This window comes from Felis catus, chromosome C1 (assembly GCF_018350175.1).
Source record: "Felis catus isolate Fca126 chromosome C1, F.catus_Fca126_mat1.0, whole genome shotgun sequence".
Lineage (NCBI taxonomy): Eukaryota > Metazoa > Chordata > Mammalia > Carnivora > Felidae > Felis > Felis catus.
In genome coordinates, this window is record NC_058375.1 from 29,852,283 (window position 1) to 29,919,578 (window position 67,296).

The 67,296-nt window shown below is 45.2% G+C and overlaps 2 long non-coding RNA genes across 2 annotated transcripts in view; both read right to left on the reverse strand.

Moving 5' to 3' along the window:
• The window catches only part of LOC109502249, a 3,992-nt gene extending 1,635 nt beyond the window's left edge, over window positions 1–2,357 (reverse strand). Inside the window, exon 1 of the long non-coding RNA XR_002160734.3 lies at window positions 1,084–2,357. This is a non-coding gene — a long non-coding RNA (uncharacterized LOC109502249). The remainder of the gene's footprint in view (window positions 1–1,083) is intronic.
• Window positions 2,358–10,514: 8,157 nt separating this feature from the next.
• LOC109502248 lies at window positions 10,515–39,629 on the reverse strand. The gene is made up of 5 exons (XR_002744426.2): window positions 39,584–39,629; window positions 19,258–19,340; window positions 14,209–14,583; window positions 10,804–10,844; window positions 10,515–10,699 (listed from the first exon to the last, which is right to left on the reverse strand). It is a non-coding gene; the product is annotated as an uncharacterized LOC109502248 (long non-coding RNA).
• Window positions 39,630–67,296: the final 27,667 nt, after the last annotated feature.

Here is a 67,296-nt window from a genome sequence, read left to right on the forward strand (position 1 = left end):
CGAGCATGGTAACAAGAGACTTTTCAGGGGGACATAATGTATGGACACAACCAGACGGCAATCGGCAGTGCACCTGCTCATTGGAGCCCATATTGCGGTGCGTGTGCACGTGGGGACTCACATACACTCACACACATGCGCTCCTGCACGGATCTGCTCAGATACACACAACCGCACAAATAGGCGCACACAGTCGTTAACCCACACACTCTTCCACGCCTGTGATTGCATATGCAATCACACCCCACTCTTGCAGATACACACACACACGCACACATGCACACACACACAGTGTTTTACACAAAGGCGTCCTGCATTACTGCCAGGTTGTCACACATGATTGAGTTGGCTACAGTTAAGTTCTGTGGCTTTTTGCTATCCTGATATAATACAGAAACAGATGGCCCAATTTTTCTTGCATTTTCCAGATTCAAGATAAATGCCTGGGAGCCCCACGGTAACCCTGTCCTTGGGATCCGTCCATTCATTCACCGTTCAGCAAACATTGATTGAGGGCCTAGAAATCGACAGAATCACAGAGGAGGTTGGTAACTAAACCACAGAAATTCCACCGTGGGTATCAGGCTCGGGGGAGGGAGGAGGTATCATCCTACAGCACACGGGGCCTCCAGGCCCCACCCTGGGACCAAAACTGCAAGGGAGACCCCACCACTGCCCCCCGGGTGCCCCTGCCAAGGATGACGGGCTGTAATCGAATGGGGGCAAGCTGAGGGGGGCGTTAAATCTCTAGGTGGGAGCAGATAGTGTAGATTAGAGGCATTCAGGGGTAGACAAACCTGCCAGCCTCAGCCAAACGTCCTCTATTCTCTTACCTGCACCTTCAAGCCCTCTCTCCTACCCTGCACTTGCCGTCAGCATGCAACCGTGCTCAAGTCTTCCCGTTTCAAAAAAACCCTCACTTTATTTCACGGTCCCCTTCCTAACATCCAACTATTGTCTAAATTCCCTCAGTCACAGCAAACTGCCCCAAACTACTGTCGAACCCTCATCCCAATTCTTGAGCCCATCGCAGCACGACTGGTGACTGTCCCCAGCTCCACAAAGCTGCTGTCCCCGACTCACCAGCGGCCACCACCCTGCCAAGTCTGCTGGTCGCCGTTCACTCCTGTCCTGCCAGACCACTGTGCTGCACTTTACGTGGCAGGCCAGTTCCTCCAGAGTCCCTTCCCGTTCTCAAACTCGGCCATGCACCAAGCACCACGGGGGACAGTAGTAAGTGTGAGTCTCCAGTCCCGCTGTCTGGGGATTCAGGGTTTAGTTTGCCGTTGTGGTGAGACCCTGCTAGGATGCTTTATGATACAATAAACACCCTTGGTTTAGGGAAAAATTACGTCCTCCAGCAAGGAGGGGTCCCGCATGCCACCTTCCCTGCAGGTGAACCCCAACATTCAGCTTTATTTTCCTGGCACATTGAACCAATGGCAGTGGAAGAATTTATTGATGGGTTCAGGAGGGTAGGCAGAATCTAGAGTCTTAGAAGTCTGTTCTGGGTTAAATTGTGTCCCCAAAAAGATGTATCAGAGTCCCAGAATACCAATACCTCAGAATGTAACCTTATTCGCCAAAAAAGGTGATTGCAGATGTAATTAGTTAAGATGAGGTCATACCAGAGTAGGGCAGGTCCTTCATCCAATATGACTGGTGTCCCTATAGGAAGGTGGCCATGTGACAGAGGATTAAAGTGCTGCATCTGTAAGCCTAGGGGCACCTGGGGCTACCTGAGCCAGGAGAGTTGTAGAGCCTATTCTGATTCAGAAGTCTAAGAAGGATCCAACCCTCCTGCACCTTGACTCTGGACCTCCAGCCTCCAGAACTGAGACAGTACATTTCTGTTGTTTTAAGACACCCAGTTTGTAGTGCTTTATTATGGCAGCCCCAGCAGACTCATGGGGTCCTGCCCTCCATTCTTTGAAATGGAGCTAATCACAATGAGGATCCACCAGGGGCAACTTTGCCCAAGGCCCCAGCTCCCCACACCAATGATGAGAGGCAGCAGACCACAGGGAAAGATATGAGATAGACCTGAGTTCAAGTCCTGGCTCCATGGTGAACTGAACACCCAAGCTACCTCACCCTCAAGGAATTCTGTCTTCCCATCTCTTAAGTGGGGATATTGGAGGGTGGGGGGAGGATTAACCGAACACATAGTTGTAATCTCACCAGCCCTTGACCAGAAAATAAGGTCACATTGACTTCTTGTGACCAAATTATGGTGGCTCCAGGCCACTTGACTGATGAAAATTAGTCTCTCCAAAGCGTGCTGCAATTTCCCTAGGAGTTGTCCAAGGGAATCTCACACATCTTCACAAAACCAGACACCCGGCCTCCCCATTTGTTCCTTTTCTCCCCCTCATTTCTGGCCCCCACATCACCCCCACCCTCCACCATGAAGCTACTTGGAGAATTCCAGCTACAACGGGTGAGCCTGCAGCCACCACAGCCCCCAGCTCCTTCAGGGTCTGCCCCAGAAGCTCTACCCTGGGCTTCCTTCCTGGACAACCCGTGTCTGGTGACAGCCAGGTGGGCGTATGAGGGCTGTGCATTTCTGCCAACTTCTGCCAACTTCTGCTCTGATGGACAAACTCATTTCAAAGCTCCCCATCAAGTTGGCCAAGACCTTGTCGGGCTTGTGTGGTATTGGAGTGTCTTCCTCCACCCGTTCCTGCACATGCTCCCTCTCCTTCGTAGGTGCTGACCCCCAAAACATCTGGCTATCAGCATCTGCCTCTGGAGAACACAATCTGCAACGAGAAGCCTCACCCCTTCCCCGTCCATTGTAAGGTGGCCACCAACAGCTGGCTGCTTCCAAAGCCACCGACCTTTGGGGTCCAGGCAGAAGTGGGGAGAGGGGCACCCTCCGAAGCAGCTTTGCTTTGGCTAGAGCCTCACAAAGTCTCCCTGGATTTCTGTGTCCATTTCTGTCCCAGATTTCTTGTCCAGAATCTTAGCAGGTGTCTCATGGGGAAAAAAAAAAAAAAAAGCATTCTGCCCATTCCTGGCCTTCTGCTGACCAAACAGCTCAAACCCAGACCACATGAAAGGCCAGATGGGAAACAATACATATCATCCACTCCAACCTCGTCCTCAGAACACCCTCTCCTCCCCTGCTCTAAAATAAAAGCTGCCATGCAAATCATTGGTTATGAACCAGACCCAGGGTGGGGGGTGGAGGGTGGAGAGAATCGGAGGAGGAACAGGAGTAGGCTCTGTTCCGCATGTAAAACACCTAGCCCCGAGCCAGGTCCACAGCGAGCGTCCAATAAATGATAGCTATTATCATCATTATTATTATTACGAACCACGAAGCTATCACCAGTAGTTGGTCTGCTGGCAGCAGGAGGCAACGCGGGCTGGGCTGCTCCCTGCTCCAGATCACTAACCCAGGCTAAGTGGTGGTAATTACGACTTTGAGGAATACTAGTAACTGTGCCAAGTTCCAGAACAGCTACAGCAATGAGTCAAGAGGCCTCTGGCTCAGCTCCGGGCTGCAAGGCTGAGCAGAGATTTGCACAGTTGGCCGTGTGGGTACAGTCCAAGGACATTGTGGGAAGACTGTCTCTTGTGGCACCTGGGAGAGGAGAGCCCCTCGGGGACACGCAGTGGAAAGGGGGCTTGGCGGCAGCCTCAGGAGGACTGCAGGGTTCCCAGCCTGTTGCAAGGACCCTGTCCCAGCAGCCTGGGCCCTGTGGAAGCCCTTCTGTGGCTCATTAAGGATCTCTGCATGGGCCTGGCTTCACAAGGAGCCGCAGACCCCTATGCAGCCTGGCTGGGCCCATGCCAGGGCTGCACTGAGCAGCCAATGATTTCACCAGGAAAGCGCCAGTGCTAGGCAAGGCCTCACGGGAATTGTCCGGGGCTGAAAGAAGCCCCGGTGCACGTGAAGCTTGTGACACAAGGAGTCGACGTCTTCCTTTTCAGAAAGGTGATCTCTTCCCCCTGCCCCCTTGGAAATTTGCCCCTGCCTTACCCTGAATAACCAATGGGCAAGCAGACAGGCCCGGTGAAGTCTCAGCTGAGAGGCAGCTAAAATGCTTTCTTCCCCGCAATTTCCTCTGCCTCCCTTACTCCCCATAGCTCACAGTCCCAAAGGCAGCAGGACAGGACAAGGTGGGCAGGGGCCCAGCAAGGAGCTCCCCCGGCCCAGTACCTGGCCCCTATTTCCTGCATGTTCATAGCTCATCAGCTCCCTCCAGCTTGGAGGGGAAGGTGGAGCTCTCCCCCCAATTCCTCCTGGCCAGGAAACTGAACCTCTGCAGAATGCTTTTGCTCGGAGTGTGGAATGAGCTTCTATGATCAGTTACTTCCCACCAAGTCCACACCCCCCGAGATCCAGGCTCATGGGCCCACCATCCTCTCCCCGCCTCCAAGCTTCTGCACAGGCTGTTCCTTTTCCCTGGAAGGCCTGCGTCCCACTGTGAACTCCCAAGCATTGGTCAGTGCCCATCTCAAGCATCCATTCCTCTTTGTAACTCTCCCTGACCTCCTTCTCTCCCCTGCCTCCCCCTTTCCCAATACCCACTGATTTAATCCTTGATCCCTCCCCCGTGCTCCCACTTCACCTGAAGCTTCCTCCTAACTTTGCAAAGTATTTCTCTGTCTCCTCTGAAAGCTCCTCCACATTTAGGGGACCCTGACCCACATTAGGGGACCTCTGGCATCTGGCAACTGGGAGGCATTGCTATGTATTTATCGCAATGATGGGAAAGGAACATTTTCAGGTCAGAGGACAGGACAGATCAATGGGGAGAGATAAGAAACGACTCAGAAGAAACTGGGGGACAAAAAGAGAAAGAAGGGAGTAGAGAAGGAGGGAAGAAGAAGGGAGAGGCGTGAGATGGAGGGAGAGTGAGCTTAGAGATGGGGAAGTGGGGATAGGCTGGTGGCTCACGGACCCGGGCCCCATTATACCTTCTGTGGGCGGCTCCTTGCTCCGGGTGCTGCTCTTGAAGGCTGGGGATGGCGGCCCTGGGAGACACCCAGATGCAGTACGGGGCGAAAGCAGCAGCTCCATAAAAGATGTGCCTGAAGAAGGCGCTGTTGGTACCAAGTGGCCCCTAAGCCAAACCCGAGATCAACCCTGGTCACACGCCAGGTTCTAGCAAAAACCCCGGGTCTGAATTCCACTTACTCTTCAAGCTTTGTGGTCCACCTGCCAGTCTGCCCAGTGGCCCTGACCCCAACCCTTGACCAAGCACTCCCCTGGCCTACAAGGGGCATCCTGCCTTTCCTTCATCCTCACAACTATGTTAAAACCAAGTCGATTGTTCTCTTGGTTCCGGTCTCTCCCCACCTCCCCACTCGTGTCTGGCTTCAGATATTGACACTGTGAGTTTGGTTAGAGTGTCAATGGTTTCAAACTGATTGCTACATAACGGTTCCCTATACTGTCCATGTGCACTAACGCAAGGCCCATACCTTGCTTTCAGACAGCGGCGTAGGACCATGAGGTCTGGGCCTGGATCTTCAATGATAAAATGGGAGCTAACTGGAAAACTCACGTGCTGTTTTATTTACTCATAAGTCCTTGGGGCCATGTGCCTCCAGTGAATTGCCTATCTGGGCCTGGACAGCACATACAATTGCCCCTCAGCTCCCAGTTCCGGTCCTCTGATTGGATGCTGGGAGCAGTCCCCACTCTCACAGACCCCACACGCTCTGGGAATCTGCAGGCTTTTTCATAGATAGTAACTTGAGTCTTAGCGTATACCTTGCAGAACCTCCCAGGGATGGATCCTGTTCCCCTGGCCTGCGCATAGGCCAGCAGGGGCCTAGCAAATGCCTACTGAATCAATGAATGAATGAAACAAGTAAATGGAGGAGTGAATGAATGGATGTGTGTACAAAAAAAAAAATCCATGAATGATAGTATGAGTGAATAAATGAGTGAATCAGGAAGTCGGGAGACCCACTGAGCACTAGAGGCTACTCCAGACATCCAGGAGGCAAGACTGCGAGATCGGCCCCTGAGAACCTGCATCACAGCCTTTATAAACACTTCCTTTTTCCATTACAAGCGTGACCTGCCTTTTGGAAAGACAATTTAAAGCACATTGTCCCATTCTCTTTAATGTTAACTAGTCAGGACTTCATGATCATTTTCTATCTCAAACCCTCAAGAACAACCTCGGATTTGAAGTCTGGGACTGTTTGGGCTCCAGGTATCCAATGAAGGCGTAGGGTGCTGCAAGAGGTAGTGAGCTCCCCATTGATGGGGTTTATCAGCAGACAGTGGATATGGTGAAGACAATCTTCTCCTCTGATAGGGTTCCTCCCAAGTCTGAGTTTCTCTGTGCTGCATGTAAGTGGAAAATCATCACCCAGATCCTTCCCCTAGTTTTTCCCTTTGGGTGACAGTACCTGATAGAAAGAAAGCATTCAATAAACAGTCGCTACATGCCATTCATCTGGGAAATGACAGGCTGGATTCCCAAGCATAAAAATTCTATAGCACCCCCTACTGGCACTTATCATAGTTGCAGCTTAACATATATCTGTTAAAGTCTGGTTCACCTACTAGGAGATTAATATTTCTCAACACTTTTTAGGAAGCAATGTAGTATGGTGGTTAGGAGCATGAGCTGAGTTATACTGCGTCTCTTCTGCCTCTCCTGTGTGACTTTGGGCAAGTTACTTACCCTCTCTGTGCCTCAAATTCCTCATCTATAAAAAGGATGAGAGTGCCTACCTTGTGTGGTTGCTGAGGTTGTTAAGTGAAATTATTCAACCTATATGATTTGAGCAGTGCCTGTCACATAGTAAGTAACCAAAGCTATTATTTTAACAGCTTTATTTCAGTAAGTAACCAAAGCAGTTACGATTTTAATAGTTTATTTATAGGAAAAACTATAGAATCACAATTACTTAGCCTCCAAACTTCATAAATATTTTCCATCATATGTCAGCATAGTTTGAAGGCAAAGCAGTCAACAATTTGATTCCCTAAAGTTTTTAAAAAAATTTTTTTACATTTATTTATTTATTTTTGAGAGACAGAGCACAAGTTGGGGATGGGCAGAGAGAGAGGGAGACACAGAATCCGAAGCAGGCTACAGGCTCTGAGCTGTCAGCACAGAGCCCAACATGGGGCTCGAACTCATGGACCGTGAGATCATGACCTGAGCCAAAGTCGGACACTCAACCGACTGAGCCACCCAGGCGCCCCTCTCTAAAGTTTTGAACTTCCTTCAATGTTCCTTCCCCAAGCCTACTTGAAGATGTATTTTGTTTTTCAACTCAAGGACACTCTCTTCTTCAATTATAGAGTCACCTCTGTAAAGCAGTCTGCTTCTGGGATTTCCACCAAATGGACAGTGAATTTTCTGGGGCTCTGGCCCTCCCTGTCTACTTTTACTTATATTCCACATTCATTCTGAAGTTCTTTTCCTTTTTGCTTATCATTTGTGTCCTACCTCTTCAAAATCTTCATCTGAGTTTTGGGAGAATTTCTTCAGCTAGTTTTCTAATTAATCAGCTGCTCTTCAAAGTTTTCATTTGGCTAGGTACAGCCTTGATGGAGTAGAAGTGAATGAAAAGCATACCTTTTCTTTCTAAGACCTCTTTATTGTTTTCAGGTTATTTTATTTATTTTTATTTTACAGAGAGAGAGCACAAGCAGGGAAGAGGGGCAGAGGGAGAGAGAGAGAGAGAGAGAGAGAGAGAGAGAGAGAGAGAGAGAATCTTAAGCAGGCTCCACACTCAGCACAAAGCCTGATGTGGGGCTCAATCCCATGACCCTGGGATCATGACCTGAGCTGAAATCAAGAATCAGGCACTCAACCGACTGAGCCACCCAGGTGTCCCTTCGGATTGAGCTTTTAAAATCAACATAATGGCATCTCATACAATAAGGAGGGCTTTTTAAAGTTCTTCTATACTTTCTGCAATATTTTTCCCATCACATACAATGTTTGTGCTGAATGGGCAGCCCCTCTCTTTGAACTGCTAAGTCTTTTCACATAACCAACATCTTTTCACCATTTCCTCATACTTGTTGATCTTCACCTTGGGTAATCCGCTAGTAATTAGTAAGTTACTATATCTTCCCCAAAAGTGACCAAGGGCAAAGAGTAATTGGGGTTCATAAATTAAAATTAGCTTCAGCTACAATGACAAAATTAAAAAAAATATATAACACTGGTTTAAAGAAGATATAAGTTCATTTCTCTCTCAAGAAACAGAAATTCAGAAGCTGTCAGTGTATCTTTTTTTTAATGTTTATTTTGAAAGAGAGAGATAGAGAGCAAGCAAGGGAGAGTCAGAGAGAAGGAGACAGAGAATCCCAAGCAGGCTGCACACTATCAGCACAGACCCCGACGTGGGACTTGAACTCACAAATCGTGAGATAATGACCTGAGTTGAAACCAAGAGTCGAATGTGTAACCAACTGAGCCACCCAGGTGTCCCTGTCAGTGTAGCTTTGATTCAGTGTTCCACAGTGTCAAGGGTTCTGGCTCATTCAGTCTTGCTGCTGTAGCTCCCTCAGCATGGGGTCTGACTTCATAGCTCAAAGTGGATGCTTCAACTCCAGCCCTCAAGTCCATAATCCAGCCAGAAGTAGGAAGCTGGGGGGAAACTCATACACCTCCCTTTAAGAACACTTCCTGGGGATGGCCATCATCATTTCTACTTATCTTCCAGAGGCTAAACCTCAACCATATAAACATACCTAGCTGTAAGGGAGACTAAGAAATGTAATTTTTATTCTGAGTTGCCACTTGACCAACTAAAAATTCTGCTATGAAAAAAAGGGAGAATGGATATTAGGTATGTTTTGTTTAGGGTTTATTTATTTATTTTTGCAGTCTTAGAGATGGCCGTAAAAGGCCTGAATCTTACTCCTTCCTCTGCCACCAGAAATTTCTAACATAGAACTTTCCCCTTATTTCCATTTGTACCACTCTGATCCAAGAAGAACTAAGGAGCAGGGCAGAGTAAAATTGTTTCATTCCCTCCACCAACCAATGGATAGCAGAGCAAGCAGCCAGTACCTGCCTCTACCTGAGTTGTCCACTTCCATTTTTATCTTGTTTTGTTTTGCTAAAACTCTCGGAGGTCTCAGAGAAGTGGCTAAGATCTCTTTGTGGTTTTCAGAAATTATGTAGAATTTCCCTGTTACTTTGGTTGTAACAACTTCAGCAGGAACAATGAGGAGAAATCAAATTCAAGAACTTAGTTGGCATCTTGGTTCAAGAGCCTAAAACACAGACTGGACCCCATGAGTCCACTGTTTAAAATCCTGCCCTCAGTAAATACACAGGTAGATGCCAATATCCCCTGTCCTCAGGAAAACACAAATTACAACAGCATGAGAAGCCACTAGAAACCCATCAGAATGGCTCAGGTTTCAAAGATGTAGAGCCCCTGGAATTATCATACATTGCTGGTAGGAATGCAAAATGTTACTACCTTGGAAAACAGTATGGGAGAAGTTAAACATATGCTCCTCATTTGACCCAACAATTCCGCCCCTGGATATTTACCCAAAATATCTAGGTATTTATCTAGATGTTTACTCTAAAAATAATTGGCAAAGTTTTCCATGATCTGGCTCCTGTCTCCTTCTCCAGGCTTCAGATATCCATATAATGGATAGCCGTGACTGCTACTGCTCAAAACTCCAACCAACCAGCTATGTCTTTGATGCAGGAAGTACAGAGGGCGGGGCAGTCCATTATTGCTTAATACATGCAGGATTCCTGGCAAATACTGTCTTTCAGGTCCCAGGATGTAGGGAAATAATAAAAGAAGACCTAAGTGGCCAGGGGGCTGGGAACTGTTGAAAAGATGCTCTCTTAGTCATTCAGCACCTGGACATCAGTCCATCGATGCCCACAAGAGCTTGCCAGTTGCAGCAACAAACTCCTAAGTATTTTTGCTAGGACAGCCCTCTTATCTTCCTGCTGGAGAACACATTTCAAATTTTAAAGAGAAAAAAAAAAACCTCAGATACTTTTAGTCACTCATTGCACACCACCCATAATTTGTCACTCTGTCTTGAAACCCTCCCCTGCATGGCTTGGCTTTAATGGGTTCAGCATTTAGTGAGCTAGGCAGTGGATTATGTGTGAAATGCATTAACCTCTCATATGATTGTAGAAATTGCCTTAATAAAATAGAGCTAAATCCTACTTAATAGCAATAAAACAGAAGCCACTGTGTTCCAGGGATGCTAATGACCTGTGAGTCATCCCTTTTGATTTTTAGAAGGTTGAACATTCAGAGTTTGTCCCTTTTTATGAAACTTTTCAGCTTGAATAACTGCTGGAAAACACACAAGTTAAGGTAAGTTTCCTGCTCACAGACAGCCAGAGAGCCAAGTAACTTCCATCAGCTTCTTAAAGCTCATCATCCTGAGACAGCCTGAGCCTCTGAGGGCACAAATGTAGAAGACAAAGAGGAAAGAACTGATTATGGAATATTTGCCTAGTGTTTTCCTGCTCACAAAGCTCTTCTTCACCCATCACAATTGAGTCACCTCACATCACAGGCTTGGGAAGTATGTACTATTATCTCCACTTAATGGGTAAAGAAACTGAGATTCAGGGAGGTACCATAATTTGTCCAAATTCTCACAGCCAATAAGATGAAGAACCAGTTCTTGGATCCAGGTCCTCTGAATTCAAGTCCCACGCTGCCCCTAAATGCTGTTTTCATATTTATCCTTGATGACAGTCACCTCCTTATGAGATGGAAGGAAAAGGTAATAGGTGCTCAGTAACCTGAAAAACGGCCATGCTTTGACCTCCTCCCTGTCCTCACCAACATCACGCCAGTATCTGTTACCTCTTATCAGGACCATGGTTTTCTGCCAGTCCTTGTAGTAACTGTAATCATAGGAATGATTATTATGTAATAACAGTAACAAAAACAGTAATAATAGTAATTGCTGGTCTTATTATTGTCATGGGGTCAAGGCATGAGCTAGATTAACTATACAGTTGTCCTTAATTTTCCACCCCTCCCTGTATTAATGAGACTTCACTGATCCTTCCATAAAGAAGCGGAGACATTTCCATACCCTTTGAATCTAGTCTCCGATTTGCTTTGGTCAAGAGGATACAGCAAAAATGATGATGCACCAGTTGTGAGCTGGTGTCCTTCCTCTCTCTCTCTCTCTCTCTCTCTCTCTCTCTCTCTCTCTCAGAACCTACCACAGCCATGACTACATGCCTTGGCTTACCCACTGGAGGATAAGAGACTGCATGGAACAAAGCTGGTTTGTCCCAGCTCAGGACATCCCAGACCAGCCAGCCCCCAGCTGACCTAGTAGATGACCACAGACACAAGCAAACCTATCAAAGGTTAACTGAGTCAGGCCTAGATTAGCAGGACCCCCACCAACCCATAAACTAATGAGAAATTATAAATTATTGTTGTTTTAAGTCACTAGATTATGGGATGATTTGTTACACAGCAATAGCTAGCTGCTATAAAGTGGAAGCAGAATTAGACCGAGGTCTTAGAGGCTCCATAGCCTGGATTCTTTCTTATGGAAGAAATCCATAGGAGGAGGATTCTTACTCTGTATGGTAAGAAGCCATACAGAGGCTCCATTCTGTATGGACAGGTAATGTCCTTCTAAACAACCCCAGGCAGCAATGTTGGGAGGGATGTCAATGTCATCCTAATGGAGAAGGATAGGCTGTCTTGTACACTGAGACTTTGGACCATTGTCTATTTGAACAGGAAAGTGGAAAGACTCAGATGACCTGGATTCTGAACCCAGCTAGATCGGTATAACCTTAAACAAGCCACACATCTGTCTAGGCTTCAGTGATCTTACCCATAAGGTGAAGAGTCAGGATGTACTTGTTAAAGAACTAGTATCTGCCAACAGCTCCTGTGTTAAGTAATGTGATACATGCCAAGGATATGAATTTTATACAATTCTCATCCTCAAGAAGCTCACAGTCTGACAGAGACATAGACATTGTGAACAAACAAACCAAAAAAGGCAAAACATATAGGTCCCATGGTAGACAGAATGATGGCCCCCAAAGAAGTCCACATTTTAGTCCTATGTCTGGGAATTTGTGACTAGGTTATCTTATGTGGCAGAGAGCAGTTTGCAGATGTGACTTAGTTAAGGATCTTGAGATGGAGAGACAATCCTGGATTATCCAGGTTGTTACAATTACAACTAATCACAAGGATCCTCATAAGAGAGAGGCAGGAAGGTCAGCATCAAAGAGAAAGCTGTGAAAATACTACTTGTACGTAGCCGACTTGGAAGAGGAGGGAAGGGGCACCAGCCAAAGAATACAGACGGCTTCTAGAAGCCAGGAATACAAGGAAATGGATGCTCCTGAAGAGCCTCCAGAAGGAACGCAGGCCTGCCAACACTTTGATTTTAAACAAATAAAACCCATTTTGGACTTTTGACTTCCGGAACAAGAAGAGAATAAATTTGTGTTGTTTTAAGCCACAAAATCTGTGGTCCTTCCTTAGCTCAGTACCTGGCTCTTAAGACATCCTCTGGCACACAAGAGGTGCCTCCCAATGATTCCCTGGTGACACTGCCAGTGTCAGGCCCGAGGGAGCTTTCAAGAAGGTCTCTTGGGATGCTCAGTCCTCAGGCCCATGGCTTCTCAGATAGACCTGGGGGAAGAGTGTCCCGAGATGTCTCTGGCTGGCAACCAAACTCCACCTCCTCTTGGCTTGTGCTGCTCCTATCCAGCCACATGTTTGTTGCAGACTGAGGCAGAGAGACAGAGAAAGAACCAACCTCAACCTCAGGACCCCTGCAAACAGGGCTGCTAGGCACAGAAACTGGTACACGGTTTCCACAAAGGCATTTGGGCCACCAGAGCAGAGAGACAAGAGAAACCAGAGTCTCATTGTTGGCCAAGCGGGCACTCTCAAGGCTGCTTCCTTCCAGAAGGGGCTCCCTTTTGTAGTTCTTACTCAGATGCTGTATAGACTAGCCCTGCATAAGAACCACTGCCCATTAATGCCTCCTATGACATCTGCTTATCTCATTTCCTCATTGCCCTGTGAAGAGAGGATGCATTCTGAGGTGTGTCCCCTCACAGACATCAGAGGTTGTCATGGATAGGTCAAACCAAGCAAGACTCACGGCTTCAAGCATGGGGATCAATCCCACCCCTCCCCTTTAGTTAATTTCATCCCCTTTGTGTTTAACATCGACTCAGCCGATTCCTCAAACTACTTCATTTGTCTCTGCAAGAGAAGATTCTCAGAGATATGCATTTTAAACAAGTCTTCACTTTCATCAGGGTAACATATGTGATTATAGCTTTCACCTGAGCTCAGTTGTAATACCAAGTGGTCCTTGTCCCTCAAAACCAGCCTCAGGAATTACAAATGACCCCCCAGCCAAGTTCTAGGAAGCAGATTGACCCTATGCACTGTGAGACCATCTTACCCCTCCTGCCTTATGAACAGGTCACTTACCTACTGCCCTAAGAGCAAGACAAGCTCCACTGACTCAAAGCCCAGAGCTCTTGCTTTTTAAAAGCGATCTCTTAGCTCTGCCCCAAGAATGTCATTCTTACAAAAGATATACATATAGTATCACAACCATGGACAACCTCAGAGAAACTGTGGGTATTTCATGGGGATCCAAAAGTGGCACCAAAACGATTGTCTGTGTTGCTTCAGATCAATGACAGTCTTTAACCCTTGACCGCAGGAATCCCTAAAGTCACCAAGTTATGCCCTCTGTGCCCCAGGCAATCACAGCATAGCGCTTCCCCAGTCAGAGCCAGAGAGTCCCACAGTGTAGCCTGGGAGCTCCAAGGCCACTGACCCCCCACGCAGAGTTTCCGCTCACCCTGACACTGGTCCAGAGCCCTGACTGCCCTTCCTGTATTCATCTGGCTTTAGGGGGGCTGAGTGGTGGTGCTGGAAAGTCAGTCCAACCAGGAACGGATGGGCACCAAGGGAATGGAAATGTGTTTTAGAAATCATGAAGCACTACATAAACAGTCTATAAATGTGAGGTCCCATTTCGAGCACTATCCTTGTCACACACATCCCCCACCCTGTTGCCCACCCTTCCCCACCCCCTCCCACCCTCCTTACCTAGATCTTGCTCTGGGGTTGGGTGAAGCTTGGTTTTCCATCTCAACCTCTCTACTCACCAGCCGTGGGACTTTAGCCACATTGTCTGACGTCCCTATGCCTCGGTTTCCTAATTTGTAAACTAGAGGTAAAAATAGTCCTTACCTTGTGGGATTAGGAAGAGTTCATGAACGTGAAGTGCTCAACGCGGTGTCTGACACAGAGGGATAAAAGCACAACCCAGCCTCACACTTCCTGGCTTTTGCACATGCTGTTCCCTCTGCCTGGAGAATTCCTACTCTCTTTTCAAGGTGCACCGTTGATGCTATTAGATCTTCTAGGAAACGTTCTCCGTCCCCTCCAAGCTGAGTCCTCCACTGCCTCCTCTGTGCTCCTGCACAATGGTGCCCCTCCTCCATGACAGCATTGGCCACACTAGAGTTACCATTTTCATTGCATGTTTCTCTCTCCCCAGTTACGAAGTCCTGAGGGCAGGAACTACGCCATCCATCTTTGGATCTCCAAATTATGGTTTCATGCCTGGTATAAAGCAGACACTCAATAAAGGTTGGCTGACTTAATGGAAGTAATGAACTCGTTACGCTCGTTAATGAGGGAGAAGCAAGGAAAACACACAGAAGAGTGTGACAGCCATGTAAGATATAGTGGGATCAAGCGTTCCTTCAAGCAGTGTAAGTAATAAACTCTACAGCTGTGACCCTCCACCCTACTGACTTAATTGATCTGAGGTGGGACCTGGGAATTCAAAAAAAAATTTTTAAGCTTCCTAGGTGATTCTAATGTGCAGCCAGATTTGAGAACTACTACTCTACCCTCCTGCCCTAAAGTCTTGTCCTATGAGTTCAGAGGGGCAATTTGTTGGGCTTCCCAGGTCCCACACAGCCCAGCCCCATCCCCCAAGAGGTGATGCCTTCCAAGGGGGGTTGGCCCTGGGGATCTAATCTGGCAGCGGAGCACCTGAAAGGTAGGGCAAATAAGAAAGGGGGGCTGGACAGACAGGTGAAGTGCACAAGACAGGTAAGAGGGGCGTGAGCTGAGCAATGGGTCCCAGATCAAGTCAGACCCATCACTCTTCAAGATCCAAGCAGAGGGTCCCTTCTGAGAAGGCTTTGCTCACGCACCTCCATGCCCAGAGCTCTCTGTAGCTCTCCATCAGCCCCTGCCCACCTCTCAAAGGCAACGCTCTCCTGTGAGCAACCCTACCTCAATCCTGGGGATCCTCAATGGTTAGTAAATAGCGAGGTGAAGAGAAGAATCCAAATTACAGAGTATTTTTAAAGACAAGCAGGATAACTAACTGTCTTCAAATGTAAAAAATGCTCCCACCAAAAGCTAACAGAATAGACCCAAGGCGGCACAGAGAAATAGAGGAGTCATCTGCAATTAGCACACTGTTGATATGTAAACAGCAGCCTCAAAGTAGTTGAAAATAGTTTGTTTGCTTGTGTGAATTAACATTCCCCTGCAATATTATGATAACAATGGCCTACCTTAGTTTCCCTGCGCGCCTCCCCCCCCCAGTCTTGTTTACACTCTTATTAATAGTGAAAAGGAAGCCCGGTTTTACTGGCTTCAAATCACCCTAGACTGCAGACCACCGAAGTCTGAATTAATGAGCTTGAACTGTATGCATCTGTATCCTGAAGCTGTCTCAGCTCCCCTGCACAGGTTTTCCTTCCAGGACCATGTCTCAGATGACAGAGCCTCTGTCCTCTTGGAAAATTCTATTACTGATCCTGTTTACAGATGAGGGAGTGGAGGCACAGAAAGCTGAGACAAGTGGCCTGAGTTGCACAGCATCTCAGCCCAGGGAATCTGCACCAGCACCTGTGTTCTTAATCATAAGCATCCCAGTCCTGGGGAGAAGATCCAATTCCCAGATCGGCCATCAACTGTGATCTCTTCTACCTGACCAGCCCTGGGGCTTCCTCCCCTGGCCCTGCGTGGCTCCCTCCTCTTGGTAACTGTGAGTACCAACCTGTCTTTCCAGTGGCAACCGTTTCCTGATCTATTGGCCTCACCATACCTGAACCTGTTTCCTCATCTGCATCAGTGGAGAATAGCACTGCCCTCTCAGGTTTGTTGTGGGGACGAAATGAGATGATGCATGTAGAGAGCACCTAATGTAGCACCTACTACACAGTAAGAACTTCATAAAGGCAGTATTATCACTGGCCTTGCTGCTGATGGTATATTCTCTTTGCTCCTAAGACCCACGCTTCACAGGTAAGGAATCCAAGACCCAGGGATGTGTGACTTAGGGCATCCTGCCCAGTGCCTCTTGGCAAGCTGACAATGGGGCAGGGATTGGAACTCAAGTCTCCTGCCCCCCAACAGCCCCTCTCGAACTGCTAAATCCCCGTGCTGGTGCTGGGGTCCGTTCCCTCTGCAGATGCCATGAATCATCAGGACCAGTCTTAACATACACACACACACACACACACACACACACACACACCCCACTTCCGTTTTCTTCCCACTAAGGAGGTCTTGCTTTTGAATTGCACATGCAGGTGAAATCACTGAGCCTCTCCTTTTGCTTTGCGCCCCAGTGTACACAACAGGGTTGTCAACATGTGACACAGTGACAGAAGACGGTGTAAGTGCACGTAGCGGGCCCTTTACTTTCCACCATCAACACCACTCAGGAGAACAGAGAGTGGGCTCCAGCTAAGCTGGCTTTTCTTTAGCGTCTTTACTTCTTTTCTGATTCTTCGAGGGTGGTGAGCAGGGGTGGGGGTTGCCTCCACTTTTCCCACCTCCCCAAAATATCCTCGGCAGCAGCTGCCAGGGACCCTCCTCCAGCACAGAGCACAGATGGAGTGGAGGCCTCCATAACCAATAGCCCCATCCCTCCTCCTGCACCAAACTCTGTCTCCCCACCGACAGGCTCCTTCTGGGGGCAGGACCAGCCGGTGCCCAAGTCCTTCTGAAATCAAAACCCTCTGGATATGATTTAATCAACAAAAAAAATAGTATTGGACTACAACCAAAGTATGAAATAAATATATATGAGTCCATACAAAGATAAATGAGTGAACCAATAAATAAAGGGGGAGAAGAGACAAATGTCTGATGCAAAGAATTCCAAATAATTTATGTAGATCCTCTGTCCTCAAAGAGGTGGACCATAACTCTCCACCTTCAGGTCCTAGGGCATCCTTCCAAAGAGTACGGAGTATGGAAAGAGTATGGAAAGTAGGGATAAAGAGCAACTTTTCAGTGGGGAAACCAACCAACATGCCTCACCCAGCTGATCAAGCAGTGATGAGTCACGTGGATCGGATACATCCTTGATATGGTGTGATGTGATGAGGATGGCATTCACCTCCGGGGTCTTTCTCCAAAAATCCATAACCCCAGGCTAATCATGAGAAAAATACCAGACTAATCCCAGCCAAGGGACATTCTACCCAAAACTGTCAAGATCATCAAGAAAAGGGAAGTCTAAGAAACTATCCCAGCCATGAGGAGCCTGAGAAGCCATGATGAGTTGGTGTCCTCATCATCCACATGATGGAATGTGGTGTCCTGCACGGGGTCCAGGAACAGAGGAAAGACATTAGGGGAAAACTAAGGAAGTGTTCATGAAGTATGGACTTTAGTTAATAACAACACATCAGTATTGGTTGGGATTGTGATAGATGTACCAGACTGACATAAGTAGTTAATAATAGGGGGAATTTGGTGTGGGTTATATGGCAGCTCTCTGTACTCTCTTCACACTTTTTCTCTCAGTCTAAAACTAATTTAGGGCAACTGGGTGGCTCAGTCAGTTGAGTGTCCGACTTAGGCTCAGGTCATGATCTCTTGGTTAGTGAGTTCGAGCCCTGTGTTAGGCTCTCTCCTGTCAGCGCAGAGCCCGCCTCACCTCCAAACCTCAGTCTCCCTCTTTCTGCTCATCCCCCACTTGCTCACATGGGTACATATGCCTGTGCGCTCTCTCTCTCTCTCTCTCTCTCTCTCAAAAATAAACATTTAAGGGGCGTCTGGATGGCTCAGTCGGTTAAGCGTCCGACTTCAGCTCAGGTCACGATCTCGCCGTCTGTGAGTTCGAGCCCCGCGTCGGGCTCTGGGCTGATGGCTCAGAGCCTGGAGCCTGCTTCCGATTCTGTGTCTGCCTCTCTCTCTGCCCCTCCCCCGTTCATGCTCTTGTCTCTCTCTGTCTCAAAAATAAATAAACATTAAAAAAATAAATAAATAAAATAAAATAAACATTTAAATAATACAAAAACAGGGAGGGGGACAAAACAAAAGAGACTCATAAATATGGAGAACAGACTGAGGGTTACTGGAAGGGTGGTGGGAAGGGGATGGGCTGAATGGGGAAGGGGCACTAAGGAATCTACTCCTGAAATCATTGTTTCACTATATGCTAACTAATTTGGATGTAAATTTTTAAAAAACAAAACATAAAATTAAAAAAATAAAAGTAAACATTTAAAAAAATAAATAAAACTAATTTAAAATAAAAATCTATTTAGGGATGCCTGGGTGGCTCAATCAGTTAAGCGTTTGACTTCTGCTCAGGTTATGATCTCTGGGTTGGTGAGTTTGAGGCCCTTACCCCCTCCCCCTGCCACCTCTGTCCAGCTCTGGGATGACAGCTCAGAGCCTGGAGCCTGCTTCAGATTCTTTGTTTCTCTCTCTCTCTCTCTGCCTTTCTCCAGCTTGTGCTCTTTGTCTCTCTCTATCAATAATAAATAAATAAACTTTAAAACAATTATAAAAAATTAAATAAATAAGTAATAAATAAAAATTGATTTAGAAAACAAAAAATAACAAAACCTCCTCGGGCAGTCCAGGACACCCTGCTTACGTTGCATTACCTCACGAAATCATGAATACTGCTGGAGGGCCCTTGTCCCCACCCTTGGCGTGCCTGAGGTGGGGGAGTAGGAGAAGGGAGGGCAGGGACCCAGCAAATGGACGGAGCCCACCTCTCCTTTCCGCATCAGCTTCCTTTCATCTGCTTTTATCCTCACTTTCCACATAGAATTTTCACTAGAACAAAGGATTCCTCTGCTCACAGGAAGGAACGCTACTGACCCAGTCCAGCCCCACCATAAAAGTTCCAGAGAGAGGAAGGGGAATCTTCAGGGGATTCACCTAGAAAGGGACAGAGCTGGAGCTGAAGTCACAGATCATGGGGGGTACCTGACAGCGTCCCCCAGGTGCTGCCCACAATCTCACCTGTGAGCCTGGAGCTCCTTGAGGCCCATCTGTGTCTGTCGGACCCAGAAGTGAACTTGAGACAGGGAGGAGGTCAACAACCCCTGAGGAAAGAATGAAGGACATCATTCCCGCCGCGTGACTGTTCTAAAATGCCAGTGCTGTCCAAAACTAGAGAATTCCGCCCACATTTCAGATAACCGCGAAGTAGAGAGGTTTCCCCGGTCTATGCCCATGTAGTGTGTGATTTTATTAAAACAGACTCTTTTATATCTTTCAGTGAGCCTGTGTACCGGAGGCTGGCTTTGGAGAGACGTTCATGTATCCATTCACTCATCTTAAAAGCTTTATAGAGTGCCTCCCACACATTATTAACAACGGGAACACTAATATTCATACAATTGGCATTCACCGAGCACCTGCTATGTGTCGGGCTCGGCTCCAGGAGCGACAGATGCAGCCCCGAACAAGCCTGGCACATGCGTGCCCTCGGAAAGCTTATACTCCGGCACCCTACCAGTGCCCCTCTTTGCCACTGGATGCTTCCTGGGTGCCCCTCTTTGCCACTCGGTGCTTCCTGGGTCCCCCTCCTTGCCATTCAGTGCTTCCTGGGTGCCCTCCTTGCCACTCGGTGCTTCCTGGGTGCCCCTCTTTGCCACTGGATGCTTCCTGGGTGCCCCTCTTTGCCACTGGATGCTTCCTGGGTGCCCCTCCTTGCCACTCGGTGCTTCCTGGGTGCCCCTCCTTGCCACTCGGTGCTTCCTGGGTGCCCCTCCTTGCCACTCGGTGCTTCTTGGGTGCCAGGCATCATGATCAGAATCTCTCACCTGATCTTCACAACAGCCCTCACAGGTGAACACCATGGATGTCCCCGTTCTTTAGATGAGGAAATGCAGGCCTGGTCCCTGGCCCAAAGTCATTCAGTCCGCAAGTAGCCAAGCCAGGATTTGAACCCAGGCACTCTGAATTGGGGACGTGCGTTTCAGTGACCACATGAGGGTGTCAGCGTGGGCCACGGAGGCCTGGCTGGTGAAGCACACACATCAGGCACCGTAGTCACATAGGAAACAAAGCAGCCTTTGTTCCTGGCAACTGGTAATGGGTCCAGTGTCTATCCCTCACCCCCTTATATGCAGGGCTCTGCGGAAAAAGCTGAGACCAGGAGGAAAGCTTTGCCGGGGGGGGGGGGCCTGAACCTCCAAACCTAGGATGGTGACACCCTCGGAGCAGGCCCCATGTGACACCTCTCTCATCAGAGAGGAAGGAGGTAGGGCTGCATGCCTGGCTGGTTTCGCAGGTGGAAGAGGGGCAGAGCCTCCATCCCTGCCTTTAAGATCCAGACATGCCACCCACGAGTGCAATTTGTTCCAGAGAATGTCCTTACTCTGACCCATCAGATTATCAACATCTCCCGTGGGAGGGCACAGTTAAGAAGGGGTTGGAGAGGGGACACTTCCAGGCACGAAGGGAGGCAGGAGCAGAGAGAAAGTATGAGGAGAGGAGAAACGATGTCCCCTTGTCACACTGTGGGCCTGGTCACAGGTGCCACAGGAGAATAAGATGGGCTTCCTGTCCTAAAGCAACTCAACTCGCAAGAGGGTTACACAGGCTCTAAGCTTCTACATGAGTAATACAACCCAGCAGAGCTGAACCAGCTGGTTGGGGGTGGAAGAGGCTTCTCAGAGGAGGGGAAGGCCTTGGTTCCTTCATCCAAGCTGGGTTTGAAGGGTATGTTGAAGTTCTCCACAGAGAAAGGAAAAGAAGAATACAGCAGTAAGCACCAAGACCAGAGCATGGCAGCCACGTGTGGGTCACGAGATTCTGAAGGGGCAGGTGTACCTGGAGGGTGCAGGGTCCGGCAGGCTTGTGAGGCAATGAGGCTGGGAAGATGGGCTGGGAGTCCGACTCCAGTGGCCCATGTGTGTGATGCTGGGGAATTTTGCCTTTTTTTCTTTTTTTCAACGAGCCCTGGGATAAGTTTGAGTTACTTGGTTTTGTTGTGGGTTGGGGGCTTATGGGGTCAGATTTGTGATTTAGAAATTTATTCTGACAACCAGTCCAAAGAACTCATTTTCATTCAAGTAATGTCCCTGACACTCCACAGGGGGCTGGAGATATAATGGCAAACTGTGCCAACCTGATCCCAGCCATCACTGAGCTTAGGGATTGGCAGACAAGTTAGACACGAGATCGGTATTTAATTCCAACTGTGACAAGCCCATAGACAAAAAGTCCAGGGGATGCCTGAACATTTATCTAAGGCCTCTATAACCTATCGGGCATATCAGAGAAGACTTCCCTGAACGAGAGACATCTAAAGTAAAACCTGAAAACTGAGAAGTGTCCTCTCGGGGCCAAGACGAAAGAGCTCCACGTGAAGGGACAGCCTGTGCAAAGGCCATGAGGGATTTGGAGCATGACACACAAAGACGGCCAGTGTGCCTGGAATGCAGCGAGATGAGATTGAAAAGAGAGATAAGGAGCCAGAGAGGGCAGTGTCTCAAAAGCCATGGCAGGGATTTTGGACTTTTTCCTAACATCAGGGTCAAACCACTAAAGGGTTTTAAGAAAAATTATACCAAGATCCCGTTAGCATTTTAGAAAGACTTTGCTCCCTGACACATGGAAAACAAGGCTCAGTGAGAGCAGGGAGAATGACTGGGGGTAGAATTAGAATCAGGAGATTTGGCGACTGTCTTTGTTGAGGTGAAGAGGCAAGGGAGAATGTGAGTCTGAGGATTTGAGCTTAGAGGGAGGGCAGTTGGTGACCTAGGACCAAGAGGGAGCACAAGAAAGGAACATTGTTGGCAGGGACCAGGAATATCTGTGCAAGACTTCCTACAACCCTCACTATTCAAGAACAAGTTGCAACGGTGGTCTTCCGAGGAGGCAGGAGGAAGAGAGACCACGAGAGGCAGCAGGTGGAAGGCACCCTGGCCTCTCTAGAATCCACTGCTAGTATCTCCCAGAGAAGCTGGCAGGGAGAGGGGCCAGGAGTCTTCTGAGCCACCGTCCTGACCCCGTGGGGACACAAACTTACTTCCCACTGGCTCAGTGAAGCAGAACTAGAGGCACAAAAGTTCCCCACTGGCTGACATTTTGGGGAGCTCACAGAAGGGTGAGTTTCTCATATCCAATCCCAGCACCAATGAGGAGCTGAAACATATTGTACCCATTAAAACAGAAATGCAAATCAGAAAGTCAGGCATTTGTGTCCATGACAACAGGGGGAACGTATTTTGGCAAATCTGAGTTCATTTATATTCAAATAAATATTTCAGTCTATGACTCTGGCACTTTTTTGCATGAGATATTTCAGAACCATATTGAATGTTGCTCTCACGCTAAGAACTTGAGAATTAAAATGAGGGCCAATTTCAAAGTCTATCAGGCTCCAAGATTTAGGGTTGGTTTTACCTCAAAGAATGATAAAGTAGAGGGTGATTCAGCACATTTGTATACAGACTTTTTGAACCAGAAAGGCCAGCTCACTATTATCCCATACGGCCCCTTCTTTGCACAGATAGGAAAACAGGCCCAAGCGAGGCTAAGGCTCACCCAGCAACTCAATCCGAAAGTCAGGGTTCCTGCTTCTCAGGCCCATGGTGTCCCCGGCTCATCAAGCCAAATGCTGCAATCAGAGGGAAAGCAGCCAGGGGCGCCTGGGTGGCTCAGTTGGTTGAGTGCCCGCCTTCGGCTCAGGTCATGGTCTCACGGTTCTGTGAGTTTGAGCCTTGCATCAGGCTCTGTGCTGATGGCTCGGAGCCTGGAGCCTGCTTCGCATTCTGTGTCTCCCTCTCTCTCTGCCCCTCCCCCACTCGCACTCTGTCTCTCTCTCTCTCTCTCTCTCTCTTTCTCTCAAAAATAAAAAAACACTAAAAAATTTAAAAAAAAAGAAGAGCAGCAGGAATAAGAAGGCTTTAATAACATCATCAATTCTTTCTCTTTCAAGGGAGATTCTTTTCCCTAATTATAAAAGCCATCTACACCCTTTGTGGCAAATCTGTATATTAATGAAAACTCTACAACATTGTCTCTATAAACCCTACAATTCCCTATAAAATCACCACAAACATATTAACAGATTCCTTTTCCAGTTTTTTTCTGTGCACATGTCTTTCCTGAGCTGCAATCTTTATTTATGTATAATTTTGCACGATAAGCTTTTCTCAAGTCATGAAAAACTTTTCATATACAAAAAAGGTTAATGGATGAGTAATATTCTATGCTATAAAATATCCGATACATTTACTAAATCATTTATTTAATGCACTGTTGGATATTTATGTAGTCTCCACATTTTTTACTATTTAAATAACACTGCGTTGGATATCTTTGTGCTTAAATCTTGATACATCTTAACACATTGGACTGTTTCCTTGGAACAGATTGCTACACGTAGAATTACTGGGCTAAAGACCACAGGCACTTGAAAGCCGCCTGGTTGGTGCCGTGTTCCAGGAAAGGTTATACTGTTTGCTCATGGAATGTGCAACGCCAATCTCACCAACACTTTCCGCACCACCCCAGCATCAAACGGCACACAGCCCACCAAGAGGGGAGGTGGGAAAGGCCCAGATAAACACTCCGCCACCAGACTTTAGAGGAGCAAGTAGAGGTGTGTCCACCCTCAAGATGGGGAAATGTCCTAAACCAGGTGCTGGCTCTGTTCTCTGGGAGGATCACCCACATTCATTATTTTTTTGTGGCTCCTGTCTCCGGGCTCTCAGAGACCCTTCCCGGCCCACCATCTTCCATGGCCACATCTGAAGCAGGTGGCAGAGACCATTCCCTCCTTCAAGGCTGTGCACCTTCAGGAGCAGCCTTCTCGTGCATGTTCGGGGACTCAGGAGTTGTTTCAAGGCTACTCAGCCAAATCTGTCTCAAGTCTATCTCTTTCTTGTAGCACGTTGCCAAAAGCAGAGAGTAAAATCCGGCATGTTATCGCTTTGACTCTTGCCAGCTGAGTCCCCTAGAGCCTCAGGCCCATTAGGCACATAGTCTGCCTTCCAATTTCTCACAAGGTAACGGTTGTACCAAAGGTTTTGCACCTGCACATCCTGGGTCTCCATATTTCCAGCCTCCGAGATTCGTTTCCTTGCTGCATGCCACCTGACCACCAAGGCAACGTCTGATATCTTAGGTTTTTGTCACAGCACCATCCCACTCTGGTACTGGATTATATATCAGTTGAGGCAATGCTAGCTGCTGGAGAATAACCCTCCCCACCCCCCCAGTTCTTAGTGCATTAATACAATATAAGTTTTTTCTAATTCTCTTCAGGTCCGGAAAGGGGGTCTTGATCTGACCATTGGGCTGTTTTCCTAGTGACCAGTGACCCCACTTTCTGGGTTATTTTTATCTGGTGACTCTGTCACATTCAACCTTTGGCTTCTGAGGTCCCCATGTTCGTGGGTATTGAGCTGGAAGAGCATACGGAGAATCAAATGTGGGAGTTTTCCGTGGCCAGGTCTGGAGTGACTCACTCACATCAATTCCACTGACTTTCCACTAGAATTTGGTCACATGGCCACACCTAACTGCAAAGGAGAATGAAACATGTTGTCATCTATAAGCCAAGGAGGAAGACAAATGGCTCCTGGTGAACCCAAAGCAGAGTCTTCTGTCCTTGGACCTTCCCTCCAAGGTCTAACCCCACACTCACCTGGTCTGTCCCATCCACCACACCCTGGTCCTGGCCCCATCAACAGAGCCCATCTTTAACTAAAATCTCATTCATCACAGATTTCTTTTCATCGATTTTGACTTCTTAAAATACTGTATTGAAATATTGTGTACCTCAATGGCGAGTTTTTCAGCCTCCCCTTACAGTTTACATCTAGGTAAATGTTCAGTCCTCTCACCCAAGTCCCAGCCCTGCTTGTGTTGCAGAATCAAGAAGAGGAACCCCACTGGGGACTGGTTTTTCCCCAATTTGAGGGAATCATTTTCCACTCTCTTCTTTTAGAAAGAACAGCTCACCCATGAGGCTCGTCCATTGTCTATTATCCCACATGTTATGACAGAAAACAGAACCGAAGACGGAGTCAAGTTCTAGCTCAGCCACTGACCAGCTAGGTGTGCGATGCAACACGAGTTTCTTGACCTCTCTGCGTCTTCTTGCTTATTTGTAAAATGGGGATCCCAAGTCCTGGGTCATGGGATTTCTGGGCGAAATGAGAGAGCGTGTGAGAAAGCCCTCAGTCCCGGCTCGTGGAGGCTTGTAACAAATATTAGCAGAACCTGAATTCCTAATGTTTACCAAGAAGGCCAGCCTGTTCTAGGTTGTGCATGAAATACGAAAATTTCTGCCCTCCTGGGTTTTTCACCTTAATCAGGAGTCAAATGGAATAATGTGTGCAAAGAGCCTTGAGAACAAATCCAACCCTCTGTGCATCTACAACCACAGGCGGGCAGGTTGAGGCCTTGGTGCCCTCCTCGTGCCTGCATTTTTAAAACAGGCTGCCTGGTGGAACAGGGAAGGAAAGAGGAGAAGTGGAGCTGAGGGTGGGGCGGGTAGCGACATCGCTTCATCTCAGGCACAGTGATTCTCCTAGCAACCCCCATCAACTTAAAACTCTACCATGCCTCTTACAAAATACCTGCCAGGAGCTCTTCTCCAAAAGGGTCCACAGTCCCTGCCGCCGAACATTTTTAGCACATATAAACCAGAATTTTGAGCATAGATTTAAAGTGGTCCTGTGACATCATGCACAGAATATATAGAAACCTTCCATGAGCACAATATTTGATTTAGCCTTCTTGTCAACTGCACATCTGTCTGGAGCAGCTGCAGGGGCCAGGCACTATTCCGGGCACGGGGGGCAGAGGCAGAGTGAGGGGAATGGTCTCTGCTCCCTGAGAGGCCCACAGTCAAGGCGGGAAGGCAGGATAGACACATGGAACAAAATAACACTTTGATTACTCAGAACCCTAGTTCTGTGAGTGACAGATGCCCTACTCCAACTAGCTTATGCAAGGAGGGTACTGGTTAGGAGAATGTTGGAGTGTCTCTCAGAACCTGTAGAACAATCAGAACCAGGGGCTTCAATGCTGCCAGACCTCTCTCCATCCCAATCTCTCCCCCTCGTGTGTGGCAGTGCCTTGTGGCCTGGCTTTCTCCTTCCATGCAATGGAGCACATGGCTGGGCTGCCAATATCTTCACAGCTTGAGATGTGATGGCCTTAGCTGCCCCCAGAGAGACAAATAGGACACTCCTGAGTCTAAAATTCCTAGGGAAGGCACTGATGGCTCATTTCAGAACCCAGGGAACAACAAACTGTAACCAGGGGATAGAATTACAAAGCACCAGCATGGCTCCCATAATAATTACATGGATGGAGGAAGAGTGGCTCCTAGAAAAGGGGAGTGAGGAAGATCCCCTGCAAAGCATATAGGGCCCAGCACAATCAGAACCACAAGAGGGACACTAACAGGAGGTCAGAAGATGAGGCAAAAGATCTCAACCCTGGAGCTGTTGTAGTCAGGGCTTCTTGGAGAAGTAGGGCCTCCATGAAGCCCTATTAAAAGGTGGTGCATCAAGGAGCCATAAACGAAAGAGGACCAATGCACTCAGGGGCGAGGATGAAGGAGAAAGGGGACGAAGCCCTTAGCAGCCAGCCAAACTATGTGCCAGTTACCGTGGTAAGACTTTGCATGTGTTTCCTCAATTATTCCCACCAACTTAAAGCCTGTGAGGAAGAAATGAGTATCCCATTTCACAGCCGAGGAAATGGAGAGTAGCAGAGATTAAGTAACTTGCCCCAGGTCCCACAGCCCTAAGTGGAAGAGCCGAGCTTTGAACCAGGATGTGTGTGAGGCCATGCCACATGGCCTGGCCTGGCGCCCCTCCCCTGCTGAGCCCACCATCACAGCACTGATGGTTTAAGAAACATCTATTCATTTCCTCAGGAACATTCTTGGGAAGGTGTGTTAGTCTGGGTCCTCTGAGATTAGAAGTGCAAAAACTCATTAGGGGGAGAAGAAAGTGAAAGAAAGTGGGAAGTTGGGGCACCTGGGTGGCTCAGTCAGTTAAGCGTCTGACTCTTGGTTTCAGCTCAGGTCATGATCTTGCAGTTCGTGAGATCAAGCCCTTCGCTGGGCTCTGTGCTGACAGGGAGGAGCCTGATTCTCTGGATTCTCTGTCTCCCTCTCTCTGACCCTCCCCTCTCCTGCTCACTCTCTCTCTCTCTCTCTCTCTCTCTCTCTCTCTCTCCCTTTCTCTTCCTCTCTCTCAAAAAAGAAATAAATAAACTTAAAAAAAAGGAAGTGGGAAGTCACCCATCAGAAGGGCCCTAGATCTCCTCAGAACAAGCCTGCCTTAGTAGCCCTGCCATGCTCTGTCAGCAGCTGGGGACTGACACAGGAAGCATGACCTTCAGGCACATGCGCCAAGGATTTCAGAGCTCAGCAATGGAGACACTGGTCAGTTATACTCCCAAGCTTTGGAAATGTGAGAGGCTCCTCATCACTGCCACCATAGAAGGACAGCATCACACTAACACCCACTGTTAACCATTATCTGGAAGATGTGAGTGCTTTATTTCCATTGCAAGGAATCAGTAAAGGATCTCAAAAGCCAATGATAATTCTTCGGTGCCTTTTTCTTCCCATGAAGGATGAGTGTCATCCTGTTTCCCCATCTATCTGCGGACACGTCAGATCTTTTCTTGCCTTTGGCCTCCTAATTCTGTTCCTACTCACTAATGCTATTTCCTTCTACTTCTCTTGGGGGCTGGGGCCCTTCAACATGTGTCTCCTTTCCACATCTGTGTATGCTTATAGATTTGATCCTCTAATGATGGAAACTCAAGCTGGTAAGGCTTTAGACACTGTCTCTGCCATGGGCATCCAAAGCACCTGGGCCTTTCTACATCACAACAATCCTCACACATCACTATAATTTCTTGCAAACATCCCATGTAATAAATTGCAAACTGCATGAGAGCAGGGGCTGTGACTACCATATTGTTGCATGCCCAGCTCCTTAGCATGGTGCTTGGCTCAGCAAACAATTCTTGAATGGATAAATCACCCAATCTAGTCTCTTACATTTTCTATGAAACACGCTTGATGACTGATTGGTTTATTTCACTCAATGACAATCTAATGATACGTCAACATTTCCAGTTGATCAATTTCACTTAACAGTGTGCTTGATTTTCCTTACTGCAAGTAAACTAAACTATATCTGTACTTTGTGGCCAGGGCCCCAGGAGCACCTGACACGAGTGTGCTCTCTGCCACCATGACCACCAGTAAGACCCTCACCATGACCACCACCATGATGCTTGTGGATTGAATGGAGGGTGCATCATCTTCTACCCCATGGAAAGGCTTGAGAGGTTTGCACATGACAGGTTTGTGAGAAAAGGTGTGACATGATCAGAGTTGAAATTCACTAGGCTACATCCAAGTCAGTGGGCAGGAGGGATAGCAGAGCGAGCAGAAGGGAGTCTAGAGGCAGGAGACTAGTCATGAGACCATGACATCAGACAGATGAGAAGCATAAACAGTCTTACAGTCACTTAAGTCACAGAATAATTTAAGTAATTTACATGTTCTGTCTCATATAATAATCAAACCCTTAAACCTGATTGAAAATTGAGGCTTTAGACTACTTACTCCAGACTACTTTCAGGTGGGAAGCCTGCAGTCAGACAAGAGAGACATGGTAGACCTCTTCTTTTTCCTCGCCTACGCTTCTCCTCCTCCTCTCCCATTTGCCATCCACCTTTCTGACATCTCCAGAGATGGGAGGCGAAGAGGAGGAAGAGGTTAGGGGAGCCTGAAAGTTCTGTTTTGACGGGTACATGGAGATCTAGCATTGCCATTCTCTGAACTCAGCAGACGCTTACAGCCGACCTCTTTTTCTCTCATGGGTCCTTGGGAGACTCCATGCTCTCTCTCAGCTGCAGTCCTCATGACAGGAGCACATGTATCTCTGCCTCAGCCAGTCACTTGCCATGCCTCAGTCCCAGGGTGGCACCTGGAGCTTCTCTCTGCTGAGGTCTGATGACCAAAGTCCCGCATAGGACTTTACACTGGCTTTCTCTCCCTCACACATTCTCAGCTACACTCTTGTATTCTTTATCCCAACAGATGGGAGTGCAGTGCCTCCAAATGCAGCTACTTCTCCCAGGACTGCCTTGGGCTGCCTCAGTCAGTCTCTTGACCTTTAGGTTTCTTAGGTATGAATCATATGCCAGTTAACGGTGTCCCTCTAACTGGAGGGCATGTACAATAAGCTCTCCAAGTAAAGCCCTTTCTCAAGATGTGAAGCAAGAGGCAGGCATCCCGCAGCCCTTCCACTGGCAAAGTACAGCTCCATCCCCTTTCGGAAGCTCCAATTCCCACATCCTCCTCTTCTTGGCTGTCCCTGTCACCGGTTGAGGATTAAGAAGTATCAGCTCCCATGGCTCCCCAGGGAAGGAGGCCAGAACTCACAGCACAGCTTTCCCTGAAGAAATCTTCCCCACCAACTGGCTCCAAATGTCGGATCCCTCTCCTTTTTGTATCCTTGGTGGGCATGGGGGGTTCAAGAGTTGTCAACCATCAGCTTTGAAAACCTGTCACCTGGTCTGGCTCTATGCTCTCCAACACAGTAGCCATTAACCCACGTAGCTATTGATCACTTGAAATGTGGATGGGTTGAGATGGCTTCTAAGCATGAAATGCACAACGGATTTTGAAAACTAAGTACAAAAAATAAGTGAAATATATCTCCTTAATTTTTAAAATGATTAGGGCACCTGGATGGCTCGCTCAGTCGGCTGAGCTTCTCACTTTGGCTCAGGGCATGATCTCCTGGTTCGTGGGTTCGAGCCTCAAGTCAGGCTTTGTACTGACACTGCAGAGCCTGCTTGGAAATCTCTCTCTCCTCTCTTTCTGCCCTTCCCCAACTTGTGTCTTCTCTCTCTCAAAATAAATAAATAAAACTTTTTAAAAAAATAATAGAATGATTATGTGTTGAAATTACAGTGTTTTGGAAATACTGGGTTAAATAAAATATATTATTAGAATTAATTGTACCCATTCCCTTTGACTTTTCTTTAAACGGCTACTTAGAAAGTTTAACATACATAGAGCTCTTGGAATGATACCAAAGCATGATACATTAAAGAAAAAACTGATAAGCTGGAACCTCATAAAAATTTTAAACTTTTGCTCTACCAAAGACACTAACAGGAGAATGAAGAGGCAAGCTACAGGCTAGGAAGAAATGTTTTCCAACCATGTATCTGACATAGGATTTGTATCCAGAATACATAAAGAATTCTCAAAATGCAATAATAAGAAACAGCCAAAGGACTTGAGCAGACACTTCACCAAAGAGGGTATGAGGAGGTCAAATAAGGACATGGAAAGACATTCAGCATCACTAGTCATTGGGGAAATGCAAATTAAAACCACAAGAGATACTGCTTAACACCCATTAGAATAGCTGGAATTAAAGATATTGGCAATACCAAGATCTGGTAAAGATGAGGAATAACTGAAGCTCTCATTGCTGCTGGGAATGCAAAATGGTACGGACACTCTGGAAAAGGTTGGGCAGTGTCTTACCAAGTTAGCCATGCACTTACCATATATACTCCAGAAATCCTGTCCTTAGGCGTTTGCCCTAGAGCACTGAAAATGTATGTTTACACACAAACCTATACAAGTGTTAGAACAGCTGTTAGGGGCTGAATTTTTGTTCCCCCATCCCTAAACACTCCATACCGAAATCTAATCCCCAATGTGATGGTATTAGGAGGTGAGACCTTGGAGAGATGAGTGGCTTATGTGAGTGGAGACCTCAAGAATGGGATTGGTGCCTTTACAAAGGAACCCCAGAGAGCTCTCTCTCTCTTTCTGCCATGTGAGGACACAAAGAGAACTTAGCAGTCTGTAGCTCAAAAGAGGACCCTCAGCAAAACCTGATGGTATGGGGGTGCCTGGGTGGCTCGGTCAGTTGAGCATCCAACTTCAGCTCATGGGTTCATGCGTTCTAGCCCCATATCGGGCTCACTGCCCCATCCTCTGTCTCCCTCTTTCTGCCCCTCTCTGGCTTGCTCTCTCTCTCTCTCTCTCTCGATCTCTCTCTCAAAAATGAACAAACAAAAACCCTGATGGTACCAACACCCTGATCTTGAACCTCCAGCCTCCAGAACTGTGAGAAGTCACTTTCAGTTGGTTATAAGCCCCTCAGTCTATGGTACTTTGTTATGGCAGCTGGAACGGATGAAGACAGCAGTTCGTCTTGCTAAGAAACAGCTCAAATCTCCTTCAACAGGGGAACGGATAAACAACCTGTGGTATATCCATGCCATGGAAAACTACTCACAGCAACAAGGAGTGAAATCTTAACAAACAACTGGGCTGACTCTTAAAGACATTATGCTGAGTGAAAAAAGTCAATCACAAAAGCTCAGGTACTGTATGATTCCACTGATCTGGGTGTTCCTATAAAGACCAGACCGTAGTGGTAGAAAACAGATGAGTGGTTGCAGGAGACTATGGGTGGGAAAGGGTGTTGTGACAAAGGGTGATGTGACAGGGAAGTTTCTTGTAGTGACCAGACTATTCTACATTCTGTGGTGGTGGGGACTTGAATCTATTCCCTGTGTTAAAATTCTTAGAACTGAATACTGCTAGAGAAAACAAAATTAATTTTACCATATAATTTTTAAAAATTTTTATTATTTATTTATTTCACAGAGAGAGAGAGAGAGAATGTGTGCACAAGTGAGGAAGGGGCAGAGGGAGAGAGAGAGAATCTCAGGCAGGCTCCATGCACAGCACATAGCCCCATGCAGGGCTCGATCCCATGAACTGTGAGATCATGACCTGAGCCAAAATCAAGAGTCGAGTGCTCAAGGAACTGAGCCACTACCATATCATTTTTAAAATAAAAGTTTTTTTAATTACGTTGGTGGATCAAATTATATCCCTCTTGGACAGTGCTTGTCTAGCCCCTCCTTTACCACATTGTGTCTGTTCGCCTGAGTCTGGGCAGAAACTTTCACCAGACACCTTCCTCCCCCAGTGCCTCTGAGCTTCCCACAATGGCGACATAATTTCTTGTACCATCGCCTATTTCCACCTCTGGACACAAAGCATTGTGTGGGCAAGAATGTAATCTCTGTGCCCAGTTCCTGGAACAGAGTAGATGCACAGTGATATCTGTTGAATGAATGAGTTGAATGAATCAACAGAATACATGCTTGAGCTTGTGGAGAACGAAGATGAAATATGAAATGTTTTTAAAACTCCTCCCTTCTTCTATCACAGGCTCCCAGCTCAGGGACAGGACCTCTAGGAGCTGAGATGGAGCGAGGGTGGTGGATAAGCTTGATCTGCCTCAGCTTTGGGGCACAGAAGGAAGGAGAATTAATGCCCATAAGACTAGGTCAGGGCAGCCAGAAAGCTCAGCAAGGAGGCAAAGGAAGTGAGAAGGGGATCTGGATCCATGGGTGAACCACAAAGAAGAGACAGGACAGTGGTGCAGGTCTGGAAGGCAGGAATGGGGTGTTGTCAGTCCACATCACCAGCTCCTGTTCCAGACTCCAAGGCTTCTTATTCTTCTGAGGGTTGATATTCCAAAATAAATGGGAGGAAATACGATGCATGCTGTCATAGATACAAAGTGGCCATGTTTTCAGCCTGGCGCATTTTCCAAGGCAAATGAAAATTGTTATGAAAACAATTTATACCCAGCAGACATGGATGATTGCCTGTGATGACCTTTTGCCAGAGAAAATGGGTCTGATAAAGAAAAAATGTGGGCTCATTAGGACAAATTAGAAAAAGCAAATGATTGTTCTTAAATTATGGAAACTCCAAGACGGGTGAATCTCTCTGTCCTTTTAGGACATAAAACCAATAAAACACAAAAAGAAATTGTTTATTCAGAGAAAAAGCATTGCAATTTGTGTGAATAGATGTAGTTTTGTTTCTTGGGCGGTTTTAGAATGGAGATTTTTTTTTTTTTTGTGAACCAAATGAAATTTAATTGACTTATTAACTCTGCTCTATGAATTCTCCTTCCATAAATCTAGCAACAACTAAAAGAAAAGGAAAAAAAAAGCATTGAGAGTGAGCAAAATTAACCTTAACTTTCTATAAATGCTATCCAAAGAATATTTCTAGCAGGTGTGATGTGAGAGAACCGGGGTTCAACGTTGGTGCCTCCAATGAAGGAATGTGGGTGCCCAGAATTGCAGAGGAAAGGAGAGGACAATAGCAGTGAAGCATCACTCAACCAAGTGGCAGCGTCCTCCTACCTCCCTGATAATCTGCCACAGGCATATTGAGCTTTAGAGGTTTTTTAATTTTTAAAAAATATTCATTTATTTATTTTGAGAGAGTGCGCGCACACATGCATGCACGGGGTGGGGGAACAGGGGGGAGAGAGAGGGGAGAGAGAAAGAGAGAATCCCAAGCAGGCTCAGCATTGTCAGCACAGAGCTCGATGCGAGGTTTGATCTCACAAACCAAGAGATCATGACCTGAGCAGAAATCAAGAGTCAGATGCTTAACCAACTGAGCCAACCAGGTGCCCCAAGCTTCACAGTTTATAAAGGGCTTTCATATACATCATCTCATCAAACCCTCATAGCAATTCTCCTTCTTCATATGTGCCCATTTCACAAGTGCAGGAACTGAGATGAGACAAAATTAAATGGTTTATCAGCTAATATAAGGTATAGGCAAGATGAGAATTCAGGACTATTCATGCTGTCTCCCAAGCAATCCCTTGCTCTCTCTCTATTTTAGGCACCTTTTATGCATCAGAACCAGCAGTTACTGGATTCATCTGTCTCTCTACAAGGAAAAGCAGAGGGAGTGCAGGCAAGGAAGAAGGTGGAGGGAAGAAGCCTTTGTCATGCAAATCCAAGCAGGTCTCCAAAACCAGTACTCAGAGAAGAAATAGGTATCAGAAAGGATAACCTAATTCCCACATCAGACAGCCCCCAAATCTTAGTGCTTAAACACAAGAAAGGTTTCGTTCCTGTTTGAGTCGTAATTCAATACAGGCCAGTAGGCAGAACTCTGCTCCATATGGTCATTCAGGGACTCAACCTCCTTCCATTTATTTGCTCTGTCACTTCTTAGGGACTCAGAGTCCTCCATTGGATCACTACAAAAGCCAGAAAATAGGCGAGAAAGAGCATGCAGAAGGTCCTATGAAGGACCAAGTCTGGAAGGGGAATAACTACTTCTTCCCACATTCCACTGACCAAAATGATTCATGGTGGCCCCTCCTTCTCCATGTGTTGTGGAAGGAGGGGGAAACACAGGTGTTGGTGGAGCATCAGCAGCCTCTGCCACAATTTTTTTAAGCATTTCTTTTAGTATGAAGTATTTCCCTGGTGCTTATGGAAGACCTTTTCTATGAGCCCCCAGCCAGATCCCCCACACCTCTGGGTGATTCCCCAAGTGTGACCACGTGACTACACAGGGCCGGACATAAGACTTTTATTTTTTCAGGTTGGAGGAAGTGGACTTTTCAGGCTTATACAGCAAAATCTCTCTCTATATTTTCTTCCAACATAGCTGAGTGAAAGGGCAAACAGAAATTTGAAAGCGATGATTGCTTCCTTTGTGGGGAAGAAGGATACCCACTGAGTTGGGAACATATATGAATTCTGATTTGCAATCATTTCCACTATTTATGAGGTCACTGGACTTACTCCTGCTGAGTCCAATTTACAAAGAGCTTTGGTTGGATCAGGGAAAGGAATATTAGAATCCCGTTGACTTGGTGATGGCCAGAGGACGGTGGGTACCAAATGCAAGGAACGTAGCCATGAACTGCAAGCAAGCGGAATCCTGCACATCAGCTCCGACGTGCTGCATCCAAATGGGTGGGAAGATGCATCTCTCCAGGGAAACTGCGAGTGCTGGGTGCACTGACATTGCGATTTGACCACCTACCCCCAAAACAGACAGGGAAGTTTTTCCAAGTAAAAAACTTGTAAGAAATGGGATGCCTAAGATAAGCAAAAGAGTTTGCCTTACCCCATCATCACATCTCACTCCCAGGACAGCTATAGGATGCTGTCTGAGCATGGGTCTCTTGGGTTCTGCCCCTCTCTGGTGTTCTCCTGCCAATACCCCCCACGTGTCCCACAGGCACTTCTATTTTGGCATATGCAAATCCGGACGCATCTCTCCATCTCAGTCCGGCCTCCACACCTGCTCCACCACCTCCAACACCATCTCAGTAAATGATGCCACCAACATGGTCACCAAAACCAATGACCTAAGAATGAAAGATGCCCCCTCTCCTTCACCCACTGCTCCATTCTGTCAAGAAGCCCAGCCAGTTCCACCTCCCAAATGGCTCTCAAATCCAGACTGTCACTGTTCTGCTAGGTTAGAGTATCTACCTCCCAGCTGGATTTTCTGACAGTGAAAATCACTCCACCCACCCCACCCACCCCACTGCCACCATCAGGAAGCAGCCCAGGGGCACCTGGGTGGCTCAGTCGGCTAAGCTTAGGTCATGATCTTGCAGTTTGTGGGTTCAAGCCCCGCATCAGGCTCTGTGCTGACAGCTCAGAGCCTGGAGCCTGCTTCAGATTTTGTGTCTCCCTCTCTCTGCCCCTCCCCTGTTCACTCTCTCTCTCTCTCTCTCTCTCTCTCAAGAATAAATAAACATTACAAAATTTTTTAATAAAAAAAATAAAACCTTCCATGGAATTCTTTCCCTTGTTAATAAGCCTCCTCCTCCGTCTGTCCCCTGTAAACCTCTCCAGTGTGATCCCTGGTCATTGTGTCCATATCCCTGTCACCTGTGCCTTTCCCAATGCCAGGTGACTCACAGTTTTCCTAACTTTCCTCCTGACTTTGATCCTTGGTATTGTCTCTGCTTCACATACACAGCTAACACCACCTGTCCTCCAACCCCACCGTCAACTGATTGGGAAGCCTTGATAAGACCCCAGGCTGAGGCACGCACTGCTCTTCTGAAGTCTTGTCATCTATGCTTAGCTCTGTGACAGCACCTGCAATGCTGTGGGGTTTTCAGCGACCTTCTCCCCTCCCCTCCCTCTCCATACCCCACCACGTGAGCTGCTTGGAGCAGGGGTGTGGCACTGGGGCTCTGACTGCAGCACAACATCTAGTAAAAAAAAGCAGGCGCTCAGCAAATGCCCAGTTGCTGAATGAGCACCCGAGTTAGTAAATAAATCATATGGCAAGTGTAAAACCCTGTTCAAATGGATTCATCCATCAAGGGGGATACAGGAGGAGTAAGCTGCATTTGGGGCATGGACTGCTCAGATGAATCAGACAATCCAGATAGTTGAGTCACCATGGCCCCAAAAGATGTGGGTTCTCGGAGAAATAAAACGTATTCACTCACCCAGCCCCCAAAACCACATACTCAGTCATGCTTCAGGTGCATGCTTTGAAAAGGAGTCTGTAAAAACACAAAGTAGATGTTGTCACCGATACCAAAGTCAAACAAGATAAACCCTGAGGGGAAAACAAAATCCTTTGTGAAAACTTCCAGATACAATTGCCTGCTACCAAGGATCAGACATTTATGTGAACCAGCGTGAATAAAAGGGTGGTTTGGGGTTGGTTTGTTTCTTTGTTTGTTTGGTGGTATTGTTTCTAATGATTCCCAAAGTAAAGTGGGGTAGAGATGAGAAGCCCGGCTCTGGACACAGACCTTGTGGGTCCCGGTCCAGATCAGCCACTTTCCAGCTGTGAGACCGAGCCAGGCAAGCCACCTTTCCGAGCCTGTGTTCTCACTCTAACATGGCATGAGAAAACAGCTTGCCAAAGGGTTCTCATGAAGGGAACGCGAGATCACGTATGTAAAACGCGAGGCACAGCACCTGGCAAATACATGTGATTTTTATTCGGGAGAATGTTTCAGAGCCCTCCCGGAGGAAGGAGAGTGAGACCATCACAAGGGCGGCTACCCCCATCTCACCGTCTCAGCTGGTCTGCCCCATCTATCTCCTTCCTCCAACTGCCCGCTTCTATGGACCCTGTCTGCCACCCTGGACTTCAGCTTGTCCCAGGCTCTGGCCTGTCCTGTCTCTGACCCTCTCAGGCTTCCTAGTCCAGCAGCTCCGGGCAGATTCAGTCTCCCTTTGTTCCTGGGAGAAAAAGACAAAGCTTGCAACAGCTGGAGACCAGACGGTCATACCTGTCCCAGCAGGCCACCGCTGGAAGTAGGTACAGGAAGAAGGAGAAGAAAAGGAACCAGGTCGACGCTCGCCACCACAAATTTTAGAAATCCCAACTCCATCACTTACTGTTTGAGGGTGGGCACATGACTCATCTCTTTGAGTCTCTAACACCTTATTGTTAAGTGAAGATTATCCTGTATTTTTTCCCCACGTTTTAGCGTTCTGAAATTGGGCTATGTCTTATAATCGATTTGTGCATTTAATGTGATGGTGTCCCCCACCCCCGAAAAAGTTAATACACAGAGGATGTATGTGTCTTGGAATGGAAGAATTACAGGAGCAGGACTTATTGCACCAGATAGTGGTACAGACTGTATGGGCCAATGCAAGTAAGTGCTTAACAAAGTGTCTGGCGTATGTAGGGAAATTTCCGCAAAGGGTCACCAAGTTATTATCAGCAGGCACTTAAACCCTCTCCCTCTGAGCAGGAGCCTGAGTAGAAGAGGCCACTTTGGGAGGGCATGTAACCGGGAAAGTCATGACTTACACATCCAATAGTTTCAGCCAGATAGAAAGTTCGAGAATTGTGTGAGAAGTAACCATGAGTTCAAGTGTAAAGTCTTATTTGAAGCAGGGCTTGCTAAGGAACAGAAAAGCAAGGCAGTGCAGCGCAAAGAACGTGGTCTACAGAGTAGAAAAACTGGGTTCCAGTCCCTTCTCTACCCCTGCTTCACTGTGTGACCTTGGATAAATGCTTTGGCTTGGTTCTCCCAGGAGCAAGTGATCTGATTGCAAGCCGTTTGTTCGGAAGGCGAAGGAGACACTGGCAGGGGCGTGGGGGAAGTGAGACAGGGCAGGGAAGACAAACAATAAAGGGTACATTATTGTATCCGTTTTGCAAAGCAGCTTCACCCACTACGGAAACTCCGGTGGTCAGAGTAGACCTGCAGCCAGCTGTCCCATCCCCAGGGAGCAAGGAGACAGGAGGAGTATTTATGTAACAAGTCCCATCAGTCATTGGTGGAGGGCTGCTCTGGAAGAGTCCGTCATTCCCTTTGGCCCCATTACACAGGTGGGGAAAGTTGAGCATTGACAGAGAAATCCCTCAGGCACAGAATCACTAGCGCTGGCAGATGTCGGTGCACCAAAATGGTAAAGGCAAGGGGAAATAGGCAGGGTACCCCCGGCATCTCCTGCCAAAGGTGCATCCCCTTTAGTCTCAGTTCCCCATCTGTAAAATGGGAATAATCAAACTTAATTTGAAATTTTTGTACATTATGCTTTGATGTAACCATATCTCTCCAACTTGGATGTATTCATTTGGGTCCAATCAGGAGAGAGAAAGCACACAGTAACTTGAACAGGGAAACTTTAATATAAGAATTAGAACTGTAACAGGAATCATAAGGTTTATAGGGATCTCAAAGAGATATGAGCACTGCCGAGTTCATGGCAACGCTGTTCACAATAGCAGAGAAGTGGAAACAAGGTAAATACGTCCACAGACAGAAAATGGATGAAGAAAATGTGGCATATACATACAATGGAATACTATTCAGTCTTTAAAAAGAAGGAAATGCTGCAACATGTGACAACATGGATGGACCTTGAGGACATTACACTAAGGGAAATAAGCCAGGCACAGAAACACAAATATTGCACGATTTTATTTCTAGAAGTTCTCTACAATAGTCAAACTCATCAAATCAAAGACTGGAATGGTAGTTACTAGGAGCTGTCAGGGAGGGAAATGGTGTCATTAATTAACAAGCATCTAATTTCAGTTATGTAGGATGAGGAAATGCGATCTGCTGAATAACCTTGAACACCATTGCACGCAGAGTCAACAGTAACATATTAGATGCTTAAAATTTAAGAGAATAGATCTCATGTTAACTTCCTACCACAATTAAGGTTTTTTTAGTGCACACACACAAAAAGAGTTTATTCCAGGAGTAATAAAGGGTAAGTAAAGAGAACCCTGAAGCCACTGTCAGGGGCAACCACTACGACCCCCCAGACAGGGTAGAGCCCCCAACCCCTCACACCCTGTGCGGAGATCATTGAGGGGATGGGGGGGTGGGCGGAGGAGTCAGGGTGGGTTCCCTGCAGACACAGAAGGAATCCTCTTTCCAACTCTGTGCCACATCTTGAACCTAGATCTTCAAAATGTATAACAAGAATTTTCTTACAATTCCGTTCATGATCTTACCTTGAAAAATAAAGAGAGGGGCGCCTGGTGGCTCAGTCGGTTGAGCGTCTGACTTGGACTTCGGCTCAGGTCATGATCTCACAGTTTGTGAGTTCGAGCCCCACGTCAGGCCCTGTGCTGACAGCTCAGAGCCTGGAGCCTGCTTCGGATTCTGTGTCTCCCTCACTCTCTGCCCCTCCCCTGCTCATGCTCTATCTCCCTCTGTCTCAAAAATAAATAAAAACATTTTTTAAAAATATAAAAAAGAAAAAGAGAAAAGCAAATACTGGGCATGCTCATGTTCTCCAAGAACTATAGTTAAGAAAGCAAAAGTAACTTTACGTCCACTAGCAAATACGAATACAAAAAATGTATTTATTTCTGGCATTTCATTTTGATGACCTAAGAAAGACAGAAGCAGCTGGACCAATGAGCAGTCAGCCTTCACTTCCTCTATGACAACACTGGGAGCGTGCCGGCCAATAGGAAGTCAGTCCCGCCTTTGACATCGCCACCTTGTGAGAGACGGACTAACGAGGAGCCAGTACCCACTCTGACATCAGAGCAGAACGCACTGTTAACGGAATGAGATCCGGCCATAGGCCAGGGCCACTGCATGAGTGTCCTGCTGGTTTCGGTGACATTTTGAGACCCTACCCAATTTGCCAGGGTTGACAGGAAGTCTTCTCTCTTTGCCTTGTTATTTCCACTTCCGCTCATAAAGGCGGCTACATCTAGCAACACGCTAGCTGTGCTCCCCATCTTGGCGCTTGCTTCTCTCATTGGAGAGAAATGAGGGATCTCATTGGCCAGACCTAGACATTCGTTGAGCCACATTTTATCGATGATCTTAGTTTCCGTGGTTGATGGCAAGAAGTAGGGCACCCCCTTCTTCTTGCGCATGGGCTTTCTTCTGCTTCCTGGGCAGGCTCACCTGTTCTCTATACTACCTGTGACCAAGGGAATGAGGCAGAGAAGCCATTCTCCCTGTCAGTTGTAGCTGTGGGGAGGGATTGGGCTCAATGCTCCACCACGTGGGCCCATTTGTTTCTGAGACCCAGCCTCATCACTCTCTTCAGATTTCATGAAACACCCTTATAATAGGCCCCCATTTTTTGTGCTAGCTCCAGCTGAGTTTATGACCGTTGCAAGCATTGGTCCTAATTCATATAAAGTTACAAAACAGCAACTTTGGAAGAGATGGTCCAATGAGCAGCAGACCCTGGTTCTGACTAAAGTCAAAGGATAAAAGGACAAAAGACAGAGTCCCAGCCACACCCTACTTGGCTGGATAACACTGAGACCTGACTGAATGTCTTGGCTTCCTGTATGAACAAGCTCCTAAAGCCAGGTGCAAAGAAGTAATTCAGCCATGGTCCCCAAAGCAGTCACCTCCATCACAGGGGAAGGAAACCAATATCCTGAGAGAAGCTCCCCTGAGCCCAGGAAGGGAAATTGGAAGGGGCAGGATATCAGTCCTGCCTTCCCATTTCATCCCAGATAAACAAGCCGCTGCCCAAGATGGTGTTAGAATGTTAAATCCCATCAGCCCATTTGGGTATGATGGAATAGGATGTTTTTCCAGCACCCTTATTTTTCTTGCTAAGTCTGGAGTGGTCTATGAACGTGAAGTCTCCTGTGAAAACAGTGTGTCACTGTCCCTATGACTTTGTCCCAGAGGCTTGTACCCTCCTCCTGCACTGCCCTGGTCTCCCTCTGCCCTATATCCACCTTCCTCAGTGACAGTGTGAAAACGAAACCCCCAGGTTGGCTGATGCCCTCCCCACTTTCATTGCGAGTGTCACATCCTAGTAAAGCTCTCCCTGATTTCCCAACCTACATGGGTCCCCCGACCCATGTCATCATGCTCCCCATTTCTCTCCCATCTACAGCCCTACCACTATTTGTGATTTTATATTTGGAGGAATGTTTGCCTTCCCTACCAGATTGTTAGCCCCATAAAGGCAGAGACCACCCCCATGTTTATAGCAGCACTATCAACAATAGCCAAAGTATGGAAAGAGCCCAAATGTCCATCGATGGATGAATGGATAAATAAAATGTGATATATATATATATATATATATATATATATATATATATATATATAATGGAGTATTACTTGGCAATCAAAAAGAATGAAATCTTGCCATTTGCAACTACATGGATGGAACTGGAGGGTATTATGCTAAGTGAAATTAGTTAGTCAGAGAAAGACAAAAATCATATGACTTCACTCATATGAGGTCTTTAAGAGACAAAACAGATGAACATAAGGGAAGGGAAACAAAAATAATATAAAAACAAGGAGGGGGACAAAACAGAAGAGACTCATAAATATGGATAACAAACTGAGGGTTGCTGGAGGGGCTGTGGGAGGGGGGATGGGCTAAATGGGTAAGGGGCATTAAGGAATCTACTCCTGAAATCATTGCTTCACTATATACTAATTTGGATGTAACTTTAAAAAATAAAAAATAAATTTAAATTATATATAAAAAAAGGCAGAGACCATGTCTGTTTTGCTCATTACTTATTTCATGCACTTGAATATAGCAGGCATGTAATAGTTGAATGTATGGAGTATGGCCAACGTTCTGAAGTCAGACTGGCTGGGTGTGAATCCCAGATCCGGGGGAATAATGTGGAATGATAATAGTATGCTCAGGGACTCTAGGAAGGACTAAGTAAAAGTGCTTACCATAAGGCCTGACACACAGTAGGTGCTCAATAGATGGTTATTAATATTAGTGTTATTGCCATCAGTCTGATAGAAGGAAACTGAACTTGAGAACTGCCCTTGTGCTGATGACTGACACATCTGATACTTGGGTTTCAATGTTGTCTCCTAATGACAGATTGAAGGAAAATACACAGTCCTGGGGCGCCTGGGTGGCGCAGTCGGTTAAGCGTCCGACTTCAGCCAGGTCATGATCTCGCGGTCCGTGAGTTCGAGCCCCGCGTCAGGCTCTGGGCTGATGGCTCAGAGCCTGGAGCCTGTTTCGGATTCTGTGTCTCCCTCTCTCTGACCACCCCCCCCCCCCCCCCGTTCATGCTCTGTCTCTCTCTGTTCCAAAAATAAATTTAAAAAAAAACGTTGAAAAAAAAAATACACAGTCCTGATTAAACATAAGGCCTCATAACTTAGCTACTTATCCCATGGGGAAGGCTACACATTGGATGAAGTCACCCCAGGACCCAGGGAGTCATGAGCACATAAGTGTAAGGGTAAAGAAAGAGCCACAGTCAAAAGAAGGTTAAGGGTTATCCATTAATGCTTCTAAAAAGGACACCAGCCTGAAGACTGTGGTCTATGTCCTTGTTTACTTCTTACTCTGGACAAGTTGCTTCTTCCCTCTGGGTTTGTTGCTTTGTTTTTCACTATGAAATATATCATACCAAAGGTTTAAAACACATAAGTAAATGTGAATAATGACAAGAAAATGAAAATCCATGTACACACAACCCTGGCCAAGAAATAGAATACTGCCAGTTTCTTAGAAGCCCCCTAAATACTCACCATCTCATACATTCTCCTATGGATTCCACCCCACCCAAAGCTAACCACTCTGTCAATGTTGTTTGAACCATTCCTTAGGTTTTCCCTATAGTTTTATCATCTATGTATGAATCCCTAAACAAAATATTATTTTACTTACATTTTTATGGATTTTCTGTAAATGGAATCATACTATAGATGTTCTTTATGACCTCATTTTTTCACCCAACATTGAATTGTAGGATCATCCTAGTTAATGCAAATAGTAGTAATATGTGCACTTTCATTTCAGAATAGCAGTCCATTGCATAAGTTTAACACAATTTCTTCATCCATTATACGATCCAATACATAGACATGTTGGTTAAGTCCATTATCGTTGCTACTATAGAAAATGATGTTATGAACATTTTGTACATGTCTTCTGGTGAACATGTATAAGAGTTTAGGATATACTCTAGGAATGGATTTGTTGGGTCATAGCATATGGACGTGTTCAACTTTGCTAGGTAATTCCAAAATTTTGCCAAAATGGTTGCACAAATTTACAACCCCCAGCAGTCGTAGATGAGAGTTGTTATCCCACATCCCCAGAAACTTGATGCTACCTGTATTCTTAATTTTTGGCACTCTGACGGACATGTAATGATTATTGTTTTAATTTGCAATTTCATAATTATCAGAGGTTGAACATCTGTTCATATGTTTATTGCCCGTTCATATCTCCTCTTGCGGAAAATACTTGCCTGTCTTTTGCCCCTTAGTCTGATACAAATGTATTGTCCTTACACATTTGCAGTCATTCTTTATATATTCTGGATATAAATCCTTTGCTGGTCTTGTGTGTTATAAATATCTTCTCCCGGGGTATGGCTTGTCTTTTCACTCAATGTTGTCTTGTGATGAGTGAGTTCTTAACTCTAATATAGTCAAATTTATTAATCTTGTCTTTACAACATGTATGCTTCATGACTTCAAGGTTATGAAGTATTCCTCTATTCTAAACATTTTCTAGTTTTTCTCTTCATTTCTAATGATTTAATCCACATAGAATTTATCTTTAGATTGTAAGGTTAAGAACCAAAATCTTTTTTTTTTTTTTTAGGAAGGATTACCGATTTTCTCAGCACCATGAATTGAATATTCCATTCATACCCTTCTAATTTGCATTGGCCACACCATCAAGAGTCAAATTTCCGTGTATGTATAACTTGTTTCTGGGTTCTTTCTTCTATTCTATCATCATATTTATCTATCACTATCCTGATTACTATAGCTTTATGATAAGTCTTGCTAATCTGGTACAGGAATATCCCCCTCGCTTATTCTTCCTTGGAAGGATTTTGGCCCTTTTCTATACTCTATTAATGTAAGAATTAATTTGTCAAGTTCCCACTTCACTATAAATCTAACTGGAATTGCACTGAATCAAAAGAGCAGTTTGGGAAATTTATATCTTTATAATGTTGGATATTTTATCCAAGAACCATGATACATCTACTTATTTAGCTTGTAATTTAACATATTTCAAAAAAATTATAATTTTCTACATAAAAATTCATACTTTTGTTGTATTTACTCCTAGGTACTTTTATATTCTTGTTACTAATGTGAATGCCTTCTTTTAAATTTTAAATTCATACATGATTGCTATTCACGTACAAAAATTCAAGTGACTTTTGTATATTGATTTTGTATCCAGCAACCCTGCTAAAGTCTCATTTTGATTCTAATAACTTATCTATAGTTTATTTGGGGTTTTCTACAGAGTCAGTAATAGATCTGCAAATAACTATTTTTTAAAAGATTTTATTTTTAAGCCATCTCTACACCCAATGTGGGGCTTGAACCCACAACTCCGAGATCAAGAGTCCCATGCTCCACCAACTGAGCCAGCCAGGAGACCCTGTAAATAAAACTATTATTTCTTCTCTCCTAATCTTTATACCTTGTATTTAATTTTTTTACATATATATCTTGTCATGGAACTGGCAAATGGGATAAGCATTACCATTATTCCTACTTTTATAAATAAGGAAACTGAACCTCAGAAAAATTAAATAACTTGCCTACAGTCTCAAAGCTAGAGATAGACATAGTCAGGATTCAGACCTCAGTCTCGCCATTCCAAAATCCATATTTTTATCCCCTATGCTGTGGATTTCTTTTCTCTTCCCCATCACACATAAGAATTTGAGATTTATAAAATAACTGATCTGCCACTGAGAAGGATTTTTGTTTCTTTTGTTTCTTTTAAAGAAAAAAGAAAGATTGTTTCAAACTGGTCAATACATCTGCACCATCTGCAAGCCAAAAAAAAAAAAAAAAAGGAGAGAAGGGACCTAACATACTATTTTGCATATGTTTACTCATTCCATCTTTTTTTTCTTCCAAGATCTTAATTAAATTCAAGTTAGTTAACATAGAGTGTAGTATTGGTTTCAGGGGTAGTGATTCATCCCTTATGTAAGTGATTCATCACTTACATAAAACACACAGTGCTCATCCCAACAAATGCCCTCCTTAAAGCCTGTCACCCATTTAGCCCATCCCACCTCCCCTCCAGCAACCCTCAGTTTGTTCTCTGGATTTAAGAGTCTCTTCGGGTTTGCCTCCCTCTCTGCTTTTACCTTACTTTATTTTTCCTTCCCTTCCCCTATGTTCATCTGTTTTGTTTATTAAATTCCACGTATGAATGAAATTATATGATATTTGTCTTTCTCTGATTGACCAATTTCGCTTAGCATAATACACTCTAGTCCCAACCATGTCGTTGCAAATGGCAAGATTTCATTCCTTTTGATGACTAATATTCCAGTGTGTGTGTGTGTTTGGTGTGTGTGTGTGTGTGTGTATATACACCACATCTTGTTTATCCATTCACCAGTTGATGGACACGGGCACTTTCCATAATTTGGCTATTGTTGATAGCACTGCTATAAACATTGGGGCACACGTGCCCCTTCAAATCAGCATTTTCGTATCCTTTGGATAAATATTCTTTGGATAAATATCCTTTGGATAAAAACCCCACACTGTTTTCCAGAGTGGCTGCACCAGTTTGCATTCCCACCAACAGTGTAGGAGAGTTCCCCTTGTTCCACATCCTCACCAACACCTGTTGTTGCCTGAGTTGTTCATTTTAACCATCCTGACTGGTGTGAGGCAGTATCCCATTGTGGTTTTGGTTGGAATTTCCCTGATGGGGAGCAACGTTGAGCACTTTTTTATGTGTCTGGTATTGCTCATTCTATCCTATCAGTAACCAGCAAGTTGAGTGTTAGTGTCCCAGTTCTGCAGCTGAGGAAACAGAATCTCAGAGAAATTAATATTAAAAAAAGCAATGACAAAAAAAGGAAACAGAATAGCAAAATGTGTATATTGCATCAAAAAAATTTTTTGTAATAGTCTCCAATTATAATTTGCAACTTAGTTTTATAGCCCCAGGTAAATACAAAAGGATGAGACCTTGGAAAGATTCATTGTGAGTTCCCTGCAGGTCCATGGAGACAAAGAACCCTTCTTCCATAGACTTCTTCTTCATGGGGGCCAGGAAGGAAAAGAACTGGGAAGTCTTTTGTTCTTTTGCATTCATTCATTCATTCATTCATAAAATACATTATTTATTAAGGACAACCCGAGTCCTGGGTCTATGGTTGAGAATACAGTTGGGAACATGGCAGACACAATTCCTGCCCTCATAAAGCTTTCAATCCAGCAACAGAGTCCAGCATTAAATCAATAATCACTAGTCTGCACCCATAGTACCCAACTCCAGGGCCCACCATCGGGCAAACAGAAATCCCTTGTGAAGTTGGAGCAGACGGTCCTGTGCTCCTGGGCAATCCTCAGGTCCCCATGTGGAAGCTGCCACAGTCCTACTGCAGGCTGGTGAGTCCTCCCCGCTCTCCTCCTTGGTTTCCTGCAGCCCCAATGTTTCTGGGAGCCTGTCCATCAGCGTGCCAATCGCAAGGGAAATTGAATCCAGGGGCTCTTTCTAGTCGTGTTTGCTCACTTTTTTCTTAGCATGATCTTTGGTTTCATTATATTTAGGTATTTCTTTTATTTATCCATGCACTAGGAAAAAAAAAAAAAAAGGAAAAAGGAAGGTGCCTCTTTAAACCAAGCGTGAAATGTATTAGGAACCTAAAGTTGAGAATAATGGGCTTTTTTTTTTCCTCCTGGAAAGCTAGCCTACAGGAGGAAAAAAAAATCCATTCAAATAATTTCGTTTAGTCCTAAGTATAAAATAACCGAAGTCAAGGTGTCTCTGCTGTTATTATTTTTTCTGATGTTTTTGACACTCGCGTGTGGAGTTCTCCGGCGTTCACGGCTTCCAGAGCTGTGAGCTCCCACTTGGTATATTCGTAATACTCCTTAATATTTTCATTTTGATGTAATTTGCGGCCCCAGCTTTTTAAATATCCGCTCTGTAATAATGTTTAATTTCAGGGGTCACTCCGCCAAGGAGTATATTAAAGCTTATAAAACTCATTTCCAAAGCTCAAATATCAAGCTGTGATCAGGTTAGGAGGGCAGCATCTGTGAATATTTCATCTTTTATCATGCTGATAATAAGGAGATGACAGAGGCACATTATTACAATGAGAGAATTGCTCATTTCAGGCCTGGTGCTGGAAGCTGGGGTCTGCAGTGTGTATTACTCAATAAGAGCAATTCTGATATGAAAAGCAAGTTTACTGAGGCACCACTGTGTCTTATTTGATTGGAATGAATAATATATGGAGAGCTGCCGTTCGGGCGGCTGCTGGCCGGGGGAGGGGAGGCTTGCATGGAGAGGTGCACTTGGGGATAGACGGCGAAATAATTTATCAAAGGATGTGTTTTATGGCCTGAAAATAAAGTTAAGATAACCGCTGTTTATTAGAATCATTATTTCGGAAATCTGTATTCTGGAAATCTTAAACATGTGCCGGCTTACGCAGGAGAAGAATCTTGATCCCTTCAACTGGTAGAGACGCCTCGTAATTATCTATTTGCACACAGGAGCTGAGTGAATTTGACACCCGGGCTGATTCCTGCCACATTCTCCATTGGCAACTTTCATTATTGCTTTGCGTCAAGCCAACTTCATCAAGCGGGAACCTTAAAACTCTGGTTTTTCTGGTGGTGAGATGATGAAACTCCAACCAGAGGGAGTGCGTCTCTTGCCTGCTGGAGAAAATCAAGCACGAACCACCTCTAATTATTGCCCCCCACCCTAACAGCTGCCTCTGCACCCACACCGGTCCTCTCCCCCGGCCCTAGCATGGTGGAAGAGGGGTGCCTCCCTGGTCAAGGACTGACCTTCACAGTGCCACAGACCTCGTCCCTTGCCACCTGTTCTGACCCACGCGAGGAGCCATTCTCGTCATCTCCAGGATCTTTCATGGCTCCCCTGTGACTGGTTGCTTCCCTTCAACCTCTGAACATGCTCAAATCGTTCCCATCCTAAGAAAAAGTATCTTAGATCTTGCCCTTCCCTCTCCCTCCAGCTACCACCGTAGGTCTGGTCTTACCTTCTCATCCAAGTGTCTCATAAGAATAAAATACACTTACTGCCCCCACAGACTCACATGGCATTCACCCCTGACTTCATTTATTCTGACTTCCGTACCCACCATTCCACCAAGACCACTCCCACCAAGGTCATGGATGCCCTGCTAACCACCACAGCCCCTGGGAACTTTTCATTCTGCACCTAGCTTGACTGCCCAGCTGCATTTATTATTATTTATTATGTATTATTGTCCCATTATTTCAGTACACCACTTGCTGGTTCTCCTCCTTCCTAACTCCCTGCTCTTCCTCTGGTTCCTTTCCTGGAAGCTCTTCCTACCCTCCATGAAGGTGTTGGTGTTCTGAAGAACTACCCCTTTGCCCTCTCCACACTCCGCTCTCTCTGCTGGGCAGGCAGCATTTAGGACTGTGACTATAACTACCACACGTTGGCTGCTGACTCACACCTTATGATCAACAGTCATTGGTTGGTCATCCAACCTCTTTCTTAGAGATCCAGATCCATATATCCAACTGGGTGCCCCACCAGCACTCCAAACACAACAGATGGAAAATTTAAAGACCAACACAAACATACACACCCTGTTCCTCCTCCTTTTCTTCCTCCTGATAGTCCTGTCTCCAATGAAAACAGAACCCTAAAGGCAGTCACTCAAGCCAAAATACAGGCCGGCATCCTCAACACATCTACTTAAAGTTGATTGAGTCCTATTGATTCTTTTAGTTTCTAGAAAATAAATACATCTGTTACAATTTCTGATAATGAAAATAACACACACTTATTAAAATTTTTTTCAGACTATACAGAAATGAATAGAGAAGAATGGAAAAATCACCTAACACCTTCCACCCATAGATATTCATCATTAATACTTGATATACACACATCTAGCCTTTTGTTTTTGATTTGGACCTTAGCCAGTCAACATTTATTGAGTGCCTACTATGTGCCAGTCATTGTATTGGGCATATATACGCACTTCTTTTTTTTAATACAAAAATAGGATCTTAATATACCCATGCCATCTTTAATTTAACAAGGGACATCTTTCTATTTTGATAAATTAAAATCCAAATAATTCATTTAAATAGTTACATAACATTCCACTGAATGGCTTTAGCATAATTTACTTATTTAATAAGCAGGTCCCTGTTGATGGATATTTAGGTTGTACCCAAAATTTTATATTTAGGTCGTACCCAAAATTTTATGTTAACAATGACTTGCAATAAACATCCTTATATAATAAATCTCTTTTCACTTGTTTGATTATTGCTTTGGAATAAATTCTGGAAATGGAATCGTAGAGCTCCAGGATATGCATGTCTTAAAATTTTTGATAAATATTAGCACGTGCCCTCCAATGATATAACAATTTGCTTTCCCACCAATATGTTTCCTTACAACCTCTTTGACACTAAATATTATCAATCTGTTTACCTCTGCCACGCTGCCAAACAGCATTTGTTATTGTTTAATTTGGATTTCTTTTATTACTGTTGAGACTGAACATCTTTCCCTACTTTTGTTGATATTTTTTATTTCTTTTGCAAATTGCTCGTGTGTGCCCTTTGCCCTTTTATTTATGAGATTGTGCTAATTGTTACTATTGATATGTATGGACTCTTCATATGTTAGAAACAACAATCATTTACTTAACATATATATGTTGTGCACATTTTTAACCAGGTGGTAATTACCCATCTACATGTGCTTATAATATCTTAAGAATAGCAATTTATAATTTCATGTAGCCTAATCTAATAACTTTTTTTTATGGTTTCTGTTTTTGAAGTCATGCTTAGAAAGAACCTCCACACCACTAAATTATAAAAAGATATAAAGATGTTTTCCCATGTTTCCTTTTAGTTATCCTTAAGCTTTAATTTTTACATTTTAGTATTTTTCATTCTAAGATTCCTCCTGATGTAGTATTTATTAATTTCAACATACAGGAAAATACTTAAATCAATACAAACAGGGGATTCGGATTCAAAAGAGAAACTCTCAGCATACTAAAAATAGAAGGAAATTCCTCAACCTGATAAAGGGTATATATGAAAAAACAAACAAACCAAAAAACTACAACCAACATAATTAATGCTTTTCTCCTAATGTCAGAAACAAGGTGAGGATGTCCACTCTCACTATTTCTGTGCAGCATTATATTGGAGGTCCCAGCCAAGATGACAAGGAAAAGACAGAGGATTAGAAATAGATAGGACAAAGATTAGAAAAGAAGAAGTCAAATGATCTTTTTTTTTTTTGCAATTGACATAATTGTAGAAAATCTTAAGGAATCTACCAAAAAATATCTAATAGAGCAAAAAAGAAAATTTAGCAAAATCACAGATCAATATACAAAAATCAATTATCCTTCTAGATCCTAGCAACAAACTATAGGAAAATAAACATTTTTAAATGACACAATTTGTAATGGTATCAGAAAAAAAATGCTTAGAATAAATTTAAGAAAAGATTGCAGGGGTGCCTGGGTGGCTCAGTCAGTTAAGTTGGTTGTGATTTCGGTTCAGGTCATGATCTCGTGCTTTGTAAGATCGATCCCTTCATCGGGCTCTACACCAACAGCATGGAGCCTGCTTGGGAGTCTCTTTCTCTCTGTCTGTCTGTCTGTCACTCTCTCTCCACTCCCCTCCCCCACTCCCTCTCAAAATAAATAAATAAACAAACAAACAAACAAACATTTTTTTCTAAAAGATCCCAATACCACTACACTGAAAACTACAAAATATTACTGGGGGAAATTGAACAAGATTTAAATAAACTGAGAGATATAGCATGGTCACACATTAGAAGATTCTGTATCACAACATTGTTCATTTTCCCCAAATTGATCTATAAGTTCAAAACAATCCCAATCAAAATCCTAGTGAGATTTTCTTGTACCAATTGACAAACTGATTCTAAAACTAAATGGAAATACAAAGAATCTGGAATAGCTCAAGCAAAATAGGAAAAAAAAAAAAAAGAACAAAGTTGGGGGATTTACATTATCTGATTTCAAGATTTATGCTATAAAGCTACAGTTATCAAGATAAAATGATATTGGTATACGGGTAAACATATAGATCAAGTGAACAGACTGGAGAATCCAGAAATTGGCCAATATATGGCCAATTGATTTTCAACAACATAGGCACCAACATAACTCAATGGGAAAAGGACTATGTTTTAAACAAATGGTGTCAGAACATAGTCATATAAAAGAAAAGGAAATTCAACCTCTACCTCATACCATACGCCAATATTATTTTGAAATGGATCAGAGACATAAACATAAAACCTAAAACTATAAAATTTGTAGAAGAAATCATAGGAGAAAATCTTTGCAGTTTTGGTTTAGGCAATGATTTCTAAGACAGGAAAACAATACATTAGTCATAAAAGGGAAAAAAAAGATAAATTACACTCCATCAAAATAAAACATTGTGTTCTTTAAAAGACACTATCAAGAAAAGGCAAGCCACAGACTGGGAGAAAATATTTGTATCACACATATTTGTCAAGGAGCTTACTTACATCCAGAATACTTAAGAAACTCTTATGGATCAATAATAAAAAGACAAACTACTCAATTTTTTTAATGGGCAAAATTTTAATAGATACTTCACAAAAAGACATACAAAAGGCCCATCAATTCATGAAACGATATTCAACAACATTAGTCATCAGAGAAGCACAAATTGAAACCACAATGAGATACAGCACTTCACGCCCACTGGAATGGCTAAAATCTGAAACCCAGACAATTCCAAGATCAGATGATGGGGATGTGGAAGAATTGGAGTATTCATACACTGCCGGTGAGACTATATAACAATACAACCACCGTGGGAAACAATTTGGCAGTTTCCTACAAAGTTAAATGTATGCTTATACAACCCAACAATTCCACTCTTACCTATTTACCCAAGAGAAATTATATATAATGTATGCGATACATAAATAATTTAGGTGCATAATTATATATGTATATATATTTATACATAAGTGTTCATAACACTTGTACTCATAATAGCCGCAAAGTAGGAACAACAGAAATGCCCATCAGCAGGTAAATGAATAAACAAATTGTGCTGTATCCAGACAGCGGAATACTACTCTACAAAAAAAATAAAAATAAAAAAAAAAAGGAACTATTGATACACCTGACATGAATGAATCACCACAAAAGACTTATGCTGAGTAAAAGAAGCTAGATAAAAAGCAGCATGCATTGTAGGATTTATAGGCCTCCATTTATACAATATACTAGAACAGGCAAAACTAATCAACAGTGATAGAAATCACAACAGTGGTTGAATCTACAGCCATACCACCCTGAACGTGCCCAATCTCATCTGACCTCAGAAGCTAAGCAGGGTCCAACCTGGTTAGTACTTGGATGGAAATCAGAGCAGTGGTTGACTGGCAACAGGAAACTTTCTGGGTGATGGAAATATTCTACATCTTAGTTGGGCTGGTAGTTACACAGGTGTGTACCTTTACCAAAAGTTATCAACTTGTATGCTTAAAACATGTCAATTTTCTTTAATGTAAGTTACATCTCAGTAAAGTTGACTTTAAAAAAAAAACGCATTAGAACAGGATTTTGTCCTTGATACTTCTCAAAGCCAGTATCTTTTCCTCATGTTGCTGGATTTTTTCTCACATTTCCTCCCCCCACATTGTTTAGTAAGAAGCGGTGGGTGATACCTAGCAGATGACGTTAATCAAGATTCTTTAGGTTTTAAGTAACAGGACTCCAATCCAAACTAGCTTAAGAAAAAAAGTTGGGCTGGGGCACCTAGGTGACTCAGTCACTTAAGTGTCTGACTCATGGTTTCAACTCAGGTCATGATCTCACAGTTCATGAGTTCAAGCCCCACATGGGGCTCTGTATAGGCAACACAGAGCCTGCTTGGGATTCTTTCTCCCTCTCTCTCTTTGGCCCTCCCCCACTCACACAGTCTTTGTCTCTCTCAAAATAAATAAACTTAAAAAAAAAAAAGAACAAAAATTGGGCTGACCAAAATGAGTATCTTGGGTAGAACTGTAGTGTGTTGCTCTGTGGGATTCTAGAGCATTCCATCCCAAGAGCACTGAAGCCCTGGGCCCCTCTGGTGCCCCAGTAAGGATTGCAGTCGATAAGGGAGGGTGCAAGCAGGACACTCCAGAACAAAGTTTGCCTAGGAGTATATCTATTCGATCCATTCCTTCCATTTGTCCTTTTCAGAAAATGGTGCCCATGAAAGAAATAGAGAAGGGGGCTCCAGGGTGGCTCAGTGGGTTAAGTGTCCGACTTGGTTTTAGTTCAAGGCATGATCTCATGGTTCATGAGTTTGAGCCCTGTGTCGGGCTCTGTGCTGACAGTGTGGAGCCTGCTTGGGATTCTCTCTCTTCCTCTCTCTATGCCCCTCCCCTGCTTTCTCCCTCTCTCTCAAGATAAATAAATAAATTTAACTAAAAGAAAAAAAAGAAATAGAGAAAACTGGAAGTACTTCCCCTAATGATGAGGGTTCCAACACCTTTCCTTCCCATATGGGGGAAAGACAGAGAGAAGGAACACGATTCTTCTTTGCCCATTAGAGTTCCCAGAGGAGATAACGCCTTGTTTTGCAACCTAGATTCATCTATTGCAACGCACAAAATAATATGCCATCCAAAACCCGTGGGTTGTTGGTTCTCCCAGGCTTTCGTTCTGAGTTCGGGTACTTCAGGAGGCCAGTATGCCTGAATCCACATGAGAAGGGATCAGGGTCCACCTCTTGGCATCCATACGAACACCCAAATACTAAAGTGCTATGTGTGCTCAATACAGGCCAAGCTCTTGGTAGGACTAGAAGGCAAGATAGGAAGGAAGGCAAGAAGGGAGGGAGGGAAGAGGTAATACTTAAAGTCACAGACTTATTCTCAAACTGAACAACTCATCGGCATTACACACCTCCCGCTCCACCTCTGTGCCATGCTCTCTATGCCTTGGAGAATCCGCTGCTGTTCCCTCCACCCTCTTCCATTATCTTCACTTGTCCAAATATCACCCATCCTTCAAGACACAGCCGTGGGCTACCCCCCATCACACTCTCCAGGAGCTCCCACCCATGCACTTGGCCACTCCATTAAAAGACTGGTCTAGCCTTATTAGCAAGTCTATAGCCTCAGAAGCAGAAAAAGTGCTGCTCATCCCATTTATTGGGCATATTATTCTCGTCAGCGGCTTTTAGAGGATTTTGCTAATGGCTTAGGGACGGTATGCACCATCACAATTAAGACATTGCTAATAAATTAAGTTTTATGGACATAAATCAGCAGGTATGCTTATTCAGCTGTTACACCTCACTTAGGAGTGGGCTTCACACCTTAAGAGAAAGCATATTTCTATTCAGGAGTTGTAATGGCCTTGTTAATGGAATATTAATTACCTCACTTGTTGGACAGCAAGATGTCTGCTCCTGCTCTCTTGTCACAAGTGTTCTTGGAGAAAGACACTTTTCCAACTTTGTGTCACCATGGCTGATGGATCTCAGCAAAGCCCACTCCATCGTCCTCAGCAGAAAGACAGAATGAAGTTCACCCTCCCGTGATGAGCCAGGTAAACGAAGGCTTCGGTGGTGAGACTGTACAGCCTACCTTCCCCCAGAGATGCTGTGAAGCAGAAGGAAGGCTGGGCTGAGAGGCAGGAGGCCTGACTTCTTACTTCCTGCCTTAGTTCAGGCCGCCATCAACGGGGCAGCCCAAGCAAACATTTGCTTCTCACAGTTCTGGATCTGGGAAGTCCAAGCTCAAGGTATCAGCAGATTTGGGTCTCATGTGAGCCCACCTTCTCGCGGTGTGCCCATGGGGTCTGCACTTCAAAATGTGTTCATGCAGGGAGCAGAAGCTCATGTCTCTTCCTCTTCTTGTGAGGACGCTAATCCCATCATGAAGACAACAGCTTCCTGACCTTATGTAAACCTAACCACCCCATTCCCCTAATACCATCGCATTCAGGGGGCGTTTGGGGGCTCAGCCAATTAAGCATCTGACTCTTGACGTCAGCTCAGGTCTTGATCTCAGGGTGATGAGTTCAAGCCCCTTGTTGGGCTCCACACTGGAGCCCAACTTAAAAAAAATAAATACTTAAAAAAAATTACCATCACATTAGGGGTTAGGGTTTCCCCACATGAATTCTGGGGCAGCGGTGGGGAGGGGGGGGGCGGAGACACAAATATTCAGCCCATAATACAATAATCAACAATACAATACTCCAAGAATAACCCGTAGTGTGACCTGATCTCAGGCAAGCCACTCACACCCTTAGGGCTTCCCATTTAACACATGGGTATAATAAAGTAACCACGGATAAAACTAAGTGGAAAACCCAACCCTGGGAAAGATATCAATATGGGACCATTCTGTAATTACCTTGCCAAGACTGTGGGGGAAACACCAAGGATAGGAATGGATTTTTGCCTGGGAGGGGGTAAATATTCTCACTGTCAATTATCCCACAATGTCATTAATCTGGGAGAAAGAAACAGTCCAGCGTTGTAGGTGGAGAGAGCAGGGGACTCCTTTGTCTCTACCAAAGCAGGAGGGCATCTTTGGCTCCAAACTCTGTAGAAAGGAAGTACTGAAGAAGAGTGGGCTGCCCCCATCCATCCAAGGTGGGCCAGAGAGAGCAGTGCAGAAAGCCTCCACATTTTATCCACAGTGCCAAGGGCGACAGCAGCCCAAACACCAGCCATGTGAGAAGGCAGCCCTGTTCAGTTAGCTTCACAGGCAGCAGGTGCATAGCCCCATCACCAACAGTGTGAGCATGGGAGTGACCCTCTAGACCCAGGAGAGCAGGGCCATGCCATGAGAATACCTTGAAGAGGGGTATATTCCAGCAAGATGAGTTAAAATTGAACCGTGTAAGGGTGGCGACCCCACCCTGTTCTTGAACCAAGTCGTCTGAAAACCCACTCAGCAAAGGAAGAGCTCCATCAGGACCTAGCACTGCCTCAAATCACTGTGCGATCTTAGACAAGTCCCCACCCTCTCTGGCCCTAGTTTCTTTCTTTCAACCTGTTGATCTCAAGGTCAAATGGCCTCTTCCTCTGAGAAATATCAGTGAAAATGGCTTCAGAACACACATCACCTTTCTTTTCTTCATCTAGGGGGAAATTCTCAGACCCAGGCACCTGCTGGAAGAATTTCTTTGCATCCATTTAGCATATCAATTCTCACATTTTCTGCTTGAACTTCAGAGCAAAGGACTTGGAAAGCTGAGCCTTTGCCTTTTTAATGCAGAGTTTTGCATATTCTCCTGGACTCTTTCAGTCCTCTGTGCCCTTCCATTGCCCACCACTGAGCAGCCCTGTGCCCTGGTGAGGCTCCTGCCCATTCCCTTCACAGCTAATTGGGGCAACTGACCTCCCCCTGCATCCTCTCCTCCTCCTCCTCCTCCTCCTCCTCCTCCTCCTCCTCCTCTTCCTCCTCCTGCAGTGAGAGAATAAAAGTCCAGCCCAAAGTGGGATGCAGAGGAGTGAAGAATGGGAACAGTCAGTGAGAACCCCAGAAGGTGGGGTGTGGGTACAAGGAGGCTGTGGCTGGGGGAAGCCATGGTTTGCAAGACTGAGGAAACAAAACTGAAATCACTGATGTTCTGCACTGAGCCACTGGACTGCAGGAGGCCATGGAGCTATGTCTGGGCTGAGAGGCTGTCACACAAGCTGTTGCATATTTCAATGTCAGTAGCATCCAAGAGCCTCTAGGCACCTCCCAGAGGCAGAAAAGGGAGGGAAGTCCAGTCTGTGACAAGGTGCCCTTACTCCCCTGTAACACATTGTCCTTTACTTACACCGCAATAGAACTGCAACCCCAGAGAGAGAAATCTACTTCTCGCCAGATGTCACCTTCAGAGGTGCCTCAGTCAGCTATTGCTGCATAACAAACAATCGCAGTCACTTACCACAATAAGCAATCATTTAGCTCGGGCATCTAAAGGTCAGCTTGGGCTCAGCTGGGCAGCAATAAACTGCAAATTAGGTCTAAGTCTGCTCCTCATTTCTCTCATTGTCACTGGACCAGTAGACTAGCTGAGACATGCTCTTCTCATGACAATGACAGAAGCACAAGAAAACAAATGGAAACATTTGATGCCTCTTGAGGACTAGCCCAAGCTGGTACCCTTTGGCTTCTGTCCCCTTTCATTGGATAAATCAAGTCATATGGCCAAGCCCAAAGTTAAGGGCCAGGGAAATATACTTTGCCTTACAGAAAGAACTGCAAAGTCACATGGCAAAGGGCATAGAGATACAGAGAAAGGTAAAGAAGTGAGACCAATATTGCAATCTATATAAGGAATGAGTCCTATAATGCTTCATAGCTGATGAGACGTTTTTCGTACTCTCTTGAATTTATTCCTCATAACAACCCTAAAAGATAGTGATTATATTTCCATTTTACAGATGAAGAAATTGAAACTCGGAAAGAAGAAGGGACATGTGTGAGATCACACTGTCATTGAGCATAAGAGAGGGTGCACCAATTTCTTCATTCAGTTTCAAGTCCAGAATGTTTGCCATTAACCCCAATGCTGGCTTTCCTTAAGGAGCCTCTAGAATACCCGGGATTTGTGGAACCGTCCCCTATTACTTATAGAAGGGCCTCCCATTATTTTTTTGGATGGCATTCTATGGATGGCAAAAAGGACCGGGATGTTCTGAACCATAAATTAAAGGGTTTGGATCAAATCAGGAACAGCAAATATCTGGTATTCATGCTACCAATAACCATTCCTACATCCCTGGCAGACATCACTAATCAATGATGTCACCATTTCCTCATGAGTCTCAAAATCTCTCTCTACGCAACACAGCAGACAGCCATTGCTATTGAGTTGCAAAGGATGTGGAAAGTGAAGACTATTTTTAAATACTGTATAAACTTTTTCTGAGGCCCATTCAGCCCCAAAAGGCTCTGATTCTGAAACCAGCAATACTGTAGAACAGCAGCATGGAAAGGCCACCTGGCTGGAATCCGAAGAACTGATTCTAGTCCCAGCTCTGCTGTAGTTCACTCTGTGTGAGAAAGACAATTAAACTTCACTGAGCGTTGTTTTTTTTTTTTTTGCATCAGTTTTGTGACCTTTAAAACCATTTATTTCAATTCCATAAACATTAATTGGGTACCCACTGTGTGCCAAGCATTGCTGTCAAGGAATCAAGAAATGAATGCGACACGGTCCCTATCCTGGAAGAAAGGCAGGGGGATGGGGAATGCTTTCATTTCTGAGGTCCAGTCAAATGCTAATATTCTGCTAACATGACACTAAAAAGCACAAGACATCATCATGGGACTCATAAATCCTGCAGGCTCCCCAGGCTCAAAGAGCTCGTCCCAGGCAGGAGCCTGGGGTTCTGGGTGAGGCGATCTGACCTCAGAGTGGGGGTCACCATGCTCCGTTGTTCTCCATGCTCTCAGAGTAGATGGCAAAACTTTCCAGGCTTATCTTCTAAATTTTAGGGTCAAACGGCCCGGGGTGTGAATCCCAGCTCTACCACTTATTAGCTTTGTGACCTTGGACGCATCCCACTCATTCACTCACTGACCAACTGATTTCCTGACCTTAAAAATAGGGAAAAGAATCATCACTGCCACATGTGGTTGTCTGTATCTATTATACAAGCAAACTTATGCAAATGCCTGCAATGCAGAGTCCCTGAATGAATTCACATCCTTTGCCTTCCTCTCCTCCACCAGCCCCATGCTCCAACTCAGAGCTTCTCCACCCCAACTACACAAGGGAGTCCCTGGACAGCTTTTTAAAAGTAGAGATGCCCATGGGGTGCCTATGTGGCTCAGTAGGTTAAGTGACTGACTCTTGATTTCAGGTCAGGTCATGATCTCACAGTTCATGAGTTCAAGCCCCACATCAGGCTCTGTGCAGACAGCAAGGAACCTGCTTGGGATTCTCTGTCTCTCTCTCTGTCTCTCTCTCTCTCTCTCTGTCTCTCTCTCTCTCTCTCAAAAATAAATTAATAAACTTAAAAATAGAAATGCCCATGCCTGAACTAGAACCTCTGGGGATGGAGCCCAGGGAGTCGTGATTTTGAGCCCTCCCAAGTGCTGCTAATAGGCAGTCACAGTTGAAAGCAACCTCTCTGGATGTATGAGTCAGGGTTCTCTAGAGAAATAGAACCAATGGGACATAGATATAGATAGATATAGATGTATAGATACAAATATAGAGATACAGAGATAGAGATACAAATGATATAGAGATAGATATATAGATGATATAGATGGATATAGATGATGTATATATAGATATGAAGAGATTTATTATAAGGAATTGGCTTATGTGATTATGGAAGCTGAAAAGTCCCAAGATCCGCAGTCAGTAAGTTGGAGACGCAGGAGCCTATGGCGTCAGTTCCTCTGCCAGAAGGTTCAGCCCCACCAAGCCAGGAGGATACGGAGGCCTTGCATCACCACCTCTGCCAGGCATGCTGTCCTGGAATGCATGTTCTAGGAAGTACCCACGGTGTCCCTCCTGCTCCCCTGTCAGATCCGGGAACCTGTGCAGTGGGGCCACTATTGTTTGGGGAGGTGGTGTGCGTGTATATTCGAGGGGTGTGTAAGTGTGTGTGCAGACGTCCACCCAGCCCCTTCCCACAGCCGGATCCTGGTGAGCATTTCTTCATTCACCTACTCAGACACAGACTGAGCACCTGCCAAGCGCTGTCCTAAGTGCTGGGGACGTGATGGCTATTGCAGTCAGGCTGTAGGTGTTCAGACATTTCAGTATCACATACTAGCTTTAAGGATCAAAATATTAATATTTCTATTGGCACAGTACCATTATTCCAGTATCTTTTAAAATTTGAAATCTGAATTACTTACATCTGGACAGATACCCAGAAATTTTTATGCTACATCAAAATTTCTAACTGGCCCAAGAAGCACTCACTTAGAAATCCCTCTGTCTGTATTTCTCCCCTGGTATTGTTAAAATCCCATGGCCTGGATCACTGGGTCTTTGGTCATTGTTTGCTTTTCCCTTCAGTTGGTTGGGCTGAGTGCCATTAGTAAGTCATACTGTTCCCAAAGCCAATCTGGGTTCTGCTGTTTTTCTGAGGGCCCAGTGGAGTCTCCTTAGAATAGGAGATGAGGGAACCCATTAAGTCAAACAAAAGGAGGATATGGCAGCAGGATTGGGGGGTAGAGAAGGGACAAGTGAAGAATGAGGTCCTCAGATCCTCCAAGCTTCCTTTCCCCAGGGCTAAATTTGCTCTGCTCCCCTCCCAGGAAAGGGCTGGATCCCCTACTGGTGGCCAATTCCTCTTCCCTGGGTACTTTACTTTTACCATCATTCTCCTGGAAGAACAAAATTGCCTCGGTCCTACCCTGGCTTTCCCTCAGGAAGGACTTTGAATAAAGCATAGAAGATTTTGGTGGCCATATCTCACCTTTTTTAATGAAATGCCAACATTTTGGTCTTTCTCAAAATACCATATTGTCATATTGTCATTTTGACCCATGCTATAGCTATAACCACTACAATGCAATGAAAAGCAAACCCCCCTACCCTCATGGAATTTATATTTTAGTGGAGGAGACACAATATAGAAATGAGCATACATATAAGATAGCTTCAAATAATGGCATAAGTTATATCAGTCATTTTTGCCGCATAACCAACCATAGTATATTCCGTGATTTTTTAAATGACCATTTATTCTTGTTCATGAGACTACAGGTCAGCTTGGCAGTCCTACTGGTCTTGTCTGGGCTCCTTTATGCATTTACAATTGGCTCACATCAGCCAAGTGGCTCTGTTTCTAGGGAAGGCCAATGATACCTCAGTTTCCCTCCATGTGTTCTCTTATCCTCCCCCAGCCTGGCTCAGGTTTCTTCACATATCAGTTGTTGGGGTCCAAAAGGAACAGTGGAGGGCTGCAAGACTTAGAGCTGGCACACTTCTATTTCTAAAACATTCTCTTTTTTTGAAGTTTATTTATTTGGGGGGGGGGGGAGAGGCAGAGAGAGAGAGGGAGACAGAGAGAATCCCAAGCTGGTAGCACAGAGCCCGATATCGGGCCTGAATTCATGAACTACGAGACCTTGACTTGAGCTGAAATCAAGAGTCAGATGCTTAACCGACTGAACAGGGAAATTGATTCTACCTGTCAACGGAAAGTGTTGCAAAGTCACATTGCAAAGCAGCATCAGTAGACAGAGGGATTGAAAATTGTGGCCATTTTGCAATTAACAACATGGGTTTTAAAGAAAATAAAAGGGGATAATGGAATAAGAAAGCAACAGGAATGAGAAACTTCTTTATATTAGATCAGAAAAGACCTTTCTGAAGGGATAATATGTTAAGTGAGACCACAGTGATAAGAAAGAGCAACTATGCATCAAAGATTAGGTAGATGAGCACAATAAGCAGTGAGAGCAGCATGTGCAAAGGCCATGAACAGGAAAAAAAATCTTAGAATCTTAATTGTGTTCAGGATTCAGAAAGAAGTTGGGCCTGAGTGGAGTAGGTAGAAGGACATGCTAGGAGATTGAGACAAATAGGCAGGAGGCCCTCATGTTTGGCCTTATAGGTTATGGTAAGATATTTGGACCTTATTTTATTTTTGCCTTACAATACAATTGACTATATTCTCTATGCTCTACCTTTCATCCTCATGATGGGTTTCATTTTCAATATGATAAGAGGGTTTCAAACAGGGAAGTGAATGATCTGATCAAAATTCTAAAGAGGCCACTTGGGCTGCTGGAGCGGAGCAAGGACATCGTACAGATCGTTGTAACAGTCCAGGCAAGAGATGCCATGACGCAGACTGAAATGGTAGCAGGGCTGGTGGTTAAGAGGTGGATGCTCTCTGTAATAGATTTTTGAAGAGTCTGCAGGACTTACCAATGGATTAGCTGTTAGCGGTGTTAGTTTTTTTCTTAAAAAAGAAGATGACTCCAAAGTTCTTGCCTTGAACCTCCGCAGGAATGATGAGTTACTGAATGAGCCCCATCACTAAGATAAAAAGATGGTGAGATGAACGAGTTGGGAAGAGAGGAGTAAATCAGGAGTTGTTGTTGTTGTTGTTGTTGTTTTACTGAGGGCACATTAAGTGCAGACAAAGATCCCTCACGAACACAGACACAAGCTTGTCTTTAACAAACAGGAGGGGTGCCAACTATGGGGAATTCTGCTGCAATGGTGGGAAATGCAGATAGAGATGTTATCCTGGGGGTTAGCAACATGGAGCACCACTATTCCTACCTCCCAGAAGCAGTATCTCTCTGCCCCCTGGACATTCCTGCAGCCCCTTAACAACTTCTCAGGCCACATGCCCTGCTTACCAATTTTAGCCAGTTGGCCACCCCAGCCAACTACCACCCACTACAACTGTCATTCAGATCACTGTCAGTCTGTCCCCAAGGTTGGAACAGACTTTGAACAGTGCCTCCCTCCAAAAGGAACTGCAGACTTTCCTGAAGATTGGGGATGGTGGTGTGGAGAATGAGGTGGCATATTCTCAGGGTATGAGGACCAACAGGTGCCTCAGCCCACAGAGGTCAAGGCCTTCTGGAAGCTAGAACTGGCAGATGGTTCTTGAGAATCCTTCCTGAGGTCCCATGGTCCCTTGGAATACAGAATGCAAGCAACCACTTTAATATCAATGACTGACACAGTTCTTGGTGATAATAGCATAGGAAGGGAAGCTAAACAAGGTAGGTCAAAGCAAGACCTTTTGGCTTCCCAGTTCTACCTCTGGGCACAACAGGCTTATCCTAAGTGTGGTCTGGCTGGAAGAGTCCCAGTGATCCTCACTCACTGAGTCCCAGTCAAAAGCTGGGTCCATGCTAGAAACCTCAGGGGATACCCTGGTGATGCTGAGAGCACCATCCTCCCTAGAGCCTCTATTCTGGTCCCTTGAAGCCACCTGAAGTGTTGGTATGATTCATAAATACATTTTTATTTGCTTCTCTCTTGGTATGCATGTCAGCCCAGGTCTCCAGGAAGCAGGTGCTAGGACAGAATTAGAAGTGCCAGGTATTTATAGTGGGAAAATGCCTGTGAAGGATAAAGGGGACCTGAAGCAGGAGTGATCAAGGAAAGCCTTTCATATACTGATCTGACACCTCTGACAGGAGAGGGGGACAAAAGGAGGATTGGGCAGAAAGAGCCACAAAGTGAAGTTCAGCTCTGAGAATGTCATGGCCAGGCCAATAGGAAGCTTGGGGCAAAGATGGCCCATGAGAGGGCTCCTGCATTTCCAGGCAGAAATGGCCCAGCTCTGTGACCCCACAGTGCTCAGTCATTGGCCAGGAGCAGCCCTGGGACGATGTATCCTCAGCTGAACATCACAGCAAGTCCAAAGGAGCAGCGCCTGGAGCCCATCAGCCAACTCTAGTCACATGGCTCTTTTGAAGGGAAAGCTAAGTGGCCCACCTCCAATGGCCACCTTCACATGGCTGACGTCATCATAAAGATGCTTTGTTCTCGGAGGATTTGTTACACAGGTGGCCAAAGGATGAAAGAGTCAAAGGGATGATGAGTCTCAAATAGCAGAGAACAAACCAGAAGAAAATAGGTCAAAGCAAAGCTATTACAACTCACATGAGTGTTAGAACACTTCTCGTTTTCTTCTGGCCCCACTGGGTTTTATCAATTTATGGTTGATTAGAATGAGGTTGGATAAAAAGGATAGCATAGGGATTATAGTCAATCACATCATAATAACTTCGTATGGTGACAGATGGTAACTACCCTTATCACTGTGAGCATTTCGTAATGTATCAACTTGTCAAATCACTATGTTGTATGTCTGAAACTAAAATAACATTATATGTCGACTCTACTTCAATTAAAAATTTTAAATTTTTCTTAAAAATAAAGCAAGGTGACTTTTTCCCATTTACTTACAATGGCTTATGAATCTCTTGCAGTTGATTATTCAGTGTAAGGTGTCAATGAAAGTTCAGGCCCAGGTCCCATCTTGGTCCGAGGACATTGGCTGAGGTCAGAAGGGAAGGAGATCTGAGCCCAGCACAGCTCATGGCACTGACTCTGCTCCAGGCTCCCATGAACTCATCATCAGTACTGAAAAGCTGAGTGTATGGTCAAGAGCCAGTCAACAACGACAACAAAAGCAGGAGTAGCAGATTCTTCAGGAAATAAAAAACACAAGACTCTGCAGCTCTGTAGTTGAACTATGGAATCCATAAGAAATACGAAGGTGAGCGAGGAGGGGCAGCCCCTGAGGAAGGCATCTGTCTGGTGTAGAAGGACACGGTCTAAACCCTCTTTGAATTTCCATCCACTAGAAGACGAATAAATATTTGTGGAACGAACTAGTGCATGAGCAGGAAGGCAACCTCCCCATCATCTGAAGTGGGTACTTGGAAAGAGCAAAAGAGAAGTCAACCCCAGTCAGGAGGAACCAAGGACAACTCCAAAGGCCCAGAACTAAGAAACTAGTGTTGGAGGCAGGAGAAGAGGCCAACACTGAACTGGAAGCCACTCGATGGACTCACAGAGAGGACAGGAGGAAATCACGGTGATACCCTGGAAACAACAGAAGCTGCCAGCAACATGAGGTACCCCAGCACTCCTCAAAGAATGTGAGGGGATGGATTAGAAACGAGCCTGTGGTGGGGTCTGAGTCAGGAAGACATTGTTTGGTTATTATTCGTGGCTTTCTCTGACACCCAGACCCGTGGGACCAGAAGAATCTTGACTTAGTACAGATTGCTGCATTATCATCACAACAGCAGTGAGGCATAGTAATTACCCTGCTGCGGAGGCTGAGGTGAACTGGCAGAGGTGTATTATGGAAGACACTAGAAGAACTTTCAAAAGGAGAGGAGAGGTCTGCCAGGACATGACAGGGAGGGCAATAACTAATTCCTGTGGATCCAGAGCCCAAGGGAATGGTATCAGATACCTGGATACCTGATACCAAATACACTTCCTGGAGGGGAAGTGCTAAAAGGTGAAGGATTCAGAACTTTCATCAGAAGGCCCGGATCCAAATTCCAGGACTCCCACTTCCTAGCTGTGTGTGCAAATCATTTAACCCATCTGGTTCTCAGTTTCCTTGTCTGTAAAATGGGGCACGTATATAACATCTATCTCAAAAGCAGTTAGTTGACAGCAAATGAGATACTGCTGATGCAGAACTTTATGTCCCCATCTCCGTGCTACCCCCACACCCCACCACTGCTCACGCAGAATTGTGTGCAATGCTGGTGCTCACACTGTAAGTTAACGGGACTGTGGGATCAGGCCTCAGAGGGAGCTGATTTGAGGTCTCTGTTCTCACACACTGGCCAAGGCAGAAGCCAAAACTAGCATCTCTCAAGAACACGTATTCTCCTCAGGGGCATCTTGGTCCCTTTTGGTACAACACAAGCAAATAGCCCGTGTGTTCCCCCACGCCAACTGCAAGACTGGCAAAGCGGGTGTGAGATTAATGGCTTTCATGTATAACAAAGGCCTTCCTGCAAAGAGGCAGAATTCAATATGCAAGCCCCACCACCCAGGCCTCGGACCCCACCCTCCCGGCTCAGTGGACAGCAGCAGCTCGAACCCGTAATGTATGCGTGCTCCGGCTGCTGGGCCCAAGTTATTATTCATTACGGTTTTCTATTACCCGGTGATAAATGACGCCCCCAGGCTGGCGTTGCCCCCAGAATGCTTATTACGGCTCACTTAAGTAGGCGTTGATTTAGCTTAAATCGGTTGTTCTGTTCAGCCCAGACACGGGCCTGCCCCAGCTTTGCCTCGAAGACTCCCTTCACCAAGGTTTAATTGAATTCTAACTACTCATGGCCTCCTATTAGGGAAGAATGGGGTAGGAGGCCCAAGCCCTGGTGGTCTCTCTAGCCCTATGTAATCCTAATTTGATAAGGGTCTTCCCTTTGACTCTAGACAATAAATTTGGACAAGCAACTCCAATTAGGCCAGAAAGAGCTGCCTAGATGGACTTAGCTCACAGCAAAATGATGAAATCTCAGGTAGAAGCAGCCCTTGGAGTGTCAGTGTGACTGTCCCTGAGTACTGCCCTTGGATCAGGCCATTCAGGCCATCGTGTCTACGGGCTGCCCTGGTCCATCCATCAAATTGTTTGTTAAAGTAACAGAGCCAGCCCCGGCCCTTCATACAGATCCAACCCAGCTGAGCATCCCTGGAAGAAAAGTGGCCACACCAGAGACATTGTGGCTACAACTAGGACCACCATCATTCATTTATGCAGAGATGCACAGGTGCTCTTGGTGCTGGGTATGCAAGAATGAATGGACAAACAGTACCCTCTCCCATCAATGAGTTCACATTATAGAGTTTTATTTATTTATTGTCGATTATGTGCCGGACATTGTTTTAAGGGCTTCCCCCAAGCTACCACATTTGTCACATAACCCCATCAGATTTCTCTGTTTTACAGAGAAAGAAATGGAGGCTTGGAAACATTCAACGATATGCCCAACATTGCTTAAGTGAGAGAAGGTCAATAAGCAGGGGGCACCTGGATGGCTCAGTCAGTTGAGTCGGTCCGACTGTTGATTTTGGCTCAGGTCATGATCTCACGGTTTGTGGGATTGAGCCCCGCCTTGGGCTCTGTGCTGACGGTGCTGAACTTGCTTGGGATTCTCTCTGTCTCTCTCTGTCTCTTTCTCTGTCTGTCTGTCTCTCCCTCTCTCTCTCTCTCTGCCCCTCCCTGGTTTTTGTTCCTT